The sequence below is a fragment of the Poecilia latipinna genome, unplaced genomic scaffold (genome assembly GCF_001443285.1).
Source record: "Poecilia latipinna isolate Pla-1442-1.1 unplaced genomic scaffold, P_latipinna-1.0 Scaffold350, whole genome shotgun sequence".
Taxonomy (NCBI): Eukaryota; Metazoa; Chordata; class Actinopteri; order Cyprinodontiformes; family Poeciliidae; genus Poecilia; species Poecilia latipinna.
This window is the reverse complement of record NW_015112966.1, coordinates 1-50,866: the sequence shown is the minus strand read 5'-3', so window position 1 is coordinate 50,866 and position 50,866 is coordinate 1. Positions and strand designations below refer to the sequence as shown.

At 40.1% G+C, this 50,866-nt stretch overlaps 2 protein-coding genes across 6 annotated transcripts; both read right to left on the bottom strand.

The window, feature by feature from the left end:
- Window positions 1–12,307: 12,307 nt before the first annotated feature.
- Window positions 12,308–43,048, bottom strand: wizb (WIZ zinc finger b). Of its 5 annotated transcripts, none has more exons than XM_015035864.1 (17): window positions 42,376–43,048; window positions 41,720–41,897; window positions 41,454–41,640; window positions 40,783–40,858; window positions 36,724–36,872; window positions 35,212–36,648; window positions 33,686–34,126; window positions 29,868–30,272; window positions 25,991–26,116; window positions 25,252–25,587; window positions 23,841–24,293; window positions 23,180–23,677; window positions 22,513–23,088; window positions 22,208–22,419; window positions 16,424–16,730; window positions 14,815–14,980; window positions 12,308–14,016 (listed from the first exon to the last, which is right to left on the bottom strand). In XM_015035864.1, exons 2-17 carry the CDS (start codon window positions 41,825–41,827, stop codon window positions 13,674–13,676), a joined length of 5,820 nt encoding a protein of 1,939 aa, XP_014891350.1. In that variant the 5' UTR covers window positions 41,828–41,897; window positions 42,376–43,048; the 3' UTR covers window positions 12,308–13,673. The 5 variants fall into 5 exon arrangements, with proteins under 5 accessions (XP_014891350.1, XP_014891347.1, XP_014891348.1 ...); XM_015035861.1 differs by having other exon boundaries at window positions 25,036–25,587; window positions 42,376–43,046; XM_015035862.1 differs by having other exon boundaries at window positions 25,036–25,587; window positions 35,212–36,645; window positions 42,376–43,046.
- A 2,196-nt stretch (window positions 43,049–45,244) lies between these two features.
- Window positions 45,245–50,294, bottom strand: pglyrp6 (peptidoglycan recognition protein 6). The gene is made up of 5 exons (XM_015035860.1): window positions 49,593–50,294; window positions 47,238–48,053; window positions 46,926–47,136; window positions 46,554–46,848; window positions 45,245–45,326 (listed from the first exon to the last, which is right to left on the bottom strand). Exons 1-5 carry the CDS (start codon window positions 49,657–49,659, stop codon window positions 45,303–45,305), a joined length of 1,413 nt encoding a protein of 470 aa, XP_014891346.1. The 5' UTR covers window positions 49,660–50,294; the 3' UTR covers window positions 45,245–45,302.
- Between the last annotated feature and the right edge of the window lie 572 nt (window positions 50,295–50,866).

Here is a 50,866-nt window from a genome sequence, read left to right as displayed (position 1 = left end):
CTGCCAGAAGGGGTAGGCGACATGAGGCTGAGAGCAGAATGACACAATTTCTGTCACGCAACAATGAGAACTGATTTTGGCTGTTTGGCCCAACCATGTAGATCCTGTAAGAAATCACTCAAGCAGAGATTGTCTCACAATATGAAGTAGACTCCAAGGTCTCACAAAGCACCTCTGGAACAGATGTGAAACGAACTACATACATCAATAAATCAATCTCCAGGAAACCCCAGTTTCAATAATAACGCCTTTTCGTTACAAATGTTCGCAAAACTTTGTCAATATCCCGCTAAAGTCGAAAAAACACAATTTTGCAATTGCGCTGTTACGACTACATAAGAAATGCAATTAAAATCATGTGATAAGTCATTAAAAAAAAATATCCTCCGACCATCTTCTTTGTATTTTCCACCTGTAGTAACATCCAGGTGTTGATCACATGACTGGTGTGATGTGAAAAACATGCTTCCACTGCCCGCTGATTGCTATATGTCCAATGTTTGCTCTGGAATGGTTCATTCTAGAGCAAAAACTTTTCTTTTATTGTAAAACATGAGTCTTTTGTGAAATTGCCGTGTTTCCATCAAGCAGATTCATTTTTGTAAGTCCAATTTGTACAATTACTTAGTCTCTGGAAATGCATTTAGCAAGAGCGATTATCCTCAAAGTGAGTAAAATCGGTAACCTTCCAGGTTGTAGCCAGTGGGATGGACTCGGACTGCTTTGATTCAACCCAGAAGGTGAATGTCATCCATCACCTGGATGGAGGACGTCCAGGTGATGGATGTCCTCCATCAGTTTGTTACCTAAAGCACAAGAGCCCTTGGATTATGCCTGACAGCAAGTCGACCTCTGAGTGTTTTTAACAAATCAAATTGGGATTCAGTGGTATGACCGTAAACATGTCATTCAAGCCTTTCAGTGTGGCTCAGTTAAAACGCCCCAACACAGAAAAGCGGGTCCACATTCTCCATTGTGATACCAGTGACAACAAATGCTTAATAGTAGTTGTTGCTGTTGCTATGGGTAACACAACCAGTTATGATGATGGGGCTATCACAGTTTCACCTCAGTACAGGGAGAAGTAAAGTTTTTTTTCGTCATTTAAAAATACTACTATTTACCAGTTGTAATCTTTGTCTGATTATAAAAATTGGTTTAATGATGCAAAAAAAAAAAAAAAGCAAAAGCAGAAGGAAATCTGTAATAGGGCAAATGCTTTTTCACAGCACAGAAAATTGCAAACAGCTTGTCGTATCACTGCAGTATTTATGACATTCGGACCAGAAACTCAGTTCAGGTTCAGTTCAGGCTGAATTTCTTCTAAGTGAAAACAGAACATGGTGGGACAGACTTTTTTTTTTTTTTCTGCTGCATTTTTTTGTAATGAGCTTCAAAACATCATAAATCTTCAGGCACTTTGGTTCTCTGTATGTTTTCAAAGCTTAATTGATCTTCAGGAAACTTGTACTGTAATGGTTTTGTTTTGGCTTTTATTGGTAATGAATTGTGTTGGATTTAGCTAGCATGGGTTCGAACAATAAACCTGCGCCTAATTTGTATTACGTTTTGACTTCCAGAACTACATAGTTGTCTTTTTCTTCTTTTAACAACTTTGATTAGGATTAATGCGTGTGCCGCCATCAAAACCAGGATTCCTTGGATGATGTATCTCAACGAGAGCTTCCCGGTTGACTAACGGCTTTATTATTATCCTGATCAAAATGACCACAGGTCAGGGTTGGCTAATGGAGCAGTAAATTGAGAGCTTTGCCGTTCAGCTCAACTCATTCTTCAGCAAAATGGCTGCAGATGAAGTCTTAACCCATCTATCCATCTCTGATGCTCCATCCTACCGTCGACCAAGTAACATCACACCCCGGTTAGCAGGGTTGGCAAAGTCAGAGAAGTCAGGATTTCAAATGGTGATGCCCAACAAAACGTTAGCTATGTTTCCAATGACCACATAATTACAAATTTTTTTATTTTGAAAATAAATTTGCTTAATGGAAACACATGAACTTTGAAAAAAAAAAAAAAAACCTCATGTTTTTCGATAAAGGGGTTTTTACGCCAGGATGAGGTGGTTTTCCAGCTGTATCGCAATTACTGTATTTTGCAAAACTGCAATGGAAAGACTTTTTTTTACATCACATGAGTCACATGATCAACAACCGGATGTTATTATTGGCAGAAAAGACAAAGGAAGTGGTAGGAGGATGCTGGGGAGGCATGTTTTTTGATTACTTATTCCGTGAACAAATCTATTCACGTGTGACTTTAATTGTTTCTTTTTTTAATTGAAACACTGCAATTGGAAAATTATATATAATTTTTATTCAACTTGAATATTTCCCATCTCAAACTGATCTGCCCGTTCTCATCTGACATCAACATGTTCTTTTCCTCCAAACACCTGCTGCTCACTGGACATTTCCTCTTCTTCAACGCTTTCTCTGTAAACTTGAGAAACTGTTGTCCGTTAGCTGCTGAAATCCTCAGAGGAGCCTCTCTGGCACCAACAAACATCAAATATAATATTTACTATTACATTGCGTGTTAATACAATAATGAAAACTGTCTTAGCACGACCGCATACGCTAATAATTTTCTTCATACGATTTTAGGTGTGCAACCAATCAGAGGCAAGGAACATAAATGGCTAGAGTGGCTCTGTGGGTGGAGTTGTTGTCTTACAACTGGAAGGTTGTAGGTTTGACTCCCAAGTAACCAATCTGCATGTGTGTAATCCAACATGTGAGCTTTAGAATAAAGAGCTTTGGGTGGTCAAAATGACTGGAAAAGCGCTATATACGTAACATCAGCCATTTACCGTTCAAATGGTGCTCTAGCTTTGCAAACGTCTGGTGATAGGATGATTGAGGTAGTTTCAAGTGTTTTGACATGGAAACCTGAGTAAAGGAGCTTATGCACTTTCCGGCTTGTCTATATTTGGGCATACGCAAATAAACCAGAGTCCTTTATCAATCCCGGCATCGGCTTCAGTTCAAATTCCTAAAACCACTTTCAAACTTCACAAAACGACAAATGTAGGCGGGACATTGATTCATGGCTTCTCATTATAATCATTAAGGATATTTTCTTTCAGCAGGAATAAATGTTTACACTGTTAATCTTTAGGGGACGGGGAGAAATCATCGGAAGTTTACACTGGAGCGGATTATCAAATGCAGTTCAAGATTTTCCAAATAGCGTAATTTGCGCAATGAATCCCGTGGGAGTCGGGACGTAACGGGACACCTGCAGCATCTCTTGATGACGATTCAGATGCTTTCTGCTCTGCTGGCGTGAGAACGTTGGAGAACGCAGGCAGGACTGAACGGGCTTCACTTAAACGCATCTCCATTACGTTTAAGAGTGGCGATACGAACACCGGAGTCGGCCCGAATCGTGGATGTTGCTGTTATCATCTGAAACAGGGAAGTGGTGATCCTAATGGGAGCGTGAGTTTCCGGGCAGTCTGGCAGAGATAAGGCCGACGTTTCCCCTCTGGGAGCCATCAGTCTGCGGCCGCTGAGGCCCGGCAGAGAGCTGCGGCTTCCTTGTTGACGTGCCGCTCGGCGGCCCACTCAAATATCCCCCCGGTGATGAATTATATCCAGGAACATCTCCGCTCTGCCAGACAGTTTCTGGCTCTTCCAGGGGACTCTGAGTGTGAGGCTGGGACATTTTAAAAGCTGACAGGACGAAACATGAAGACCAAGAATAGTTGTCCTCCTTCATTCCGAAGAAATGTTTTGTCTCTGTCAGACCTGAGTCACTGCGAGGCGAAGCTGTTGACATGCTGCAGGAACCTCGTGTGCTTTTGGAGATCGTTGATATATAATTTTTAATGTGTTCAAACATATTTGTGGCCTACACATCGTCACCTTCCTAAAATAATGGCCTGGGTTATTTTTATTGCCAAGTTTGTTTGTTTTTTTCCCCCCAAATCATCTTTTGGCAAAAAAAAAAAAAAAAAAAAAGGCTTAGGCCTTTTTTTTAGGAAGGGGATGAGGTGTAGTTTTTAAATGGGAAGGTGCCATGGATTGATCTGAGTGCACAGATCATCCTGTTCCTCCTGATGCTGTAGTGAGGACCAGCCTGGACATTCACACTTCGCCGGATTGTTGTTGCTGTGGTTTCTCCTGGATTTAACTTTGGTTCTGTATAGTGATTGTGGCTTCTGATCTCCTTCTAATTGGACAGCACACTTATGGCCAATGTGAATCTTGTGGCAAATTAGAAACAGTGCATCATGTTCTTATGGAACATGATGCACTGTACATAGGAGAACCCTCTTCTCATGGATGTTCAATCTGGGATTTAATTTAGTGTCAATTAAGACTAGTGCTATCAATCGATTAAAAAAAAAATTAACCACAAGTTAGAAATTGGATTCTTCCTCTCATCTTTTCTCTCTCGCCAACAATTGTACCACCATATCTGCCTCCTGAATCAGACATCATCTTATATCCTTAGAAAAAGACAAGTTTGCCTCTGTCACTTGCTTTACTGTCTGTGGTTTTGAAGAGATTCCAGCAGAGTGAATCACAGCTTATCAGATGGAGGAATACAACCAACAGCTTAAGAACATCTGATCTAATGCAGCAACACAACTTTGTTCGGCTAAAAAAAAGTTATCCAAAAGTCTGTTATCTCAAATCTGCTCACGAAAGTGTCAAGTCGTACTATAGAGGACATTTGGGTTTTAGCAGATTCACTGCAAAAACTCAAGTATATCTGGTCTGGTTTCTAATGCAAATATCTTAGAACACTTGAAATGAGACAAAATTAACTAATGAGTAACATTTCAGCAAGATATAAGTGCTTGTTTAAAGTGAACAATTCCTTAGTATGAATTAAAAAGTACTAGTTCCATTGGCAGATTATTTCACTTTTAGCATGGGGAAATATCAGTCAGTGATGATCAGTGGAACTTGTACTTTTTAAAATCAGTATTAAGGAATTATATGCTCAAAAGAAGCTTCTATATCTAGCTGAGAATCTGCGTGTGTGTAATACATAGTCTTAAGAGTGCATTTTTATGAGTTTTTTGTGTGTGTGTAGTTTCGGGAACTGACGGTCTGACGGGAAAACCCCCCTGTTTCCCAGCTGTCTGATCATGGCCAGCATCCACACATGGAACTAGATCTTGTAAACCTTATCAATGGATTTGTGAGCAAACGAAATCCCAAAAAGCCCCAATTCTCGGCCAGACAAGACTTCAAGGATACAGTAAACTATGAAACTAGATCCATGTCAGATTTCATTGTGTGTTCCAACAGGCCCTGGCCTGGAACAGGTTCAGAGTGAGCCGAGCAGCTCCAAGACATCATTTCTGCCACTGGCTTCATCTGGGGACACATTAAAGTCAAACTTTAATACATATTGCAAAAAAAAAAAAAAAAAGCATTGATTCTTCTGTTCCCCTGCTGCAGGAATGTCCAGTAGACACTGTTTTCTCTGCCCTACCTATGTTACTGTCCTTTTCACTGTTGTTCACTGCTTTTCCCAAGAAGTTGACATTTAAGGTTTCCGTTTAGATCTTTAAAAAAAACTCCTGGTGTTTCCTTATGTTTTCGTACTCGCTGTGCCTTCATCCCGCGTTGTTTAGTTTTAGTGTAACTCTAGGCTAACAATAGATTCGGTTTGGACGCTCATGTGGCACCATGTGGGGTCAAAAGATATGAATCTCTGTCCAAAGAGATGGATGTTTCCTGTTTTTTTGCTCCCACTTAGTCTCTCTGAAGATACGAAAAGAACATTGTGGAGGAAATACGAAAGCATTAGGACGCATGACATGCGATAGGATTCAAAAATGGTTTGTTAGGTAATTGTCAGCGCGTGCGCCCCAAGGCGCAGACAGCTGCTCAAATGGTGCATGTCAGAAGATTGAGTGATTAGAGCAGATCGTTTAGAGGACTTGAAATGATGATAACATGGAACATTGGCACAAGAACAGCAAAAAAAAACAAAACAAAAAAACTGAAGGATCACAATCAGGAGCTTAAATACTGATGCAGGGTAGTAAAATGTGACAGGAGAATCAGATGAGCTAATCAGGGAATGTGGCTCAGTTGTGGCCAGGAGAAAGCAGGAGAACCGAGGGAGGGAGACTAATTAACACAAGCTGTGTTTCCATTGACCATATCATTGTGCAATCTGACATTTTGAAAATAAATTTGCTTTATGGAAACACGGCAACTTTGAAAAAAACTTTTGTTTTGGTGCTAGAAGAAGTGGAGTTTGTTCGGCCATTTCGAGATTAGTTTACTTCACAAAAATTGCAATAAAATGGACTTTATTCACATCACGAGTCACCTGACAAACAACCAGATGTTGCCACTGGCACAACCCAAGAAGAAGAAGACGACAGGAAGTAGTTAACAGCATCATGGCAATGTGAAATTGAGTTTTTTCGACATTTGCGGAATGTTGACAAAGTTTTATGCACATTTGTAGTGGAAATGTAGCTGCTAAACTAAGACTCAACGATCAGGAAAACAAAATAGGAAAAAGAAAAACGGAAAATAGGGAAATCAATTCAAATGTACGAGGAACAGAACACAGTAATGAACTAAAAAGAAACGATAAGCACAGAGAATATGGCAAGACCTAAATATCCCATAAGAAAGTAATCAGACACAATCAAAACCCAAACAACCAAAGAATGTGACGGCAATCTTCCCGTCCCTCAGATGGATTAGATGGATTTATTTTAATGTTTTCAAGGACTACATTCTGTTATCCCACTACAGAAGTCGACAGTTTGAGTTTAAAGTCCTTTTTGTCCCATTTAACGTTACATTTTTTCCATATTTGCATAGTGTTTGGAAATAAGATGATTACCAACAATTTGAATGAAATATTTTACTGTGGCCACAGTGAAAATCATAAATGGAAAATTGGACTTGTCTTCTCTCTTGTGGTGTTTTCCATTTTTCTCATTTGAAGGGGGGATCCATTTAGGATTTTTCATGGTGGGAATTTATGATGCTTTGCAAGTTTTCAGACACAATGTCTTTGAAGATCATCGTCGTCAAGCGCTTCGCTTTTTTTTTCTTTTCTTTTTTCCGTTTTTGCACTTCGACCCCACAGCTGTGAGAAGTTTCTGTCGAGTTTTAGAGTTCATCATTGCATAAAAACAGTCTGGTGGAAGTTCCCAGTGATATTCTCATGCAGTCAGATAACAGATCTCACTGCTGGATTTAGAACAGAATCAAACTGTGCAAACAAAAACTGTGAACACTTAATTAGTTTGTCGGGAGCAATGATGGTTCTGAAATCTGCTGGAAGGAAGGAAATAGTCATGATAGCATTTAAAAGGATATTGGATATGTTATATTGGTTACAAGAAATGACAAAAAATGATTTGGACAAAAAAAATAAATCACTTTTGGCACAAAATGACTTGGTGCCTTTATTTTAGGAAGGTGACGATATGAAAGTTTTGACAAAATACGATAAATGAAATGAGAATCTATAGATTCAAAACAATCCGCCATTTAGGAAACGTTTCTCCTAAGTGGCATTTTGCAGAAGACTAAATCTGAACGTATTCTGCTATAGTTGGATTTTAATACGATTCTTCCTGTGTTGCAGTGAGTCATAACTGGAGTGATGAATTGAACTGAACTGAGCAGCACTTCCTTAATCCCCTTGAGTCATCTCAAGTGCTCTTCTGTTGTGAACTGGATCTGTGTAAATAAGCTGAACTGAATTGCAGTTTATCCAAAGTTCTGTGGCGTCAGTATGCGAAGATCTTTTACCGTCGGTTTGACTTTGGGGATTTGCTTTTAGCCTTTTAGGAAGATTTCAATCGGAAACAACAGATGTGTGTATTCAGTGCAGCTCTCTTCAGGGCGAGGCCGGACAAGCGGGAGCTAAAACGGTCACACTCCTCCACAGCTTCTGTCCATTTTTAGCTCTTTGCCATTGTGAGGACGAACTCGACTTCAGTCAGTTTAAAGTCTTTCTGGGAATGAGATGGAAAATCTTTGTCTCCTGCGAAGCGTGTTGATAAGCGATGTGAGGATGTAACTTATTCTGCCACACTTTGATGAACATCAAAGCTGGAACTCGTCTTCCGATGAACTTCGAGAATATGTTTTGACTTTTATCTGAAATTGTGACCTAGATTTTTTCTTTTTTTACTTAAACTGTTTATAAATTGCGTTGGCCAGCTGTGAACCGTCGACCCTGCTGAATCAGGGCCGCAATGGGTTGGACTGCAGGAAGGAGAAGCTGCTCTCCTCAGGGACTGAGCTGCTGATCCTGGTGCTTAGAGTGAAAAAATTACTCAGTATCCACATAAAAGTTGCAATTATTTCACTAGATCGTGGATTATCATCAATGTATTGATTGATGGATGGTGCAAATCTTGGATGTGATGAATCAGTGACTTAAATTTAGTCCATCTTGGTTCTCTGAGTCCCTCCCCTTGGTGTCATGGTGAGTTTTACCTCCATGAATGAAAACAGTGTGAACTGAACAGATGTTCCCGGGTTCAACGCTGTCCAAATAAACACGCTGTCCAAATAAACACCATAAGAAAGAACATTCAGCTCCCTGGATGCTTATAGAGCTATGGTGGATTTTTTTTTCACTTAGATTTTCAACCCACATATAACATGTTTTGACAGAAAATATCAGGCCGTCTTTGGCCTGATAGTTTAATAATTAAAAGAATGTGAAAGCATCTGCTGCAGGGGACATCAAACATGCGGTTCTCTTCTGGCCAGATGTGATTTTCCACGTTTTGTTCAATAGTAAGACCACAAAGTAGCAAATAATTAAAGTCGAAGGAAAACTTAAAACGTGTAAAGAAAAATCTAAAACATTCTACATGCATTTATATTCATCCCCCATTACTTTGAATGCCCTAAATCAAGACTAATACACACAATAGTAGTGGCAGCATCACACAAAATACGGAGAAAATCCTGGAAGTAACTATTGAAGGATACAAAAGATTTGAGCCTGGGATGAAAGTTCACCTTTAAGATTAAAGAATGTCTCTGTGTTAGCATGGTCCAGTCAAAGTTCGACTGAGATTCTGATGTATTTCGTAGCAGCTTCTTAATGAGGTTCTATCCCAGGGATCTGCAACGGTAATCGCCACAATGAATGTTTGTATTGTGTCTCCACCTACTGGACAAAGTCATTTATTATTTGAAGGATTTGCAGATACATATGACGGTGTGTTAGGGTCGTTGTAGATGGAACAAAAAGGTACATTTCTGCCTCAAACTCAGGAATTTTCTACAGAAAACAAGAACATTTCTAAGCTCCAAAATTTTGAGATTGCTCTAAAAGATTTTGAATTTTTTGGTGGAAATGAACTCTTTAATGTATCTTCAATGACCCTCAATACACTGGTAATACAGGTAATACTCCCTCAAACGCTTGAACTGACTTTTTACTTGACAATCAGCCCTAAAATATAAATCTTTCATTTATTTTCTATTTTTCTTTCCACTCAACTTTACATGAAAATCAAACTTTTGTAGCAGCTTTTGTGACTTACCTGTCACAAAATCAACCGTCCTGATTGATGTGAACCATGATGCAACATTTCTGTTCGTAACTTTCACGCTTTCAGAAAAACCAAATTTTAGATTTTCAGTGTCTGTAAGCTACAATCATCCAAATAAATGTTTTAAATATGCAGCTTTGTCTGTGATAAATCTATGCAAGTTTGTTAATGATAAAAGAACTTCAATGATTTTCTCATTTATTAGGATGGCAGTAATCCATTCGTTGATATCAATGATTGTTATGCATCTCCCCCTAGTGGAGAAAATTTGTTCTGTCCAAAGGGTTTACATTAACCCCTCGATGGACTGGTGACCTGTCAATCAATGTCACCCTGACCCTGCAAAGTGGAGCACAGACACGGACAGGTTTGCTCATTAACATTTGCCATAACATATCCCAGTAAAATGTGTAAGGCTCCATTCCCCCCAAAAAGGAAATGGCGAGGTCTGAAATTGAAATCACATTTATTGTTTTTTTTCTGGAGTTGATTCACCTAAAACATTACCCTTTGTGTACAGTACTGTTTGTTCCTCAGCTGCTATTGTAACACTCAGACATTAAACATACACACACTCGCACACAGAACAGCAAGTCGCACCCGCCGAGGCTCCACCAGGTACACACTGGGCCTTCTCATACTCGGAGGAAGGAGGATCCTACATCAATTGGCAAAGCGGTCCCCCTGTTTAAGTGTTCTGTGAACATCGAATGAGCATCAGTGGCCACCATTCCCACCAGCACCAAGTTTCAGCTTGGAGAAACTAACATAACATATTAAAAATAATAATAATAAAAAAAATACCCCAAGAGTCACCTCCGCAGGACTGCAAGTACAGAAACACACAGATCAATAAAAATACAAAGCATCAAATGTTGAAATCAAATCACAAGAAATGAATTTAAGATCACTTATTGTTTAACTACTTTGCTAACAGAAATGCTAACAGCTCTATTAGCACCAGCAGTTTCTTTAAGTATATGTAGTTATATAGGTATGTATATAGTCCATAAAAGGGTTGAGGAATCATTTGGATCGAACAGTCATTGTTTTAAGCATGGGGAGGGGGGTGGGACACTGGAACAGACCATAAAATGTCAACAACCTACGTAGTATGTCTCTTCACTTCTGAAACACGGTGACCTAAAACGAACAAAGATGAGACTGGATCTCAGAATTATGGCCTCGGGATCCAGAGGTTTCTTGATGTGGACTGGCGGATCTCAAGAGCCCCGCCCCCTTTTCAACTCCTGTTTGGTTTGCAACTGGAATAAATAGAGCTCTACAGTAACAACGGTTTCAGTCCCATGAAGTCTTTTAAGGAAGTAGGATTATTCCGAACGCCGCTCCAGTCCGTCGTTGTCTGTTGCGCGTGTGCTAGCTCTCCACCGTCGGGTCCAATGTAAACAGCTTTTACAGAGGCAAGACATGGAAGTAAACAGGCTCTTTGGCACATCCTTCACAACCATGGATGCATTTCAAGTCCTGACTGGACTCTACGACAAGACAGGCTCACACACGAGTCCGTTTTATCTAAGGAGGCGTCTTTTATTCAAGCAACTAGACTTGAATTTTTTTCTTTCTTAAAAAAAAAAAAAAGGACACATTTGTAGTGAATGTACAAAAATGTACAAACGAACACAGGCGCACACTGGTGACCTACTTTTTTTTATGAAATGATACTTTCGGCTTTAAACAGAATGAAACTTCCCACATTCAGATGCTAAATAAAAAATAAATAATTTGGGTTATGTAAAAAAAAAAAGGCAGGAAGAACATGGCAACACTGAATGGACGAACTGAAATGAGTAGCCGAGGGCGCTGACCTAAGTCGTCAAAGGTCAAGGCTGGAAAAACATCAGTCGGGACAGCAGGCGACTCTGCTATGGAGCTGTAACATGAAGACAGGCACAAACATCAGTAGAATCATAAAAGGGAGCAAAGGTTTGGGGATTCATGTGTTTCACGGGGCCTTCCAAAAGTATTCATACCCCTTGAACTTATTTTGCTTTTATATTTTTCCATAACCAAGTCAATGTAGTTTGTTTAGATTCTATGTTAACACAAAGTACTGCTTGATTGTGAAGTTGCAGAAAAGTGATATGTGCTTTAATCATTTTAAAGAAAGAATAATATTAAAAGAAAAAAAATGCTGCACATTTGCATTCAGCCCCTCAAAATTCGTAGGTTTTAGACGCACCTTATGCCGTAAGTCTTTTGTCGGTACCAAAACATTTTCAGTAAATCTTTAATGTTTTACATTAGATGGAAAACATCTTTTAAAAAAAATTCTTTCATCTTGATGCAGATTTTCAACTGGACTTTGATCTAAGTTTGGAACATTCCTTGGTCTACAGTAATTTTTAGACTATAAGCCGCTACTTTTTTCAGAAGTTTGGAACGTTACGATGCAGCTAACAAGCAAACCTTTTACCAACAGATTTTGAAAGATTGGTCAAGCTCAGCAAATCTGCCTCAAGATGAATGTGAAATTGGTAGGAGTTAAGTGTTATAGTGCACATGAGAAGGATGAAGATAGCGATCAATGGTTTTTACTGGTAGGCTACTATATATATATATATATATATATATATATATATATATATATATATATATATATATATATATATATATATATATATGTGTGTGTGTGTGTGTGTGTGTGTGTGTCTTTTTAAGCAGCCATTTTACTGGCACTGTTCAGAAAAAGCATTCACTGTACACATTTGTGTATGCTACCAGTATGTATTTGATTAAAACTTTTTTTTTAAAATTGTTTAAATATCTCATGTTACAATTCAGTTTCAAAAATACTTCATGGATCTCAAAGGGATATTAAACGTAACTCATTAATTCAGATTCTGCAAAGAGTTATTATAGACAGTGATGGTCTCCTATGACTTATAGATAAGTGCTCCCTACATATGTACACTTTTGTTTTTCTTTTCAAAGTTAGTGTGTCTTATATTTAGTCACACTTAATAGTCCGCAAATTACGGTATGTCATTTGTCCTAACTGGCATAGAAAGTACTCCTGGATCCGTGTTTCTGTTTTTTGTTTGTGAGCGTGTCTTGTCTTTTCAAAGTTGGACACACTGAGCCTGGTTCTAAAGCAGCTTAATCCTGTTAAAGGTTTTTTTTTTCCTTTCTACTTTCACCACATGCATGCTCAATAAGAGAAATTACTGAAAAGTTAAATTGACTTGAATTGAAATGAGAGTTGTTAGCATTGGTGTTATTTGCAGAAAATTAAGGTTAATTTTCTTTTCACTTCACATTCATGCACTATCTTGTGTAGGCCTATCACATACAATCCCAATAAAATGCATTAAAGTTTATGACAAAAATCAAAACGTTCTAAAGGTGTGCATACTTTTGGAAATGACTGCATGTCTGTGTATTAATGTGTATATGAAGTCGCTACATTCAAGCTAAATATATGTAGACTTTTGGGAACAGTAATACAACGAAAAGGTTAATCTGAGTGATTGTTCCTTAGTTATGTGCTTCTACATGTTGTTCCAAAATTTCATTTTAACACATGTATATTGTTTCATTAAGTGCAGGATAACAATGTCAAATTTAAAAGTGCCTTTTTAACACCAAGTGTTTTACCACACAGCTAAAAGTCTCAGCGGTGAGACGAGCATGATTAGAAATTCAGTCAGGAACTTTTAAGAAAAAACAAAAAGGCTTGCCATCATCTCACAAGTCTTGCTCATGTGAGGATGGGGGGTTGAGCTGTAGTAGACAGGGCAGTAAAAGTGTGATAAAGGGTTCATGTTAGCCTCTCAGTGTCCCATTGATTGGGAAAGGTACAGTAATATCTGAACATTCAGTATAAACAAGGCAAACACAAAGTAGTATTTGATCTCTCCTCATGACCTCGGACAGTTCCCATTATCACCCATCCCTTATCCCACAGTGGAGCCGGGAAAGCTTCGTTCCCATGGCAACAGGACTTAGGAACAGTCTAGAGATGCTTCAAATGTGCTTGGGGGGCTTCAAAAGGGCTCTTAAGATGGAGAAAGCTCCTCTCTCTTACTACAGTTTCTGGAGGTTCCAGGAAGGAAAAAGTGGTGGACGAACAAAACAAGCGGTGGAGCTGCAGCAGCGACGCGTGAGGAGCTTGGGCTCACACCATCTGTGTGGGGAGAGGAATGGGAGTCGGGATTATGGCGGGCTGCTCCTCTGAGACCTGTGTGATCTCTTTGGCAGTTACGGTGGGAGCAAACTCCGCCACGGGCGTGGGGGAGCGGCTGTTGGGGGCCGTGGAGCGGGTCGGGGTGGAGGCAGTTCTTGAACTGGGGTCGGAGGCATGGACAGGGGTCGAGTTGTCGGCTGGGTTGTGGCCGTCGGCGGTGGCTGCTTTTAGGGCGGCAGGCTTGTTGTAGTTCATCTTGAAGATGTGCTGCTGGAGGTGTCTGATCCAGTCCTCCTGCACCGACAGCGGGCCGTGGAACTCCACCTCGCAGAACCTGAATAACACACACAAAAACAGAAAAAACTGCTGAATATAACCACGATATAATAGAAGCAGTTGTTGGAGTAAAAGAAATAAGGACATTGCAGCAAGCAGTTGATGTTGTCAGGCCACTTTCTCCCTTAGGAGAAGTTAAATACTTTAAGTTTTTTTTTTTTTGACTGCAGTTACATCAGAACCTAAGCACTTTTTGTGTTGCCTGAGAATCCCAAAAGGTTTACAAAATACTTCACACTGCATCAGCGGCTAAAGTAGAGGAAAGCTTTAGAGGCAGAGGAGGAAGGAACTGCAGTTTGAGGATTAAAGGCGCTATTTAAAACTCAGCCACACAGTTCTTTATCTGATAGTCTCAACATTACCAACATTAAGAATGATTTCACATCAAATGCTTTTTACTCCACTTTAATCTAATTCTAGTTTGTTGGCCTACAAAATCCAGTTCGATTGGGGAGGAGGGAATGCGATAAATCAAACCATGAAGAGGACCAAACAAAGTGAACTCAGTTAGAATGCAAATGTGAAAACCAAGTGGACCAAAGACGACTTCAAAAGCAGTAAGTGTACTAAAGTGCTGGGCATTCGGGTAATTACAACTAAAAGCAAAGCGAGAGAAAAGCGAAACGTTAGCACTAGTCTTTTGCCAGAGAAAGACACCAGTTGAAAATGCAACAAATGTTGCAATTTTGGTCCCCAGTCGAACGAAGTACCAGACTATCAGGTGTGAAAACAGCCTTAGTGCCCTGAGTGTCTTCTTTCTTTCATGGATACAACTGAGCTCATAGGTTTTCCTTACCGGCACTTCAGGGTGTAGAACTTGCCCACCAGTTTGACCAGTGGGTAGGAAGGTGGCTTGGGTACCAGGGAGGGGACGGTTCCTGTGCGTGGGGGCTTTGGAGAGCCACTGTCCCTGTCGGCTCCGTCTGGGCAGGATGGGTGCTTCAAAGGTCGACGCTCGAAACCTTAGAGCAAGAAAACGCAGCAAAATCATCTTAATCACTTTTTAAGATGGAGGAGGACTCCAGTTTTGAAACTTGTTGAAGTTACTAAGAGGTAGCAGGACAATGTATAACACATTTTTGGTTTGCATGTTCTGCCAGTAAGATTTCCATTATTTATGCATTTATTTTCAGTACACATTAGGTTTGGGCAAAATTAAAGCTCCCCAAATACAAATACTGATCTAGAAAAACATTCCCCTTGGTAGAATGCTTCTTTAGGGCACCTGTCACACAAAGAAGTGTGATTTGTACCATTAAACTACAAACAGTAATGTCATTTAATCATATTTATTTACATTTATTGATTTTAATTGACGCTGTCCTTGAAAAAACTGGAGAAAACAGTAAAATGCAACACTGCAACACAAAGGATGCTCTGATTATCTGTATGGCTCTTAAGATAATTTTAAGAGATTATGCTGTGTGTGTTAAGAGGGATCTGGTCCACTTGGAAGGACGACAAGACCACGTCAATCTAACATCGGGGACATTCAACATGTTGGATTGTCTTGGCTCGATATCGCAGCATGTGAGGCAATCAACCCAGCCTGTTTAATGTGACATTCAGCCAATCAGAAAGTGACGTGACAGAAACACGGTTGGTGAATCCAAAACACACAGAAGACAAAACAACTATCATGACGGACCAGAAGTAACAGTCTACAAACTATCGCCGTTACGTCTTTGCAGTCGGCTAAAGTGGTTCATGTGTGGTGTGAAGTTCATAAAACTGGTCAAATATGAACGAATAGCGGTTTTTGCATTTGGAAATTTCTCTAAATGAAATACCCAACATCTTTTCAACTTCATATACTTTGGCAGCACACAAAAAAACTGCTTTGATCTAAAAAATGACTTAAGCACACAACTATTATTTTGAAAAGCTACAACTGTAGGCCTGCAATCAATACATCAATTAATGAAATGATCGATCAAAACAAGCTCAATGATTTCCATTTGAATAATTTATTGTTTTTCTCCTTTCTCTCTTTCTACCAAAACTGGATCACGAAAGTCTTCAATCTGGTGCAACCAGCCATTTTTATTAAGGACAAATGTGTTTACAGAGACTTCAGAATTTGATTTGTTGTTTCTGTTGTTTTGTTGGTTTAATTAAGACATTTCAAATGTTTCAGTGTTAAATGTTCATTAGAATTTAAAGTTCATTGATAGTTGATAATATGTTCTTGCATTATTATGCCTTTGCCATTATATTACTTGAAAATGGTCTAAAAAGAACAATATTATCATTTGTCACATTAACTTCTGGGATAATTTATCATCCAGCAAAATTTGTTATCGTGACAGACCCAGTTTTGAAACTTGTTAAAGTTACTTCATCATGTAGACCTACATGCAGGTGAATATTTCAGGTTTGTGCAAGTGTTGTGTTTCCATGCGTACCTCTTGGCAGACGGACATTCAGCTCGCTGCGGGCCACCTGTGCTTGAAGGCTGCTGCCGAGGCGTGAGAAGGTGGGGCTGCTTCCGCCAGCCCTGGCCGGAGCCGCCCGCAAGGCGGCCCCCGATTCCTTGTCGGCGGCCTCGGAGGAGCCCTGCCGGAGTTCTTGGCTCCGTGGCCGAGCCAGGCTAGAAGCCAGGGAAGAAGACCACTGAGAGGAAGAGGAGGACGAGGAGGAGTGGGCCTTCTGCGATGAGATTGGGAGGACATGATCAGAATCCACAGACGAGGTGAGAGGTGAGCTCGTCTTCTGGAACACGGAAAAATAAGTGATCTATCAGCAGCGCTTTAAGGAAAACTATACTGTCACTGCCTAAAGACGATGTTCTCAATATATTTTATAACATACATGAACTCTGAATATGATCAACATAAAACTAGGAACCAACAATTGAGTTTATCATTGCCAGAAAAAAAATGAGCAGCCAAGAATCTGATCTGAATATCTAGTCTTAACAAAACGAGACCAGATGGTCATGCTGTTATTTAAGATCCCTTTAATGTCTCCAAAATATGTTCAAATGTAAAAAAAAAAAAAAAAAAAAAATATATATATATATATATATATATATATATATATATATATATATATATATATTCATGATCAGCAGCAGCAAGTGACTTTTAGGTTAAGACATGTTGTTTCTTATTATTTTTACATTTATTTATGGAAGGTTATGGTGTGTCTGGATGCCTTATGTTGGGTTAGATTTGTTCAAGTGAAAGTAATAGGATAAAGCAGAGAAAATAAAGATTATATGCATATATTTTTCTCAGTAAATATATATTGACATGAAATTCCCATCTATTTCAGCAGTGTCACTTACATTACACCAAGCATTAAGTTATGTGTAATAAACTGTCATAAAAGACATTAAAACCATATAGAAAGAACCTGAAATATGAGTATTTAGAAAGCAGTGCTGCCTGCTATCTGTGCTAATTAACAGACTGGTTTAGTAACAGGTTGTTTCTCACGCAAGACACACAAGTAGAAGCAATGAGCTTTCTCCGTACCTTTGCAACTTCACTGTTGCACAATGTACTGATGGGATTGGTTACAGACATTATTTCTAAACTTCTGAATGTTCCAGCGAGCGCCGTTGGGGCCACAATAAGGAAGTGGTAAGAACATAATTTCATCATAACCCCCATCAAGTCCAGGTGACAGAGGAGTCAAAGAAATCATCAGGAGTGTTTCTAGAGCCAATTACAACTCAAGAGGGCCTGACGTATCAAACCTGTAGAAAATCTGTCGATTTGGAGATTTAATTTAGAAAGGAGTGTAGGATAAGGTCAGTGTGGCCTTGTGGAGAAAATCAAGCTGTGTCCCAGAATTATTAGTCCTACACTTGTGCAAAAAAAAAAAAAATATGTTTTTGGCCGTGTCATATTTCATGCACCTAAATATATCTATGCTTGTCTACTTATTTGATAGAAAATTAAAAAAAAATGTAGCCAGGTGAGGCAGAGTTAAGTGATGAATATGACCACGGGATTTAAAACAATGTTGGTGTATGAATCTGGACAGTGTGTGGGATTAATTGCTAACTGTTTCCAGAGATTATTAAATACAGCCAAATCACGTCCATTTAAAGAGTCTCCAGCTGTGGATCTCTTGCATGTAGTTACGAACTCAAGGAGGGGTTTTCATACTCAAATCAACACAATTTGGAAATTGATGAGATCAGGAACAGCTACATACACAGGAACATAAATAGTGCGCTCAACTGTAGTTGCTTTTGTGAACATTTACAGCGCAAGACTCCACTGCTGAAGAAAAACATTTGGAAAACACTTAAGAGGCACTGGGATTAAATAAAGCTCAGTGAGTGTGTCCAATACTCAACTTTAAATATTTCACTCTATTACAGAGAGTTTAGTTCATGAACTTTTCCACATTCATATCTCTGTGTGTGAGTATTACTTGGCCTGTTACTGATTTCTAATGTGAATTTCATGTCAACAGCCCCATGAGAAACACGTTTAATAAAAAAAAGTTAGTCTGTTCAAAATTTGTTCCCCCCACTTTATTTCCCTCGATACTGACATCATTTAATATAGCTAAACATAGTACAAAGTAGGTATTTTACTTGCTAATGAGAATAAATTTGAACTCTGGAAATAAAAAAACAAACAAGCCATTGTTTCTCTTACTGTAGAATATAAACTACAGTTTTCAGAAAATGTTGCACCACTTCCCAAATTACGTAATTTATAACCATAAGTGAAAATGCAGGCACCGTCTGTGTAGCACGTTAAAAGGAACCTGCTGGTTTAGTTTTAGAGAGTGAGTTTGTGTGTCAGCTTCTGGCACATGCCAGTCACAGAAGAAGCTGAGTTAACTATATCATAGAAGTTTGGAGCCTGTAGACGTGTTGCATTTTTTCCTTTCAGACAAAGGTTTAAAGAAATACAGCTTTAGTTGAAAGTTTAATCCTAAGTGTACCCTCGGCGTCTGTGACATGCTATGGGGAACTGTGAAAATAATAAAAAAAGAAAAAAAGAAGATTTGGCAGACGTACACGTTAGATAAAACTGAAAGTGAACTCCTGCCAGACAGAAGAGTAGTGCAAACGCTGCACATTCTATTAAATAGCAGCAAATTTCTTGCTATGGATGCCAAATAGTTACTCAAGCCACAAGCACAGAAAAATAGCAAGGCTTGAACAAAATTACAAGCGAGCCAAGGTGGACCTCAAAATCCTCAGAAACACTCAACTCTCTGACCTGAATGTAAAAAAAAAAAAAAGAAAAAAACATCATCTGATATGCACAACCGTAAGGAATTAATGTGCAGGAAACAAAATGCATTCAAGTACAGGAAGATTTAACAGACTACAAAGATACCTTTATTACCTTATTACTAAATCTGTTTTTTATTTATAAGATTTTAAAAGTTTCTAAATCATGTTAAGAATGGTTTAACTACAGAGTTAGCATGTTATCTGATCGGTATCATAAGCATTATTAATATCTATGAAGTGCAAATTGAAAGTTACAAAAATGACTTTTGTTCAAAAAGAAGTACACTAAAATCCCTCTTTACTCTGATACCCCTAAATAAAGTCTAGTGCATTCAATAGCCTTCGGAAGTTGCCAGTGTGTAAATTAATCTCAGTGTAAATAAAGGTGATCGAAACTTATGCTAGTAACTGTACACCTACCAATACATCCCCAGCATGAAAAATGGTGGTGGTGCTTTTATACATTCAGGACAGAGAAGCTGGTTTAGAGTTAATTTGAAGTAAATTGAGATAAATTACAGGGCAAGCCTAGAAGAAAAGATGCTAGATGAGTCTAAGCATGCAGCCAGAGCTACAATGGAACAGGTCAGATCAGATAATCTGTGGTGAAACTTTAATTTGATGTTCATAGATGCTCTCTGTTAAATCTGACTGAGCTCGACTGTTTTGCAAAGAACATTTCATTTTCAAGATGCTCAAAAGCTGGTGGAAAGGTGGTTCGACAAAGTGTTGATTCAGGTAGGGCGAATACAAATACAAGCCTCAATTTTCAGATTTTTTTGTGAGGAAAAAGTGTGAAAATTGAGTATAATTTTGGTCTAACAAATAAAATGCCAATGAAATAGAGGACAGATTACTGCAGTACTGGATCTTGGAAAGCCAAAAATGTCAACATTGAACATATGTATGGATTTTATGTCCACTTTTTTTTAATTAGTAGTGTTAATTTGTTTTAATCTTTGTTTTTTTTATTATGTGTATTAACATCAACTTGCCAATGAGGCAAACGATGGAAATTAGTCACTTGGCTATAATCCTATATATTTCCATGTAAATGTTTATTAATACATCTTGTCCTATTTTTTTTTTAAAGTAAACTTGACATTGTAATGTGACAAAAAATGTAGAGAAAGGGGTGTGGATATTTTTGCAGGGCACTCAAACAAGTTTTAGTACAATCTCACTAATGGAAGAGGCTTCTCTAGGACACATCATCCCTATTATTAGACAGTCGGCATCACACTCCTCACATCACAACCCCAACCAACTTCACCCTGAAACATCTAATCAGCTTGAACACAAACACCACCAGGGCTGTGTGCTATCTGCTCTGTAAAATCATAACTTCTAAACCCATCTCTACCTCTGTGGTTCATTCCTTTTTAAAGTCTTACATTTTATTGTTGCCTCAATAACAACAATAAAAAATAGATTTCTAATTATGTTATGTGTTTAACATTGCTGCAGTTTTGATACCTGCATATTAGTTGGATTGAAAAATAACAAACCTTTGCAATATAATCCCAAAGATATTTAAAGAGTAGTTTCTGCTCCATATGTGTTTCAAATCAGGGCTTGGAGAAAAGGTGTGAGAGAGAGTGACGCAAATGCACCAGAAACTAATTTCAGAACAGGGGAGGGGAAAAAAAAAAAAGACTCGACACATTTTCTTCCATCAACAGCTTGCTATAATTTATCTGAAGATGAAACATAAGCTGCCAGGCACCCTGGTTACTATGGTAACTATCAAGTGAATAGCAGAGTCGTTCTGGCATCTGTCCCCACAGTGATTTTTTTACAGGGAGTAAAGACACAGGATCAACAGTAAAGCTCTGAGCTGCGAGACAACACGTCTGCAGCTTTCCAGGACACAAAATGTCTGTCGTGTAGCCAGCAGAGGCCTGACTGATCTGAAAGCAGGAAGGCTGTTTAAAGACCCTGGAAGGAGGAAACTGAAAAAACAGCACAGCAGGCTACCGGCTTTTACTATGTATTTACCTGGCTACTTGCTAAGAAAACAAGGATTTTTTTAACGCTGATAGTTTTTTTTTTTTTTAACAAGCCATTTAATCAAAAATCAAATGACAAATCTGCATTTAATAAGAACATCGAGAGAGCCATATGGAAAATATTGGATGTGATGTTTATTTTACTGGGATTTTATGTCATAGAACAACACAGCATCGCAGATAAATGTGTATTGAAAGGAAAACGATATCCAAAACCTGCGTACATTAGTTTTCCAAATACAGCTGCGGCTCTAAACAAAGGAGGTTTTTTGTCCATTCTTTCTGCAAAATCATAACCTTTGTGAGACTTGATGAAGACTACCTGTAGTCTGTACAGACATTTGTAAGTTTTGCCACAGATTCTCAAATCAATTTGGGAGGGCCTTTCTGACACATTAATATTCTCTAATGAAAATAAAATGAAAATTGTAGCTCTGGCTGTATTTTTAAGGTTCTTGTTCTGCTGGGAGGTAAACCTCTACATCATCAGATGTAAGCAAAAAATATTAATTACCAGAAATAAAGTCTTGAAAACATCAGTATTTGTAATTAATGTATAGAATGTTTCACTTATTGAACTGACACAAAAATACATGAATTTTTAAAAAATATTCTGATCTTGAGTTGAATGACTGATATAAGTTTACACAAAACTCCACTCCAGTCACTATTAAGGCAAACATTTCCACTAGATTTGATTTAACGGTATCAGAAGAAAGTAAGATGAATACAAATGCAAAAAGCACAGTTCAAATTTTAAACCAGAGTTTGTGGTTGTCCTATTGTCTCCTTCCTAAAAGTGATTTTTTATTTTATTTTTTATTTTTTGCCAAAATCACTTGGCAAAAAATGACTTCAGAAGGTGACTATTTAGCAAAATGAGCTAAAGTTAAAACAGGCATGAATACTTTTGCTAGGCACTAAATTCTACCTCAGAGGTGCATTTCCAACAAAGACCGAGTGGTCCTTACCTTCTTCAGGGAGGAGCGGTTACCCTGCATGTAGTTGCGGTGCATCTCCAGGACCTTTTGTGGTCTGCTGCGTATCCAAGCGCTCAGCGTCTCGATAGGCGACCCGTTCACAGACCACTCAGTCACGCCAAACTGCCTCAGGTGGGCTCGCGCATGGCTGGCTAGAGCCTTACGATTCTCAAAGTAAAAGCCGCACAGCTCACAACTGGGGTCTGAAGAACACAGAAAAGGATTAGAGTTCTTGTTTAGGGATGAATGATTGGAATTAGAAGGGACTCTGCATGAGCGTGATGGCTGCAGCTTACCCTGGTGTCCGTGCTTTTCTGGTGAAGGTTTCCTTTTGTAGGAGAAATCGTGTGGAAGCGATGGGAAAGTCTTAAGTCGATGTGCATGTGAAGCAATGGCCTCTGCTGACTGCGTCTTTTCTGACATGGGCCTTTTGGCCAGAGGGGACAATCGGAACAACTTCCCTGCAGGTTGGGAGGCAGATGGACCCATGGGGCCGAGGCCCTGCTTGAGCATCCTCGACCCGGACTGCACCAAACTGAGAGGAGACTTACGAAACTTGGAGGACTGGTAGCCTGGAACACCCAAACCGTCTGAGCCACGGGCTCCTGCCGCGTTTTCCCATAGCGGACTGTTGGTTCCTTGCCTGGACTCTTTCTTCACTCCTTGGTCCAAGCGAGATGAGCTACTGGACCGTCGCTTGTGCATGACTTCCCTCAGAGTGTCGATTGGCGAGCCATTGACAGACCACTCCGTGATGCCCATTTGCCGCAGATGGGAGCGCGCGTGGCTGGATAGACCTTTGCGGTTCTCAAAGTATTCCCCACAGAACTCGCATCGAATGTCCCTCGTAGGCTCCACTTCATGGGCCATGGCTGAGAGGAAACCAGGAGGTAAAACAATATATTACAATTTTCATTAGGAAATTAATGTACAACAATTACACCTGAAATTCTTTCAATTTACCTAGGTTAAGGGGATAAACTTTGTCGGATTTGCCCCAGTTTGAGCTTGGCGGCTCAACCGGAAAACTTCCGGCTCTTCCCACAGACCCGGGCGCAGTGACCTCCACCTGCACTGGCTCCGGCTTTGGCTTGATAGCGAGGCTGCTCGGAGACATCGGTGGAGCCGAGCTGGATTTGGACATCACTGACTGAGGAGGACTGGACGGGCGTGCGAAGGCGAAAGGCAGGCGGCTGAGGAGTGGAGACGAGGAAGGCGACAGAGGGGAGCGAGGAGGTCCCGGAGAGGACGGTGGGGGGGATTTGAGAGGCTTGAGAGGAAGGGCGCAGGGCAGGCCTCGCCTGGTGATGATCTCCCGCAATGTGTCAATTGGAGAACCGTTGACTGACCACTCAGTAATCCCCATTTGGCGCAGGTGGGAGCGGGCGTGGCTGGAGAGGCCTTTGCGATTCTCAAAATACTCCCCACAGTACTCACATCCTATTTCCTTTGGAGGTTCATCTGGCAGACAAGAGAATTCTTACTTTTAAACTTTTATTTCCATTTCACAAATACACATTACTTTATCAGTAAAATAAAATCCTAACAAAAGGTGGTTGTAACATGTAGAACTTCAAGAGGCAGAAACATTTTTTTGCAAGGTACTGCATCATGCATCACTTACTGTGTGGAAGGGCCATCAGCTCCCCGCTGCTGAGGCGGAAGACCTGCATGGAAGAGGTCTTGAGACGCTTGGCAGGCGGACCTGGTAGAGACGAGGCAGAGGAAGAGGAAGAGGTAGCTTTGGACCCACCCCCAACTGTGGTCACCTTGTAGAGGAGTGACGCGGAGGAAGAAGAAGAGAGCGTTAGCAGCGACTGCTTTGCTGGGGGAAGTGCTGGGGACACGTCCTGAGTTTCCGTGGGACTGTCCAGCTCCAGCGCACTTGCCTTGTGCTTAAAGTCATCTGTGTCCATGAGCTGGCTCAGGAGTTCAATAGGAGAGCCTTTGGACTCTGAGTACTCAACGCCAAAGTGTCGCAGGTGGGCTCGCGCGTGGCTGGATAGGCCTTTACGAGTCTCAAACCAAGCACCACACAGCTGACAAACGATGTCCTTGTCGGAGTCCATATCCAGTGCTGTAAACAAACAGGAAATCATTGAATTTCCTGTCCGTGCTTTTCTGGTGAAGCACGGACCAGAAAAGCACGGACACTGGTAGCACTGGTAGCCAAAGTCAAAGTTTTGACTTTGGCTACCAGAGGAAGCCAAAGTCAAAACTGTATTGAAGTACAGCTGTTGGAAAATTGTACTTTACTTGAGTAGCATTTTTTTGGGAAAACTTAAGACCTCCACTGCACTATAATATAACGATAAATTGTACTTTTTACTCCACTACATTTCTCCAAAGGCTTTCGTTACTTGTTATTTCCATTGGCTGTGTTTGTGTAGTTTGTGCCTATTTTGTTCCACTGACACACAATAAAATTACACAGTATATCCCTGAATGAACAACGCATGAAATTTTAAAATGTCTTTGATCATCAAGAAAAGCTAGAAAAAGTCAGACTAATGCATTACTGATTATTTATGGTTGAAGAACTGTACAAATTAGCAAATAATTTTTCCAAATATTATTGACTACGCTGAAAAAACAACTTCAAAATTTGAGGTATTTTCAATACTTAAGTATTTTTGAAAACACATACTCTAATACTTTGACTTAAGTAATAAGTTGACAGAGCTACTTTTACTTTGATGAGTAGGATCAGTATTTTGATTTAAATGATAAAACTGAGCACTTGGTCCACCAGTGAATTAGCACTGATAAGACTGAACAATTACTAGAACTCAGTCTTGGGCCAGAGTGATGATGCTTACTGAGGTTGAGAGGAGCATCGTTCTCCTGCGGAGCCCAAAGCGGTTTGGATGTTGTGGTTCCGGAGGCAGCGGATAGATTAGAGGTCAGGCATTTCAGCCCCCCAACTTTGTGCTCTTGTGAGCGCAATGGGGAAGACACGGGCAGTAGAGATGAAATGGGGGCTTTCTTCACTACTGAGGAAGGTGAGCTGGAATGAGCTGGAGCTGGAGAGGCACCTGGAGACGGTGTGGGCGTAGTGGAGCCGGAGGGCACTGCCTTCGCCGCTTTGGCCAGTATGGAGAGAGGAATGGGCTTCTCGTCCAACTCCATGTCCTCCATCTCTTCGGCTTTGAGGGAGACGGACAGGGAGGGCTTCTTGGGCGAGAGCAGGGATGAGCTGATTTTGCCGTCGATGCTGCGCTCCATGGCTACCCGGTGAAGCAGCTCGATGGCCGACCCGCCGCTCTCTGAGACGGTGAAGCCCAGCTGGCGCAAGTGAGCGCGAGAGTGGATGGAGAGTCCACGTCTGCTCTCAAACTGAGAGTCACAGACCTCACATTTCCACTTCTTGACTGTAAAAGACGAGAAATTGTGTTACATGTGTGGTTCAAATTGCCAAAGGTATTCAAAACGTTTTCACCTGTATGCAAAATGGGCTTTCCCTAACTATCCTGTCAAAGTTGTGGTTGACAGGTAAAAAGTTTTTACAAACTTTTTTTTTTTTTCACCAGACTTTTTCCTTTTACTTCTCTTTCCCCTAGTATAATAAAAATAAACCCAGTCAGTTTCTTTGGCAATTATCTAGTGTGGCGTAATCTACTTAAAGAGGGTGTCAATAACAGTATGTTGGACAACTATTGTAACAAAAATTTGTGATAAACTGAATTTTAAGTTTTTAAAACGCGTAGAAAACGCAGAACGTTCTAGTGGTATTAATACTTCTGTGAAGTAAATTTCTGATTTCTATGCTCTCACCCTTGCCGTCTACATCCTCCCTGAGGGAGAGGCTGTCCTTTTTTCCAGTACTGGAGCAAAGAGCATCCAGTGAGGAAAGTCGCAGACCCTCCTCATCCTCTTCATCGGCTGCTTCCTTGTCATCGCCTACACAAAACAGGAAGTTCATATAAATGTTGACGTTAATATGGCTGCTCAGTAATTAATAATGTTAATGAAAATATATTACATCAAAGTGTATTTTTATTATGTAAACTAATAAGAACACATATATGTGACATTCATTGTGAATGAACTGGAACATTTCTTCTAACAACCCACCCAAAGTGATGTCAATTCAACCCTTCACTGCAGTCATGAGACATTGAGTTTATGATCATGATATCATTTACAAACAGAGTTGTGCTTTTGCTCAGTGACTATAGTGGGATTTTTCACTAAAACTTCCCCTAATTAAACACATGACAGATTCCAACACATCAGTGACATGTTATAGATGACAATTAACATGTGAGGAGCTTGTTTTGAATAAATTAACATCCAACTTAGGAAAATACAGCTGATTCGCAATAAATGAGGATTGATAGATACACAGATGGATAGGTAGACAGGCTTTCTTACGGTGACCCCTTTTACTCATAAACACTTTTTTTAACCACACTTTTTCCTTCCACTGAACTTTCCCCCAATATAATACTGATGATAAAAATCAACCAAGTCCTGTTATTTGGCAATTATCTAGTGTGACTTAACACTCACTAGCAGTCTGCTGGACAACTGCTACAACTTTATAATTTTCTGTTAAACTCGATTTTGATCATGAAAATCAACAAAAATATATCTGTGTGTAATGACTGTTTATTATAAAGGAATTCACTTTATAAATGAAAACAATAAATTAAATTTGCTTTTCAATATTTTAATTTCTTAAGACACCACTGTATAAAAAATGTTAACTCAAAGTGAGCTCCCTGCCTGCAATACTTCAGTCCTTACAGTAAAACATTATAACCTTTTCTACTGGAATGCACGAAAACAGAAATGATTGGAGAGATGAATCCCTGTCAAAAAGGTCATAATTGCACTAGAGCATGAAGCAAATATGGCAGACTCGTTTCTCCGCAGTCAGGCATTCCTGGGACAAAAGTGCCATTTTCTGCGACAAATCGGTAAATCAAAAGAGACGCGGAGACAGACAATGCTTTTTGTCTGGTGGGCGGCTCTGCGCCTGTCAGTTTATCGCCTGACTGTAAAAGAGCGGCGATGTGACACCTCTGAGCGCTGCGTTATGCCATTATTTTTACATAAACACCATGCGAAATACTATTAGTTTAAAAAAAAATTGAGTGTGTGTGTTTGGAGTAAATGCTAACTAGACTTTGTCTCCGTTAAGGTAGAGAAACAGTGGGCGAGTCCGACACTTGCAGGTAAAAAAGTGACACTTTCATTACAGTTATCCGGATAAGTTGTGGTAAGATTATCTGTTAGCTCTCACTTTTAGTCCGTTAAAGTTACAGTGCTGCCTAGATAATGTCTCATACAGTTTGTTTTAAAATAAAGCCATACTTGAAAGCACAGCGTGTCCTCCTATCAAAAATCAAAGCACAGTAAAATGGCGAGGATTGGGCAACTGTAGGTAATTTTACATATCCCGCAGCGTTAAAAAAAATACAATGGACGTCATTCGAGCCGTGTAAAAATAAATACCTCAGTCATTAAGTACACACAAACTATGCCAACAAATTCACAACTGAAAAATGTGTCCCAATTTGTGTCGGAAAACAGGACCAACTCTCCCCCCGTCCCCGAAACAATAACAATGACCCGCTTTATGAGCTCCTGACATGCATGTCATGGGCTACCTGCGATTCTCTGCGCGACATGAGCTCTCTTTTCCATGGTCTTTTAGAAGAAAAACGGGTTTTTTTTAATAATCTTTTTAATGGCTGTTGTCTGAATACAATGTGACTGGAGATGCGGCGCGAGACGTGCCGCGCGACGCCGCCACCGTTGTGTGATCCAAAGGGCACGCGCTGCGCAGGAATCAGGGCGCGCGGTACTCACCGGTCCGCAGTGCATCGGACTCCCGGCGGCAGAGAGCAGACAGCTTTTCCGCTATTGTTTGGGTCTGCGGGGAGGTGGAAGCAGCCATTTTGCCCCCATATGCACCGCGAAGCTAAGGCGTGACCAATCGAGAGGAGGCGGAGGTGGGGATAAATGCAGCGAGTGCCACATCAACTATGGGCATCAGGGGACACTCTCCCTTACACACACACATACACACACACACACACACAGTATCTTACCAGGGATATTTTCTCACCATGCTGATTCAGACACTTCAGACACTGCACTACTGTCACTCATCTTGCACTGTTTTTCTTAGTATTAGCAGCAAAAAGGAAGACAATGTTCCGGTGCCTTATGAGCTTGTATCTTCATGGCATTATTACAGGGTAACAAGTTCAAACTCCAGTCACTATCTGCCTCCAGATAACAACAGTGAAATCCATCAGAAGCACACAAAATGACCACAAAATAAACAACCAATGGAATGTTTAACACAGTTCTGCTTTCAGAAATCCACCCTTTTTGGGAGATTTGATGCACTTCATTTAAACAGTGGTTTCTGGCTTTTAAACACAATCTGCACATATTCTGCAGCCTGCAGTTGTGTCAATTCCAGAAACTTAATGATTTGTCCATCCCAAGACCAGTTCTGATGTATTTATCCTGTTGAAACACCCAATTGTGTTCACGTTTTAACCATTTAGCTGTTGAATTAAGTATATGATGATGAATTTGGAAGTATATTCTATCGACCTTCTGCATTGTGGAAAGCAACAGTTTCACAGCATGCTTCTCACCCCACCATGCTTGATGGCCAGTACAATTTTCTTAGATTTGAAATGCTCATTCTAACTCCTAGAACCAAAACTTCTTTTTGGCTTCATGACAAAAGGCTCAATATTTCCTTTGGCTTAAAATTAAACACATTGTGTCTAGAAAGTATTTGGCATATCAAGGTGTCTATCTGAAAAATTCAATCAAGTTTATGTGTATCCATTTTTAAGCAGGTGCTTCCTTTCTTCTTGGTCTGAACCCAGTCAGTCCACAGCAATGCAAAAACATGCTTCTCTACATGTGTTTCTACTACAAAACTGTCAATATTCAGCTTATGTCGGAAAAATACAATTTCGCCATTGCAGTATTTCCATTATATAAGAAACACAGTTAAAATCACACGTGAATAAGTTTGTTCACATAAGTGACTGATAAACATCCCACGCTATCATCCTCCAACTGCTTTCTGTCGTGTTCTTCTTCATGGTTTGGGCCAGTCGCAACATCTGGTTGTTGATTATGTGACTCATGTGATGTGAAAAAAAAGTATTCCCAATGCAGTTTTGGGAAATAAACCAATTTTCATAGGGCCAAAAAACCCACCTCATCCTAACGTCAAAACTTTTTACAGAAAAGCAAGAGTTTTTTTTTTTTTTTTAATGGGCATGTTTCCATTAGGCAAATTTATCTTTGAAATGTCAAATTGTGCAATTATATGGTCAGTGCAAATGCAGCTACTGTGGACAGGGACACAGTTCATGGGACACTTTGAATAGCTAAACCAATGTCCTATCTAGGTGAGATAGTTGGTTGAAACTTGGATAATATTGTTTGCTCTAAAAGAACAATGATTCCAAACATACACCAAAACCAGATTAGGAAAGGACAAAACAGGCTTCTAGAAAGGTTTTCCCTAATACCGGATCTCAACCTGATTGAAAACCCATGTCCAAGGAAACCAGCCAATCTAAATAAGATCCACCAATTTCGCAAGAAGAGACGCCCAGCGCCCAGTCAGAATTATACCAGAGTGTATTTAACAATAAAAACTCACCTTCACAGTCCTTCACTCCTTCCCCCTTCTTCCTGCGTGGACGATATCCTGGAGACAGGGCAACAGAGTCGGAGGGATGGAGGGTCTTTTCACACGTCTCCCCTTCAAGCTTTACCTTAATAATTCCTCCATCTTTTGAGTCTCCCTCATCGCAATCCTCTTCCTCATCTTCCTCTGAGGAGCTCCCAAGACTGCGTGGGGGATCCGTAGGAATCACCAGATCTGGCCTGCTGGAGAACAACTCCCTCAGAATGTGGATAGGTGAGATGGTAACGTCCCAGTTAGTAATCCCAAAGTCACGGAGATGAGCCCGGGCATGACTGGACAGGCCAGCCCGTGTGTCGAAGCCAGCGCTGCAGAACTCGCAGTGCATCAAGCTGAATGTGTCTGGGTCAAAGTTGGCAACTGAGGACAGAGGAGGAGGGAATGCAAGTGGAGGTTTAGGGACTCAGGCAACTTTTACCACTTGTTCCCTAAATCTTAGTGTATAGATGCAGAAAGACGTTAAAATATGTATGTACGATAGGGAACATTTCAGCTGTAGAATAAAAAACGCCTCTACACCACCTCAAAAGAAACAGAAAATGTCCTTCCCAAGTCAGGTTGTAGCTCCATCTCTTTAGTCCTGTCATGAATTTGTTATATTCAATAAGAAATACTATTGACCTGATTCAACTGGAAATGCGTCAAAAGGGATTCAGCCTAACATCACTAACAGAGAACTCTGTATTGGTGGGGTGTATTCTTTTATTTAAGGAGCTTTCAATACCACAGAACTGAGGGGTGTAACAGTACATGTGTTCACATCAAAATTACTTAGTAGTACAGCCTTTTTGGGTCACGCACAATCATAACAGCGCATGTTTTAAACTTATACACAGACAGAGTGCGGAACCAAAGAGAGGAATCCTAAGTTTCCCAATGTAACTGTAAAGTCCAGCCCCAAAACAAAGCAAGAAGGACTCCCAGATCTCTAAAGTCTGTTATTTAGGAACGTTTTGGTTCCTTGTTTAGCTACATTGACAGTGGAGAAAGGAAGGCGGACCAAACCAAAACTTTATCCCAAGTCTTTTCAAAATCCCTAAGATACGTAGCTAGCTCTACGCTAAATCTAATTACTCACCTGAAATGACATCAACCCAAATGTAAACATCACGGGTATGAAGAAAAATAGGCCAATGTCCAAACCCAGCTGCCTGTTGTCCAGTCGGCTCCAAATACCTTTATGAAGATGTATGCCGGTACTGTCAAGAGGAGTTCCTCAGACAAGAGAGGTTTTTGCAAACAAGATGCATGTATGATTCAAGCACATCTGGTACACTAGCAAAACAAGTCCAAAGTAAATTCAACCATCTTTTTACGACCTTATTCAAAGGTCCATAAAGCAAGAACACTGACCTTGTTCATCCCATGGTACCTCCGGCGTAAACTGGGTCTTCCCTGCTTTCTCATCCCAATAAGGCATGCCCCAAAAACCTCCAGAGGGAGGCACCCAGGCATCTTCCAGATCAGATGCCTCAACTACCTCAGCTGGATCTTATCAATTCTGTGGAGCGGCTGCTCTACTCCAAGCCACCTCCGGGTAACACAGCTCTGCACCCTATCTCGAAGGGTGAGCCCAGCCACCCTATGGAGAAAGCTAATTCCAAAGATTTCTAAGACGCAAAGGCACTTGAACTGATCTGTTTGAGGCAAAGATTGACCCCCAGTCCAGAGGGTTTTTCTGTTTGAGAATTATAAACCACAGACTTAGAGGAACACTGTTCTATAATCCATCCAACCCATCCCTGCTTTTACCCATGCTTTCTTCATTTACTGACAAAACTCAAGTGCAAGAACATCCTGCTGAAACTTAATAATTATTTTAAAAAATAACACTCATTGTTCACTGTTGGGGAAAAACTACTCATTGTTTTTGTTTTTCTCAAATAAAACATACTGAAAGGTTCTTGATCCATGACTTTACAATCAAGACATGAACTGAACCACATTTTTTATGTACTGTTACACCCCTTCTAAAAATACTATCTCAAGGGTTTAATTAGTTGCGAGACTTAATAATGAAAATTAACAGACATAAATGCTTAAGATACATCACAATTATATGTAATGCATGTGTTTCACTTGCCTGTTTAAAATACTTAAGTAATTAACTTTTCAATGATGTTCTAAGCTACTGAGATGCATCTGTAATCCATTTTTATCAGGTTGCAATGATATTCTGCTCCAGTCAGATGATTCTGGTATTCCAGCTTGCAAAAGGAATGCAGTCAGAGTGATGTGACTGCATTTGGGTGCAAAGTTTCAGATTTAATTAAAAGCGGGTATATTCACATTTACAGCATCTCTACTTGCATGCAAACAGTCAATTAGACTACAAGACAAACTGACAGTCTTACTTGCAGCTCAGACTCAAATTCACATCAACACACAATGATAATTCCTGTAACCTTGCCTGTCACTACAAACAAACTACCATGGCAAACAACGCAGTGCCCAACCTAAAACGATGAGTTGGCCAAATGTGTTGCTCTTTTTAAGAGGTATGTCAGCAAAAAGAATGTCATGTAAATGTCACGTGAGATGCATCAGCTAAAAGAATGAGGACACATGTGGCCCTGATTAGTTCTCAGAGCTGCTATTGTGTTACCACAATTATATACTTCGTGCAAGAGCCTGTAATCTGGTAATGACATTTATGACATAATTTTGTATTTAACTGCTTCATTACAGTTGAGGCAAAAAAAAATCCTACAAATGGGAATTGTAATGCAGCTACTGTATAATTTTTTCCAGGTTCAAACGATCATACAGTAAACAAATTCTTTCAAAAACAAGAATTCAGTGCACACATTTATGTGGATTTTTTTAAACTCATATCTGGTGCAAATTAAGCATGCATGCTGTGAAAACTTATTAGCACCCTTACAGATTTCTTTTGTCTTTAATTTGTTTTGACACTTAGCATTTCTGGTCATAAAAAAATTACCTTAGATGTAACATGATTTAATTTATTAAGAGCAAACAAAAATGTAATCCCTTCAGGACGACTTGCCATAACCGATAGACACATTAGTTTTGCTCTTTAATGGAAAATCCTGCAGGAGAATGTCTGCCATCAGTCACCTCAAGCTCAAGTGCATTTGGGTTGTGCAGCAGAACAAGGGTCCAAAGCATACCAGCAAGTCCTACTCTGAACGGGTAAAGTCTTTAAGCAGGCTGTTCAAACTAAAAAAAAACCCAAAATTGGCAGAATAAACCCAAATCTGCAAAAAGTAGGCTTAACTCCATCACAGTTACAGTAAAAAACAAGATGCAGCCTTTATTGCAAACGCTGGATAGCATTTGTTGCCACTAAGGCTGAGGGGACAATGCCTTGTTTCCACTAAGCAGGACAGGTCGGAGCTTTCCACTGCCTTTTGGACCTTGGATTGGCAGGCTAAGCCCAAATATCTAACAAATGACTAACATAGTAGTGCGACAACAAACATGACACGCTACTATGTGTCATCCTTGTCACAAGCTGTGATGCTTTTCTGTCCCCTAATCAATGAACTATGTTGTATGACATCAGTAGTGCTGTCTTAACTGTAGTTCATTTTTACAATGGAAATGGACAAAATAGCAAACGGAGCCTCAGGGGAAACGAGGAATTAGTTTCAACTCTTGTTTTTAAAATTCAGTGATGTTTTACATCATGCTTATATATGATGTAATGACATGGTCCAGACTTCTGGTTCTTATACAGAAATTCTTTGTGGGAAAACCCCTAAAAGACGATGAACACATGCCAGAACGACATACAATGAACCACTGACCTTTCTTCTTCTTCTTCTGATACGAGAACTTCTTCTCAATGGCGTTGACTTCCTCGGGGGAGATGAAGTGTCGCACATTGTAGCTGACGCCCACTCGCTTCAGGTGGCCTCTCACGTGATTAGCAAGACCGATTCCGTTATGGAATCGATCGGGACAGTAGGGGCACTTCCTCTCCACGCTCCTCAGCGCCTCAGAGTCCTCGTCAATCTCGTCTGCGTCTTTCTCGAAAACGCCCTCTGACAGGAAACACCGCATGTGCTCCTCGTCAGTGTCATCGTCGTCATCATCGCTGTCAGTTTGCGCCTGGGTTACTGTGACCCTGCTGCTTCTCCTCAAAAAGAAAACCTTTCTGTCTTTCGGCACCTCCTGTTTGTCTTGGTCCTTTGCACTCTTCTTGGCAGGTGTTGATAAGGTTGCCTCGTGTTGCGGTGATGACTCCTCTGTCAAGAAGAAAAAGCACGATGGCATGAGATTAAGAGGCGTCAAATTCAACAATGTAAGAAATGACTTAGTGTTGCTAATAGATGGGCTTTGACTAAGAGCTCCAGCAGACATTCTTTAAGAAGCTCTTACTACATATTGGTGAATGAATGCAAAAGAAGTGGAAGAATAAAAAGTTTTCAGATTTCTGTAGCTCTGCTTTGCTTTGTCACCAGCAGCCAAGGAAAAAATCTGACCTTTAGCAGTTAAATGCTACATTGTGTTGCCAGTTGATTGACAGCAGTTTGTCGTTAGCAAGACAGTGGAGAGGAGGAGTTTGAGCTTTGGAGAAGTTAAATGTAAAACTGGTAGCTTGGTAGCTTGTCCTGTTGGCAGAGTTGAGGAGTAATTGGCCTGAAGTTCAGCATTTTTGAAACATATAGAATTTGAAGTCTTTTTTCCTTATTTTCTCTTTTAGAGATATATATAATTATAGTGCTAAAACAAAGTACAGAGTTTGGATTGGACTGCCATCAAATGGGCCAGAATTATTCATACCTCTTAAATATGAATAACTATGGGCCAAATAAGGTTTTGTCAACCAAGGAGTCCCTTACTGTTTGCCTGTCAACTTTCAAAGTCAACTTTGAAAAGAAAATAATTTAACAACTTTTGTTTCCATTTAATTTAAAAAATGGCATTAAATATTATTTTGACCTTTCTAAATATTAAATGGAAAAATATTTATTGGCAGTTTAGCAGCACCTTCCTATAATTGCTGAGGTTTTTGGATGTTTCCAATGGAATGCCAAGGATTTATCTATGGCAATGAGCTATTTTAGGTTGGAAGGCCTAATATCACCCTAATATCTAGTTTCATTCACAGATTCATCATATTCCAGTCTGGACTCTGACTAGGCCACTTCAAAATGTTTATTTTACTTTCACTCAGAAGAAACATGTTGGTAAAACTGGAAGATTGCCTATAGCCTAAATCTGCTAGGGGTATGGATATTTCTGAACTTCCCTGTATAATGTTGGTGAATATAACTGCTGGAAAGTCTAGCATCCAGACTAAAGTAACTGTTATAAGCTACAGCCTCACCAGTGTTGTGCAGCTTCCTTCCCACAGGTGAGCTTGCCTCTCGCAGGGATGGCTTAGGTTCGTCGCTGAGATCACATTTCTGCTCTTCCCCTTCACTCCCAGGCAGTGTGACATCATCTGCCTCAGGATCAAACTTGGACCGATCAATGCAAGGCTTCCCTGCTGTCCTGAATCTCCTGTCGGCAACGCGGTCCGATGTCGTACTGTCCTCGGAGGCAGTGATGTCCTCCTGGTTTGTAACGGGAGCAGCGTTGGGCGGAGATCCGCACTCAGAGAGGTAGCAGCGATCTAAGGCTAGGTTTAATATTTGTGCATTAGACGTTAAAGACTGGCTGGCCTCATTGTCCTGCTTGGTTGACATCTTCCCACGTTCTCTCAGTACTTTCTGACTGGGGTGCGGGTGGAGGATCTGCTTCTTTCTCTTGTGAATCTTGGAGTGATTAGCCAGAGCCTGGGACGTTCTTGTGCTAAAGTTGCACTCGGTGCAGACAAAGCGACGGCGGTGGGCCGCTGCTGGGCTTCGGACTGAACTCGAACTCGGGGCCACAGAGTCCACGTCGATGACGGCAGGGTCCGAGTCCTGAACTGAAAATGAAGCCGTGGACACAGGAGGAGATTTCCCCATATCTCCGTCTGACATTTCGCCTGTATATTGTGCAACAGTTGGGTCAGCGGACCCATGCCTCACTGCAATGCTCTCCAGTGCGTCAGATTCCTTTGCCTTTTCGTTTTCGTTCAGTTTCTCAATCTCCTCCAGGATCTTGAGACGGGACTCCTGGTGCCTTCTTTGGTGGTCGGCCAGCGCCGGGCGGCTTGGCAAGTTCCATCCGCACTCAGCGCATCGCAAGCGGCTGCCCTTGCCTGAACGCCTGCCTCCGCCGGGGGAGATCTGGCAGTGCTCGGTCATGTGCTCCTGCAGGTGAACCTGCTTTTTGAAGTAAATGCTACACTCCACACAGGTGAAAATTTTGTTACCCGCGTCCAATCCGCTTTCCTCCGCCTTTACTTCTTTCCCGTCATCGTCTCTGAACTTTGTCTCGCCGTCGTCAAAACTGACGTCCTCAAATTCGTAGACCTCTGCCGCTCGACTGAGCGCCACAGTCTCGTCAGTTTTAGATGTTTGAGGGCTCAGTCTTTTCGACTTGTGGGTTTCGGGTGATCCAATCCCAGAAAAGGGTCTGAGCAGCGCCCTCTTTCTTCTGCACCGCTGAATGAAAGTGCAGTGAGCCCATGGAGCAGGAGGTGGACTCTCTGGGTCGGAATCTCCAGGGAAGGTGTAAACATCTCTCTCAAGCTCTCTGGCTTCATTTCCCCTGGGCTTTGTCTCTCCCTCGCCGCTGTCAGCCTCCTCCTCCTTCGGGGAGGCTTGCTTTGGTTTTATTTTGGATAGAAATGGCTCAGGAACCTCAGATACGCTCCAGACTCTGTTATCTGCTGCTGGGAAGAAAGCACGGTAATTCAGATTGATGAATAGAGAAGTATCAGATTCGCTTTCTACTTTATGGTACTCACATTCTGTTTGGCCAAGTCGACTTGTATTTGGCTCCTCTTTGTTTGTGCTCTCATTGTTGTCACTACCCCCCTCTGCAGGGGTGGATGTGTCAGTCATACTACTGAAGGAATGCAGTTTCTCAAATTCCTGGTCATCCTCACCATCAAGCCTATTGGAAAGGGAAAAAATGACACAGCTTTTGAGAAGACGGAAACTGTGACTAGGCTCTCTCTTTCATTTCTTCCTAAGGGCCACAGCTACCAACGGGAATACTATAGTCATGAATTTAATGCTGCCCACCTAACTTCAACAGTTTGATGTAATGACATAGTGTATTAAAATTAGTGCTGTCAATCGATTAATTTTTTTTTAATAACACTCATTGTGATTAATTCCTTTCTTGTAGGCTTGAAGTATAAATATGCTCTCGGTTGTGGTCGATCCACTCTGAGACACAGAGGCTTTTAGATCAAAATAAGTAGTTGGATTAATCTGCATTATGTAATAGTAACACACTAAAATGTTCAGATGAATCGCACGTGTTATGTGTGAACGTTGACAGCCCTAAATAAAATCCAACATCCAAATCAAATAAAGCACCTTTTCCTTTATTTGGAGGAAAAAGATCAAATATAAAGTTGAGTAGAAGTCTAAAATTTATGAGGTCTCCTTCTCTGGAGTTGAAAGAAAGTAATTTTACGGCTTAATTTTCAGTTGTAATACCCGCTGCTTTCTAGGGGTTGAAAAATTTGTAGGAATAAAGGAGAGGAATGAAGAAGGAACGTGGGCACATCTGAGTCCAACACCAGAGATAGAACAATGAAAGATGCTTTACTTTGGGTCAGAGGATTTTGCTCATTTTCAGCGAGCTGACATGCATTCATACTCTCTGTCCCCTCTGAATCTCTAGTGACTTGAGGGATTTTGGTTTTCTGTTTCAACAGTGGTTCTGTCCCAGGGCCCAGGTTGTTTGAATGTCTCATGACCCTTTTCAGCTCTACTAGACTCTACACACTTCAAGTGCTTTTACTTTAGAATTGAGTAACAGCTCCAGTGGGTGGAGACGTCATAGGAGGGCGACCACAACACGATCTGCATGCAACAATATAGGACATGGAAGAAATGTTGCACATTCTGCTCAGCCAGTGGCTATTTTTAGTCTCATGCCAATGTAAACAAATACCAATGTCACAACCAAAAACATTTTTCCCAACAGATTCTTGACCCGGTGATCAGTCCTGGTTCCAACTTGTTGAATAAATGTTCTTGCGGTTCTGATCTTTTGTGCCTGAGCCTCAGTCAGACCTAAGCTATTCTCAGGCAGCCGTAGCTTTCTGAAGAGGAGACGTCACAAGGACTGATCAGCCAATCAGAGAAGAAATTATGGAAACGTGTGGCGCCGTCACACTACACAGCCAAACAGAAAATTAGAATCTATTATTATATTATACTCGTCTACAAAATATCTCACTGCCTAAAGCAGTACACATTTAATACTATTCTTCATTGAAAGTTAGGCGAGGTAATTAAAACATACATATCTCGAAGATTCTATGATGCAGCCTGCAAGGAAAATGGAGTCATTTTAACCAGATCAAGAGTCAAGTTGAAATCCCAGAATATCGAAAGGAGTTTTTAAAGGCTTTGGTGAAAGTATTTAAATGTGTCTGAATAGTCAGATAGTCAGTTTGTGTGAACTACACTATGACCATTCATAGTGTAGTTACTAGTTAATAAAGTCACACTCTGTGACTATGCTAATGAAAATTCAGAGGTTTTTGATTGTCAATCAAACTCAGCATCTCTGATCTCAGATACAAGCAGATGGCAGTGAAAGTAAAGTGAAATCTTTCATCCTCAACGTTTTTGAAGATTCTTTGGTTACAGAAGAAACGGACACAAGTAGCGTTAGCAGCACAGAGACTAATGCTAAGTAAGGCAACTTAGCATTTCTCGGGATAGTTGTCGTCTTCAGAACAGTTTGGTCCAGATTGTAGGTCGAGTGTCTGTTTAAACTCGACAGCACTGCCAAAATAAAATGAGGTTTGAATAGTCAATAAAACAGATGAACTGAGAAACAATTTCCTGCCAACCTCCATAAAAACAGCCTGGGGGGGGGGAATAAAAAAGCTTGCATTTATATAGAGAGATCATCTTTACTTGTATGAAATCTTAATGAGATTCTGTTTCAGATTTTAATCATAAACCCATTATTTAGAAAAAAAAGTGTAAACCACGCTGAATGTATCAACATTTCTCTCAGAAAAAAATTTATTTTCACGAGAAAACTGTTACTGTGCCCAAGTAAATAATTCATGCAAATAAATCAATGCTGATTATGCCTCATTAATTTCAGTATTGGACGTTGAAATGACAAGAGGCATAAGTATCGAAAACAAAGACAATGAGTTGCAAAAAAGCGTAGACTAAAAATCGTCATAGGACTAAAAATCATCTAAAATCCGTCAGTATTAAAAATGCAATCCTGTCTGCTGCTTTAGTCCCAATTCATGGCCTACAGCAAATGTTTCTTATTACCAAGGTATTGCACAAGAAGGGGAAAAGCAAAGACTACACTCAAAACCTTTGCAACTCAACTGTTGCAACACGTACTGATGGCATTGGATGCAAGCCTGTTTCTAAACCTCTGAATGTTCCAGTGAGCATTGTTGAGGGCATAAAAAACAAATTTCACTATAAACCATCCAAGATTTGCTTTTCCTATTATTTCCTAATGAGGAGTCAAAAAGCTAATCAGAAGAATTGTCCAGAGGGTAAAGACTACTCACAAAGATTTTCAGTAAAGAACAGAATAAGCATTTATAGTTATTTTAATGTATAAAATAAGTAATTAAAACACAAGTCTAGTCCATTGAAAGTTTGCATTTGAAAGATTATACACCAGTCAGATGAGACAAAAATTTATTTCTTTGGATTCTTTAAAAAGGCAATGTGCCAAAAGAAACTAATAAAACAGCTTGAAACACTGGATGTGAATCCAAATTTAGATTTATGGGAATAATCAGTAAATGGAAAACATTACCACATTCACGCAGCAGTTACACTGAAGTTACCATTACCAAAAAAACAGAACTTTTCTAAATGTAATTCCACTTTATTACACGTAAAAATGTTTATATATCGATACTGATCCTTTAAATCTGAGTCGATATTAACAATCGATATTTATTTCCTTCTTATTGCTGATTGTTTCTGGAGGTGGGAGGGAAGTCAGTAGTATCGTTAATTTTTTTAAGGTGTTGAAAGGATAGTGAAATATATAAAATGTATATGATATCAATAAATATTGGTTATTGGCCATAACAGCAATATTAATATTGGATATTGATACTGGCACACATTTTCCAATCAGTGCAGGCCTAGTTAATACAACCAGTAATAATTTTATAATAAGATTCTAAAATGTTATTTTAGAATTTAAGCATTTACTGTGTGCTGCAGAACATGCTAGATATGTAGCTGGATCCCCTCTTAATGTAATTATTTCACCACGTATTCATAATTTTGCTTATTTCTAACACATCTAAACAACAGAAAATATTGACAACTAATGAATTTGCGTACAATCATTTCGACGGGCTTCCACTGGTAACGGACAGTCACACAAACAGGAAACACAACCCACAGCGGTATGGATGATTGTTCTGTTACAGTCGCGCCCCTCAGGCTAAGATAAATCACCAGCAGAAAAGACCAGCTCTGGTCATTTGGACATTTGCTGCATATTTTCCAAATCTGTTGCATTTCATTTGAACTCAAAAGTCACTTTGTTCATAAACTGTTTATTTTCAGTTCTCGTGATTTATATCTTGTTTATAATCTGTCACAGACTAAAAGTCGAGGCCACAGACAATACATTCCAGTTCACACATTCCATGAATTTAGACTTTGGACTTTATAACACTTCAGACAATTTCAGTTTAAATAATCATTACAGAAATCTGAAGTAAAGAGAAAACCGTGACTTCCCCTTTGGTTAAAGATTGCTAGATCTTACGTAACATTAGTAACCTTGTTTTACCTCCGATAGCTACGTGAACCCCCAGCCCCCTCCTCACCTGAGTCCGGCAGAAGGAGATCCTGGGCTGTGGGTGGCCAGACCGTGAGGGTTGGAAAAGTTCTGGAGCTCCTCCTCTGACAACATCACAGCAGAGAGAGCACACAACCACAGAAACATCACTTCATGGCTTAAAACAAAAAAAAAAAAAAAAAAAAAAATTTTTAAAACCACTGATTATACTCAGATTGCAACTTGAAATGCAACCTGAGTATAGGCTGCAAATAACATCTATTTCTAGTCAGGAATAGATGTTATTTCTGACTAGAAATAACATCTATGACAGTAAAAAGACAAAAACAATGAGTAGAGATGCACCAATCAGGCTTTTACCAGCCAATCCAGATATTTTTAAGACTTTTACAAGCAGATTTTTGGACATTTTGTTCTAATTAACCAAATATCCAGAAGAAATATGAAACATAAAAGAAACGGTTTGTTCATAGATATGATGTTTCAACAAACTACATATATAAACACATATGAAATGCATTAAGGTTTGAGGTTTAAACGTGACAAATAAATTTCCCAATTTCAGTTCCCTGCAGATTGATTGGTGCATTGCTAATGACAATCACCCTGATGTTTAAACTGTTTCTACAGTAGCTGTGTTGCAGTTTGGTGCTATTTTGTAGCTTCTGACACGTCTTATAATTGTTACAAATGTGTTACCATCTAGAGCTTCCTTCTCTGAGTCCGAGTCCCAGTTCAGAGAGGAAGGAAAGGCTGAGGACTTGAATCTCCTCTGTGCGTCCATCTGTGGGTCTGCGGCCGTCCGCTCTGGGTCGTCCTCTCCATCTAGCTCCCACGCGCAGTCGGCCGTCATCAAGCCGTCGCTCAGATTTGGAGAACATGAGGACTAGTTTGCAGAAACATGGATCAGTGACGGCCGTCTGATGTTGGAAACGACATCAACAACGCAGTGGTGCAGGTCTTACCTCTAAGCTGCAGCTGAGGAAGTTAGCGGCGGTAGGATTTTGTGCTGAACCGTAGGATAGGGGCCCATTGCTGGTCCCTGGGGTTAGGGGCTGCCCATCTGGCTCCATGGTCCCCCAGAGGACAGTATGGAGTCCCACCGGCAAACAGCCTCCCTACATTGTGCAACCTCTTCTGAGTCTGGAAGCACAAACTCAAACTTAACTTTTTGTTTGTTTGTTTTTCACTGCAAGAAACTTTTATGCTGCAGGAATGTGCATGCATTGATAAACAGAGCTGCAAATAAGCATAGGAACAATGAAATCTGCAGAATCTGCCTGGTCCTATTCCCCCAGCTCCAGTTTTTTCGTGCCGTCTGACCTATTTTTAACAATATGTCTGGTATTTAAGAATCAAATGGGGCGCCCAGATGGTTACATAAATAAGTGGCCTTTATATTCAGGCCCATGTCCTCCCCTTGCCTGCTGCCCCCTCTAGAAAAGCAGGGAAACGGATCGAGATGTCCCCTGAGTTTCGCCTCTGTCGCCTCCGAAGACGTGGCTCGTATCGATCCAGGCGGTCAGGTGATTGGGACAACAACACATCCGTGCAGACTTTATAAAAAAGAAAAAGAAGAGAAAAAGAAACTGCAGCTGTTTTCTTAAGAGCGACTACTCACTGAAATCGGCCTGGTTTGCGGGTCGCACAGCGAGGCTGACACCGTCTTAAGCACCGTCCGTCATAGTTTCTGGGCCGGGATCCGGAGCTTTACGAGCCGCGCCGATGCTCGCGGGAGGCTCCGACGTGCTCCGCGCGGACCAGCTCGCCCCCTGGTCTCTAGTTGCCGCTCGGGTTTTTCGATAGGATCCCTCCTCGGAGGTGCCAGGCGGAGGACTCCATGTTATTCAGCTCGCAGGCACGCCACGGCAGCGTGCGTAACGTCAGCGGGGAGGGCGACGGAAAGAGTTGGGAGAGGAAACCCACCAGAGGCGACTTTAATTAGTCAAACTTTTACAACTGTAGGTCTTTACACATATTATGTGCTTAGTTATGTTGCGTGCGTCTTTTTTTAAATGTCAGGACAAATATTTTCTTACTGGCGAAAAGCTATAAAGTTGGCAAACCGAGCGTCTAAAGTGATGTTTCTTATTAATGTGGATTTTTTTAGGTGACGTCAATTGTTAAAATTCTGTTCTTCCACATTATGTTGAACTTATAACATTTATCTCATACATTGTAATGTAAGTACTCACATATACACATTGTTGGACACATAATGTGTCCCTCGTTTGGCGAGAAAAGCGTCTGCTACGTCTGTTTTGTCGATAAATTTGTTTAAAATAAATACAGGCTGGAAATCAATCAACGTCTGATTATTAGTCGGTGCGTTGGCTCCCCCTACTGGCCGTCAAAGAGGCAGCTTTCCTTTAATACATGTAACTACAAGTAAAAGTCATGTTTTTGGGAGTTCGTAAACATTGGCGGTCCTTGCAGGAATAGCGTTCAGGGCGAAGGCCTCTTTCACACACACACACACACCAAACACACCACACACACACACACACACACGCACACACACACACACTTCACCTTTCTGCAATTAATAAAAAAACTAAAATATTTTATTTGAAGAATATAATGGAATAATACATGGATCAATATATGTATAATTCTGTTACATGATATAAATATGATATTATATATATATATGTTTACAATTCAAAATGCTTTTAATCATACAAGTTTGACATCATTATATCCAAAAACCTAATTTCAGTGCTATAATAAGACTTGTATCCTTACCTAATTTATATGCAGAGTTCAAGCCAATGTGTATAGATGTTGGCATTCCCACAGAGGACATAAAGCTGACACACTGTGGTGAGATTTGTGTCCATTTAACTTCAAATTTCTGCACTCGAGCATCTTCGGCTGTGCAGATTGGTGCAGTCTGAGCCAAAAAGTCAACGACATGAGCAGCAGAAGCGCTGACGGAAAAAGAAGTCTGTATGAAATACAAGATTTCAACCCGGAGTCTGCTGGGAACGTTTGCAACTGTTGGTATGATAGTGCAATCAGTGGAAGGCCGTACAAATGTTTCCAGTGCCAAAGGTTTGCCTAGGAAACAGACTGTCTCTTCTCTGCTGAAAAAAGCAGCAGAACGTTTTTCTGATGAAAACATCGTCAACGACCAGGGGGGCTTTGAGAGAAAGTGATCCGCTTAGAGGAGGCAGTAATTCATCTGTTATAGCAGGAGACGTGTTGGTGCAAGTCAAAGTACTTGTTAAGTGACGTTTGGAAATGAGTATATTAGCTTTACTGCCTCAGAAAATGCACAATCTGCAGGTTTTGATTCCATCGCTTCATATGCTTTGAAAAAATGGGATTTGGAAGGACTTTGAATTTGCATAAATAAAATAAGCTAATGAAGACTCATGTTTATTTTATTTACATGATAGAATAAAGTACTATTTACTCAATAAGCAATACTAATGAAAAGACTCATTTATCTTGATTTAACATGAATTAGATTATTAACATAATTTGAATTTAGTTTTAGTACAGGAAATGATCAAAGCTATCAAAAGACAACAACCAAACATGATTGGACGATAATAAGAGGTCTTTAGAGTCTTAACCAATAAAATGCCAACCAACTTAATTTGAAGCTGTAATATGTAACTTTTATAAAAGCAAAATATTTTTTTACATATTTGTTAAGGCTGTCATAATGTTGTGACAGTATGTTATGAGACAGATTGAAAAACATTGAGCTCTTCTGCCTTCTCCCAGTGCTAACTAGAAACAACCAGTCAGAGCCAGGAGGAGAGTCTTAGCGCTGTCAGTCATCCTCCCTGTGGCGCTGCCCATCCTCTCACTCCCCCTTTTCTCTCTGCTACACTGTAGCTAGCATAGCCCGTTGTCAAAGCTAAAGCTACTTACCATAGCCACTGATGACGTCAGATTAATGGTCTTCCTGTTGGTTGTTTCTTTGCCACTAGCACATTTAGCAACTGGCATATGAGATTGATTGACAACGCTAAGACTTGCCTCCTGGCTCTGATTGGTTGTTTTTGTTCGGGAGCAGTGCATTTCTTCAGATGGCAATAGTAGCTCAAGAGGAAATAAATTATTCATAGATTATCTGTTTCAAAACGTCCTGTCACGACATGTTGACAGTTTTAACACGTATGTAAAAACGTTTTTTTTTTTTGTTTTTTTTTATGAAAGTTACTTACTGCATCTTTAAGGAGATTGCAATTGACCGAGCAGTTTCTAGAACATTGTTTAGCCACTTCTGGCCCTGCAGGATGTGTGTTTCTGTCTAAAACTTTACTGGATAAAAAAAATTTGCAATTTAATATTTAAGCATTTCCTTAAAATACTCCATAATCTTCAAGGATTTCACTAAAAGGAGTTGTGTAAAAAAAAACCCATTCTTTATCCATTTCATAGAGTAGGCCTTGCCAAAGTGCTCGCACCCATTGAATATTTCATATTTTGATTCATTTTACATGTTAGACCAATACAAAGAATTACATGATTAATAGGAGCAGAAAAAATCTTTATTATATTTTTTTTTCTTCATTGTTCAGCTTTCCAGGCTCATGGTTTTTGTGTCTTGACTTTCTGTAAAGAAGAAATAAATATGTAAGAAAAATAAATGTAAACAGACCAAATCTTTTACTTTTAAGCAACCCTGTAAAAAACACTTTAATGAACATTGCATTTGCGAAGACTTTGTGACACAAATTGTGCAAATTTAAAGCAAATATGCAAGACCCAACTGTCTTAGACCATGGTGCAACTTCAAAACTGAGCAAACTGGAAAAAAATCCAAGTCCTCTTGAACAAATATTTTACAATGTCTCTCAGCATGGTGAGATTTTGGAAACTTCAGTGTCTACTGAGATGTTTAAGAGCTGCGGCATGAAACAGAAACGAAACATTGTGTCCCGGGAAATTATTTTCTTGAGACAACCTTGAACTTTTGAGTCGGCCCACTCTGGTGAAGATATATCCAAGACTTCTGCAACTAATATTTTAGGGCTTCAAGCCTTTGAAGTGATAGTTTTAATAAAATTCCGATGCACAAATAAAGTAAAAACCATCCCCGAAGAATCGATATCATTTACTAACTTTAAGTGTGAAGGAATAGAGTATAGAGTTGGTTTTACATACAGAAGAACAGTACATTCAGACAATAAACCAATAATGATAAATATTGCAATAGACATGTCATCAATAGCAATAGGTAATATATCTTGTATGATATTCAATAATTTCACTGATCGCCAATCCTGAACTGCACAGCATTCTGGGAGATGTAGGCAGAGGAAAGAGTTTAGCCAGTCAACCTCTCAAGGCCAGCTAAGCTAGGTCTGTGGCATGAGCTAACTCATTCATTGGTTACCTAGCAACAACTTGAGTAACTTGCAATTTAAAGTTTTGCCACCATGCCTCCTAACTGCGGAAAAATGAAAAAAAATCAACAGTGTGAAAACTGATGATGAAGCAGGAAAGATCACCAGACTTTGTAGTATTTCATAAATTTAAAAGAAAAACTAACCAATAATCACTGATATCAACTGATATGAAACTCATATATCATTACATGTTTATCATCCAGCCCTATGCCACATTATTCAGATTTTTATAACACTATAACTGCTAATTGATCAGCTCTATCTTATGTGGTTTCGGTTACTGACAACTAACCACTTTCAAGACTCATTTCTAATTTCGCTAAAAAAAACGCCACAACCATTATGTTTTCAGCTTCATTTCTTAGAGCTCAGAATTTTCTCCGTTTTACCGTTTCTAGAGACATTAGTATAATGGAGGATTCCTACGTACCCCAAAGTGTTCCCAGGTACTGATTTCTTTGTAGAAGGCATCTCCTGGACAGGTTGTGCTCACCACATCTCTGTGCCCTTGCAGGGTGTAGGAAGACACTAGCCCACCTCTGTTTACTGCACAGGATGCAAGCTGATCTCTCACCAGACTCATGGCATGCTGAGACGGCAGATTGGTTTGGTAGTCCCCAATAAAGGACACACCGTAGCCTTTAGAGTTCTGTCCGTAGGTGTGGGCTCCCTGGATGTCCCAGCCCCGGCCCTCGTAGATGTACCCGTCAGAGCCAGCAACAAAGCTTTAGAAGAATTTTATTGTAAGATTAGTTTGTACCTTTGGCATGCAGAAGTAATCTTATAATGCTGTGGACTTTACCTATATCCAATGTCATCCCAGCCTCTGTCTTCTTGGTGGAAGCGCTGCATGGCTCGCATGTCCGCAGAGCATTTCTCAAAGGTCAAGCAAGGCTCACTTGGTGTGTGGGTGTGATGAATGAACAAGAAGGGCAGAGGCAAGGAGAGGCTGGTGGGTGTTCCTCTGTACGGCTCAGCGCCCCACATACATCGAGAAATGATGGGTGGGCAATCTATGAAGACATAGAAGGCATTAAATGTTTATTTACAACATTCTTTTCTGTCCTTGAATTCTTTCAAATCTTTCAGTTCGTTGGTCTGATCTCATGCTTACCCATGTACATGTGAACAAACTCTTTTATTGCCATTTTCACCACAGCCCTCAGCTTCCTCTTAGTCTCCATTTTCATCTTTGGTTGTCCTGTTAGTCTTTGTTGCAGTTCCACGGTCATCATTGTCTTTCTCATCAGGCGAGGAGGGAAGACCAAAAGTTTGAAGTTCTCCCTGCGACGTTGACTGATGAGACGTGGGGCACTGTCCATTCCCTCCCTGTCCAGTTGGTGGCTATAGTACTGCTTCAACAGACTGCTGAGCTTGAGAAGACAACTGGAATTGGCTGAAATCTCCGTCCCCAATATCATGCCGTCCATTCTTCCATTGATCTGAGCTATGGTGAACAGATTTGGTTTGCTGGAGAGCGTGAAGACTTGAGGAGACGTTACGTTGTTCCAGCACCCATCAGGCCCGAGGTAATGTGTGCCTGAAGAATGACGTCTGAAAGAAACACCAAGATCTTTGGCGAGAGTGAGGTGGATGTGAGCTTGACGTTTAGTCTTGAGGATACCCGCTTCGATGCCCAACAGGAGCGGTGCGACGGTTACCGTGGTACCGTCTGGGGTCAGAACCACGCCTTCTTCTTTGAAGTCTTCCAGCACCCTGTGATGCACAGCCTTGCGAAAGTATTCTGAGAGGTTAGTAGGCATTTCAGAAGCAGCTTGAGCGTCTGGAAGGAAGTGTCGGATGAAGGCATCATTTAGGCCAGCTGCTCTGCGCAATCTCATCAACACAGTAGCTGGATCTGATCCAGGATCCTCATCTTCTATCTGCTTTACAGCCCTGATGAAGTCTTCCATGTGGTATGAAAAGGAGGCTGGAGACAGAAACATTTCTTTCACATATTGAAATAAGCATCTTTTGATGACCAATATTGAGGTAATGGTAAAGCTGAAACTGAAGTTCTCTAAAGACGGATACATTTAGCTAACAATGTCCCGGAGTAGCTTAACACCGGTGTGTGAAATGGCTACTTAGCTAATGTTAGCTTGTTGTTAAAGTCTTTTATCTCTTGTTCCAGAAACAGTTTTCTAATCATATTATCACTACAGCATATGCAATACAATTGGTCAAACTTTCCGATATAGTCTTTATGGGGGAAGGCAAATATTCTACTATTAGGACGAATTATTTTGACTGAAAAACACATTTTTTTAACATGTTTTTTAAGTTTTAACACTGGATACTGATAAAACTAAAAATAAATAAGTTAAATATCTATTCTGAGTTTTAAGATTGAATGTGGTATTCTTGACAAAAACTAAGATAAAGTATAATTTCCGGTAAAAATAGATGCTCTAAACGTGTTTTAAGTTTGAACACTGAATGCTAGATTTGGGCCAAAAAAAAAGGTGTCATTTTTGTCCGTTCAACAAAGTGCCCAAGGGTCCAAAGAATAAAGTGTCCACAGAACAATTAGTTTTTTTGGACAAAGTACTTTATTTGGGCAGGACACATTATTCTTTGGATAAAAGTGTAATTTTCTGGTCAATTATGGCTATTCTGGCTCTAAAAACTAAAGGTGATTTTTTTTATTTTTGAAATAAATAAATGTTTTCAATAGCTTTAAATTGAAATAGTGGCTGTGACTCTTTTTTTTTTTTTTTTTAAAAACCCTTGAAATCTTAACATTGACTGTTTCTGCCTAAAACCATTTTTTGTCAATGAAACTATAGAACTAATTTACAGTAAGTTTCTTTAAAGTTCCACTTTTGGGCTGTCCATAATGAAACGAAATCTGACAGAAATAATTTTTCTGGGGGTCAGCAAAATGTACTTCCTCTGAGGGAAATAAGACCATTAACAAAAATATAAATGTAAATCATTGTCTAAAACTTCACATAAAAAAAATAGAGTTGGAATCTGGTCAGTTGAGAATCCCAAGTCTTCAACAAAATGTTGAACATTTTATAATACTACTTATAAAAGTAAAGCTAAAAAAATACAAATATGTGTACAAGCAATTAACAATAGACTCAGAAAAATTATAATTCTGACTTTGTTCAGGTGAAGGCTGGAAAACAATATTGGTTATTCCCAGCATTAGATTAAATAGTAGTAAACTTTTAGTTTCCGAATCAAAATCTGGATGAATAATATCTAGTCCCTTAGACGCCTAACACAACGTTAGAGCATTATAATGTTCCCAAATCATGTTATTTTTAAGCAAAACTGACCTTGAGTTTTGCAAAAAATAATTTCCACTACCTCAACACAATCAAAATGAAGTTTTCCTTCATTATGGATCAAGAAATAACGAATGAGCCAGAGAATGATTTTTTTATCACAAAACACTGTGTGTAAAAATGAAAAAATAAAATAAAATAAAAAGTGAGAAGAAACAGACAATATTTACCTTCTGCATTCGTGCTGACCAGCAGAACCAGAAGAGCTAGGGTTAATTTCCACCAGCCTTTATCCATCTTGAGCTGTACACACTTTGAGGTCCAGGCTCCAAATGTGCACACCTTTGTTTCCCTCTCTTTTATAGATATTCCGCACGCGGAGTGTAGTTATGCAACAGCCGCGAGGGTACACTGCACTGTGTTTGCTTTTAATCAACCCGTGCCCAACTAGCAATACGGGAAACGGTCACCTGTGAAATGAGCCACGGGCATTGTTCTCAACTGAGCGGTGAGGAAAACACACAGTTGTGTCCTCGCAACGTCCAGCGTCTGTCACAACGGACACGGACATTGAGAAATGTGCCGTTTCTGTAATAAATCTCAGTCTGTGTCATTAACGTGGCCACGCCACTGTATAAATTAGGGCCGCTCCTCTCTGAGGCAATAATGTTCGCTCTGGTTAATAATAATCGTTGGGGTGGGGGGAAATGCAAAGGTTGCCTGCAAAACTGAGGAAGTTCCAAAATCATAAATCACGTGTTCCGGTGTTATGGCTGATTTTTAATGTGCGCACTAATCAGATGTTCACTCCGCAGCACTGGGAACAGAAAACCCAGAAGTTCCGCGTAGATTGTTAACGCACCAACTTGAGGAGGAGAAAGGGAAGTGTGACGTCGCCTGGTTGATATGTAAAGTCCGCTGCAGACAGACAGATAGACAGATGTCCGTTACCGTAACAACGTGAACATCACGACATGAACAAAGTGACTTTTATGAGAATGAGCTCAAAACATAAACATGTAGGGAAGTTTTATTGGTATTTTACGTGATAAACCAACACAAATTATTGTAAACTGGATTTAAAAAATATACAATTAAAAGAAATCCCCTTGCTAAGCTGTAAGAAGTTAGTCTGCTACGGACCATATACTGTACATTTTAAAAGAAAATGCTCTGATTAGCTGAGACAAAATTTGGCCTACATGTAAAGCATGGTGGTGGCAGCGTCATGCTTGGGAAAGAGTTCACCTTCCAGCAGGACAACAATCCTAAACATAATGCTAGCTAAATACAGCTACAATAGGATGGCTGCGATACAAGTGAGATGATAAAAGGGCTCAGTCAAAGTCCAGACATAAATCAAATATGCAAAGCTGGCAGAGAGGCCACAAATGGAAAAATGGGGTTGAATGGACATACATGCCACACCTTTCAGATTTTTGGGGGTTTGTTTTAATAAAAAAAATACTGTTTTACTTGAGTAATATATAAAAACAAAAAATTG

Coding starts and splice junctions, on each gene's coding strand:
- wizb (XM_015035861.1), bottom strand. CDS start 41,827: ATGGAGCCAGATGGGCAGCCCCTAACCCCAGGGACCAGCAATGGGCCC. Junction 25,588..25,990: donor GGAGGATGTAGACGGCAAGG/GTGAGAGCATAG, acceptor CGTCTTTTACAG/TCAAGAAGTGGAAATGTGAG. Junction 16,731..22,207: donor ACCGCTCCTCCCTGAAGAAG/GTAAGGACCACT, acceptor TCCGTGTTCCAG/AAGACGAGCTCACCTCTCAC.
- pglyrp6 (XM_015035860.1), bottom strand. CDS start 49,659: ATGGATAAAGGCTGGTGGAAATTAACCCTAGCTCTTCTGGTTCTGCTG. Junction 47,137..47,237: donor GTTTGTTCACATGTACATGG/GTAAGCATGAGA, acceptor ATGTCTTCATAG/ATTGCCCACCCATCATTTCT. Junction 46,849..46,925: donor TGGGATGACATTGGATATAG/GTAAAGTCCACA, acceptor ATTCTTCTAAAG/CTTTGTTGCTGGCTCTGACG.